The following is a 65,574-nucleotide window of genomic DNA, read 5'->3' as shown; positions in this document are numbered from 1 at the left end:
TCCCCATTTTATTAATCCAAACGAGATGTTCTAGTGCTCTAAAAATTCTAAAGATTATGAGCCACGATTACAAAATGAGATGAACTCAATTTAAATTGGACTCACCCAAACGTCTATACGGAACTAAAATAAAACTCTAATGTCAAGTATTTTCAAAAACACTTAGCAAAAATTAAGCCACCATATGAAACTAACAAGCACTCAACAAATGCTTATGATTAAACATGATGCTTATAATGCATGATTATGCTTAATTACGTGATTACGGTTTTAGGACGTGACAAAGGGAGACCAACTTAAATAGATTTGTGTCATTCACCCTATTAGCTCATGTGGATGAGAGAACTTGAAAGAACACGCACGTGCTCGCTCACTCAGCTCGCCTCGTCGGGCCGACAAAGGGTGCACAACACTTGTGTGAATGTTTGCCAAAATCCGATCTGTTGTCTTGTGCATGTGTGGCCTTCTTTTGTGATTTTACTTTTACTATGTGGTATGGAGATCATGTCGTTGAAGTTCGATCAAGGCATGTCTCAGCCACATGGGTTTTTCTCTATATATACCTATCAGCCGTCACCACAGTGCATACATGATTTAGGGTTTTTTTTTCTCTTCTTCTCTACTACACCGCCATAGGTAGACTACTCCATCTTGCGCGTCAGTGTGCACCGATGATTTCCAAAACCCATCGTACTTGAGATCCTACACCGGAAGAGGGTGAATAATATTTTTGGGAAACGATCAACATGACTGCTCACAATATGCTTCTCTACGTCGTTTTCTGCATCAACATCACGGTGTCTTCGACACCTTCCAAGGGAGGTCAATCTCCTTCTGCTGCTACCTCCTCTGCAGAAAATCAGTATGTGACTTACAATCACATATGTTATTTCCCTATATCTCTCATGCTTGCTATTCTATTATTCCTGTCATCAAGTATATTAGAGATAATATGCTCCTACTATATGATCATGTTAGTTCATTTGTTCGAGTTCATAATTTATCTATAGATTAAATTAAAGCTGAAAGTGTTGATATCATTACAAAATGTTGTGATTCTCTCTTAGAGTACCTGGTCTTGTACTCATCCTTACCAGCGATATAATCCAGTTCAGAGTGTTGTATATAATATGATGATATAAGCCTTGATATTATTCCATATGTATAAAAATAAGAACATGACAGACAAAACCAAATATACATGCCATTTGAATGAAACAACAAGAAATCAGGACTAGCAATTTCTAGAATCATGTATATTCCAAGTGTTGGATAGTAGGTATATAAATTGAATAAATGTGCTCTCAGAAACAGTATAACTGAAAGTGCATCTATGACCCCTAAGTGGGTTTTGGCTTATTGATGACAAAACGATTAAGGAACTAATATGTTTACCGAAGTCATGAACAGGTCTCAGTCTCAATTGTGAAGACTTACGACAGTTGACGCCCCTCGAAAAGAAAAGAGAAGCAATGAGTAGTACTCAATAGGATTTAAATTATTCTACCTTTGAAATTGAGTCTAGGGTAGCCGTACTATTAAGAGGGTTGCATTTGTTTGCTGTCGTGGTGTCTCAGTGCTCAAGATAACCTTTAGAACCAATAAGTTGAGAGACACATTCACCCACCGACACCGGGAATATTAGTAGAAGTTTACTGAGTCCGGAGTCTCCGGTGTTCACCGAATACTCCGGTCCTCAGTATTTAGGCCGGAGTCTCCAAGATAGACTCCGCCAGAAGAGGCTCGGTTCTGAATTTTTATTTGTCCGGAGTATCCGGTGTTCACCGGACACTCCGGTAGTTGGTGAGTTTTTAGGCCGGAGTCTCCGAGGGAGACTCCGCCAGAGGTCGCTCAGTTAAGCATTTATTGTTGAAAGAACAAGGTTGGAGTCTCCGGTGTTCACCAGATACTCCGGTAGGAAAAATGTTTTGGCCGGAGTCTCCGAGGGAGACTCCGCCAAGGGTCGCTCGATTAGTGTTTATTCTTTTATCAAAAGGAGACCGGAGTCTCCGGTGTTCACCGGATACTTCGGTACCTGGAGAAGCCGGAGAGTCCGGCAAGTCTCCGGACCTTGTCTCTGTGGTAGCTAAGTCTGGGCCGGAGACTCCGATGTTCACCGGAGACTCCGACAGCTTAACAGAACCGTAATGGCTAGTTCTAACATAGTTCTGTGACCGTTCTGACGCCATTTTGGATTTTAGGCCGGAGACTCCGGTGTTCACCGGATACTCCGGGGGTAGGTGTGTCAGAACAGTAATGACTAGTTTTTGAGAGTGAGCTATATATACCCCCACACCCCCAATCATTAAAGGCTTGCTGTTTCTGCTGAGCTCCACATTCATAAAGCCTTCCAAGAGCATTTAAAAGCCCTTCAAATATCTCTAGTGTTTAGTTTTGCGCCAATTTTGTGAGATTGTGTTTGGAGTGAAGTTGAGACATTTGAGCATTGAGTTCATCATCAAGCATTCGCTGTGATCATTTCTCTTGGAGCCTTGTGCTCCTAAACGGCAAGGCGTCGCCCGTAGAGCACCCAATCATTGTGGAGTGCCACGAGAAGTTTGTAATAGACATCAACTTGAGTAAGGAAATTCTAGCTTGATCTTTGTGGTCGCTAGAAGAGGATAGGGTTGGAGAAGATCCGGCTCTTTGTGAGATCCTCAACGGAGACGTAGGCACTTCTTTGTGAGGTGGCCGAACTCCGGAATAATCCCTTGTCTCATCTCTTGTGCAATTTCATTTAATTGTGTAGTTTTGGGATTTTTCCCATACAATTAGTTTTTGTGATCATCTTGCTAGTGTCTATTGTTGTTTAAGCTTTGTGATGTTATTAGATCTAGTATCACCTTTTAGACTCTAGTTGTTCCTGTTAAATTTTAGTTGTTCTCGAGCTCCTGTATAGACCGGAGACTCCGGACTAGACTGGATACTCCGGACAGACCGGAGTATCTGGTATCTGTTTAATCCGCTGGTTAGTTTTAATTTTCAGAAAAGCCTATTCACCCCCCTCTAGGCACTTTTAAGTACATTCAATAACAATTGGTCCTAGGACTTTTATGATCCTACCCTCTAATTGTCCTAGCGAGAATATCATCAATTGGGCAATGCTCCTAAGATCTCAACTAGCAAATATAACCAGAACTGAATTCTCAAGTTTTAGAAGCTCATCAAGAATAGTGCTACAGTTATATACCAAGAACATAGAATCGGCATAGTAGGAGCAAGACAGCCGAAACAAAGATGAAATTGAACTATAAATTCATCTAGAACAGATATGTGAAATATACATGGATATCTCTACAGCACCGAATCAAATATAAGGTATAATTGAACTATAAACCCAAACAAGAGTATCACCATGTGCATAGACATACACCGTCCAGCCTCCAGATTTCACCAGATTCAACCAAACAAGAGAAATTACAGGTATATGCTAGTGCACTCAGCGAACACACCTAATTTCAGAACAGTTACACATCATCGAGCAACTTGTATATGAACATGATGTCCATGGCATAGAAAGGGGCAATACTCATAGAGAGAACATCTCAAATGCACTGAGAACAGATGCAAGCCACAACACTTCTGCCGCTGTCCCAGAAATCCTATTCGCCACTGTTGCCACCGGCGAGGAAGATGGAGATACAAGGCCTCACCACACCGTGTCGGCACGTGTGGGTGAGCCTCGGTGATTACAGCTCCGACGAGCACCATCAAGAGAGCTCCTCCACCAAATCCCTCCACACACCGAAGCACCAGAGCCAAAGCACGAGCTCCCCTCGGCTCCGGCAAAGATGACAACCAAGAACAGTGAGAAATCCGTGGGGAACCAAGGGGAAAAGAGAGAAGAGCAATTTTCTGTGTATGCACTACAGAGGAGCCGGCTTTCGAGATATAGGCGATGATGCCGCCTTCCAACTCTATGCACCCGAAGGAAGTAGAGGACGGTTGCGCCACCGCCACCCATCTGTCGCCGCTCGCCCCCCTCTTTGGTTCTCACACGATTTTTCCCAGCCACCTGCCCTAGCTGCCTTGGTGACCACTCATAAGACCACCATGTGGGCTTGGGCCGCACAAAAGCAAATAGGCCATCGAGAGGGTCCGGGAAAAAGCCTAAAAAATAGTAAAATTTTATGCAAATCAGAGGCCCAACGATTTTCAGTTTGATGAATATAAAAGAGTTTTTTTATTTTTATATTTTTTCGATTAAAAATTTAAATAAATAAATTCCCCGTAGGAGAAATTGCAGAACTAGGCGCCTGCAACCCTCTCAGGGGGCTGCAGCCCTCTGAGAGGGCGGTTAAGCCACCTAACCGCCCCCTGAGAGGGCGGGAGGCCTAACCGCCCGTGCCACCTCCCTTACCACCCCCTGATCTGCGGGTAGGGGTCCTTACCGCCCTCTCAGGGGGCGGTAAGGGGCCTTCCCACCCGCGCCGCTCGGCTCCCCCCCCCCCATCCAGCCTCTTCTATAAAAGGGGCTAAAATTAGCCCAAAATCTCATTTTATTCAAAAAAAAAAGAAAAAGTTGAGAAGAGGGAGGAGAGGAGAGGAGAGGAGAGGAGAGGGGAGGAAGAGAGTTCGGCGAAGCCCTGCTGCATTTGAGTCACGGATTTGAAGATTATTTTCGGGTAAGTCTTTTTTTCCTTTTATTGTTGTTAATTAGTGCAGTAGTAGTATATGACATAGGTTTTAGACATGTATGACCTAGGGTTTAGAAAATTGTCAAATTTACTTAGAAAATTGTACGATAGCAGTGAAATATAGAATATTATTTTTACTATATTAGGGTTGTAATATGCGACATAGGAGGTAGCAGTATATGATAATTTGCGAACCTAGGATGTAGCATTTAGAAATTGGTAGCGTTTAATTTGCACACGGTACAATAGGTAGTTAATATAGATTGTATAGAGTGATATTTATAGGTTAGTTTGGTTAGGACTAGTATTGAAAACCTATTGTTATGTATGAATCAGTGTCGGTAAATTATTTTATCCGATAATTAGAAATATAGTTTGTTGGTCTTAACATTGGTTATGTTTGCGGGTGTTTTCAGGGATGGCAGATAAATTAATTTTTCAGATATATTATGGTGAGGGTGAAATTAGGTACGGTCCTAACGATGTAGATATATCTGGATTTCGTCATGTCATGAAGGGTCTTAGTAAAGCTAATGAGAGGACCATTGTGGGTGTGTGCAAATGGTTCATACGGTTTTTCCAACTGGATCCGCAGCAACATGAGCTGAAGTTGAAAGCTATCCTCAGCCGTGCTAGTCATGGATACTTTGGTGAGCTTGTTCCCATCGAAGCCACATCAACTTGGAGGTAGTATATAGATATATGTTGTGAACGTGGCCTGCCGCTGGTTTTGTTAGCTGAGGCGTACCTGAAAGATCAAACTGAGGTGAACTCTGCGGAGGCAGTAGCAGGACCAAGTGAGGCAGTGGAACATGAATCAGAGGCGGCTAATGTCGGGTCCAGGGAGGATGTTGGTGATATTCCAGAGCTGCAACCGATAGGTGTAGCTGATGAAGGGGAGCACCTTGCCGATGGGAATTTATCTAACGAGGAGGGTAATGCTCCAGTTCCTGCAGAGTGGAGGGATCATGAATTTTTGAAGCTGGTGGTTAGCGAGGCTGACCGGACACCGTGGCAGTACCATGAGAACGAGGTGTCATAGGGTGCTATGTACCCTACAAAAGAGGCAGTTATTGATGCAGTGAAATTCTGGTCGTTATCTCTTCGGAGGCAATTCAATGTTGTTAAATCCAGTAAAAGGGAGTACGATGTGAAGTGTTTGGTGCCGTAGTGTCCTTGGCAGGTGCATGCATTCAGAGGGAAATGGGTAGACTACTGGCACTTCTCAATAGTTAAGGAACATAATTGTCACATTGAGGAAATAGAGTTCGCCCACCGGAACCTGTCATCTGCCTTCATTGCAAATGTTATGTACGGGGAGATTGTGGACAACCTAAGGTATGAGCCACAATCAATAATCCGTGCTATTGAGCAAAGGTTTCAGTACACAATAAACTATGCGAAGGCATGGAGGGCAAAATAAAAGGCTATTGAGATGAGGTTAGGAACATATGAAGATTCATATCACAATCTACCTCGTCAATTAGCCACAATTTGTGGAAGGAACCCAAGCAGCTACTATGATATCAAGCATTACCCCTCTACTGATGTGGAGTACAGCGGGAAAAGAGTGTTGCAGCGTGCTTTCTTTGCATTCACCGCAACTATCAAAGCATTTCGATATTGTCGACCCATCATATGTCTAGATGGAACATTCCTGACTGGGAAGTACAAAGGGCAGATATTATCTGCAATTGGGGTCGATGGTAACAACCAAGTCCTGCCACTAGGGTTTGCTTTCGTGGAGAGTGAGAATAGGGACAGCTAGTATTGGTTCATAGAGCGGGTTAAACATGCAATTGTTCTTGACCGACCAGATGTGTGTCTCATTCATGATAGACATGCAGGATTGTTGCAGGCTTTGCTGGATAAGCAATATGGTAGTGTTCGACGAGGTGTAGCAGCATAGTGGCCTGACCTCAAAAGCAGGTGGTGCATGCGCCATATGGGTGCGAACTTCTATAGACAGTTTAAAAACAAAGAGTTGATGAAGCTTTTCAAAAAGTTGTGCAGTCAAAACCAGCAATGGAAGTTCAATGCGCTATGGGCAAGACTTGATGAACTGACTCTAAAACAAACTGCGAAGGCTGCACCTAACGGTGATGAACCAATAGCTCTCGGACCTCTTCCAACCGATACTCCGCAGATAGTAAGGAGATCAGGCTCATCTATTAGGAGCTTCTCATAGTGGATACGTAATGAGCCAAATAAAAAATGAGCTCTGTTGTACGACAGTGGTGGTGCAAGGTATGGAGTAATGACTACAAATCTTGCAGAGGTTTATAATTGGGTCATGCGAGGAATGAGATCCCTACCACTAGCTGGAATTATAGAGGGCATTTTGCATGGGACTTGTAAGTACTTTATTGATCGGTATGCAGCTGCTAAGATTATAATGGAGGACAATCGTATGCTTTACGGACGGATGCTATGTGAGTACATGGAGAAGGCTAATAAGAAGGCCCATATGCATCGCGCAAATCAAGAGGGGACTACGGAGCACAGGTTCAGTGTCCTGTACCGGGATAAGGGTCGGAGAGGGGTAGACGTGAGCGGCATGTTCAAGAGTGTGTGCTAAGGAGTGGGACATGCATCTGTAGTTGTCAGAAGCCACAATTACTCCACAAACCTTGTACACACGTCATAGCTGCGTGTGCGGATCACCATATGCTTCCCAGGCAATATGTTTCAAAGTATTTTATGAAAGATCAAATACTAAACACCTGGAATCATGAGCTGTATGGTTATGGCATTGTTGACACTTTTACAAGTAATCCAGGGCCTGCAAGAATATATGTGCCTGATTTGGAAAAGATGAAGAACGCACCTGGCCGAAGACAAACTCGTCGGATTCACAACGATATGGATGAATCTGAGGCTGGCCCTAGGGTCAAGCGATGCTGTCAGTGCAATAAAATAGGTCACACGTACAAGTATTGTCCCAAAAATGCACCTAGTGATGCACCTGTTGTCTAGGTGAGTTTTATGGTGCGTTGTGCTCGATTTGTACCATTTGAACCTTCATTTGTAGGTCACTGTCGCAGTGTGTTAATGTTGCATATAGTGATATAGTTAATTTGCATTCAAAGTATATTGTTACTGTCTATATCTAACAATGCATTAATGTACATGTCTTTCAAATGCAGATATAGTGGACCCTGCGACCCCCGAGCTTATAGACCCTGCAGTGGACAAGAGGCATCGCAGCTTCTTATCCGCTGAGCACCAGACGGAGCTAGGAGTGTTTCGACCACGGGGTCCTGGAGAGCTGCTCACGATAGACGAGCGATGGAAGCACAGGTACTTCAATAATTTCATACGAAATTGCCATATCACTGATGTAATTCCATATTATTGATATACTGCAATACTTGTAGGTTGGCAGCGGCGGGACTCCTACCGCTTTACCGGCTGGTCAAGGCCCGATCGACGGAGAACCCCGAGGCAGCGGCGCGTCGTTTCTACTTTGACCAGTCACTGATAGCAGCCCTGGTCGACCGATGGAGGCCGGAGACACATACGTTCCATCTCCCGTGCGGCGAGATGACCCCGACCTTGCAGGACGTAGCCTACCTCTTAGGCCTTCCTTGCGCGGGAGCTGCAGTTGGGATCATCGATATGGAGGCTGACTGGATCAACAACATGCATCAGCGCTTTGGCCCGGTGGAGCGGAAGGCGGACGCACCCCCCTACGTGCCTGAGTTCTTGTCCGATGCACGAGGGCCAACGAAGAAGTGGATCCTACAGTTTTAGGTTCGGTACAATACAACCTATCATTTACTATTCTAGTATATAGTAATGATCATTTTTGACACCAGTCATATTTGCAGCTGGCGTACATACACCCCCATGCCAACGTATATGTGGTCTCCAGGCATTTGGAGGCCTTTCTGCTTTAGTTGTTTGGGTGGGTTATGTTCACTAGTGGCCAAGGTCACCTGGTTGTGAGGACGCTTGTGCCGTATGCCAAGTTGATAGCGGATGCTGATGGGGAGGAGGTACCGCAGTTCAGTTGGGCATCCGCTGTCCTTGCTGCGACGTATCGGGCGCTCTGCGATGCGTGCATGAAGAAAGAACCACTAGCCACTTTTGCCGGGTGTCCACTTCTTCTGCAGTTGTGGTCAAACGAGCGTTTCGCCATATGCAGGCCGGTGGTGGACCGCTCCCCGTACCCCGAGGAATGGTACGGCGAGCCGGACGAGGACGCGCCTACTATGGCCTCGATGTGGTGCCATCGTCGGGTACATATTTTATATTAACACTTTCCTTCGCAAGCTTTTTCCCTCTTACGATTTGTAACAATGTTTGTCACGCAGCCACATTGGGCGCATGAGTAGCCTCGCAGCGCTTACGAGCATTTTTGTACCCAATTCGACAGGCTACGTCCGGACGACATGGAATGGGAGCCTTACAACATCTTGGCCATGCAAGGGCGTGCAGGATTGGGTTTGTCACCGTTGTATACCCACGACGAGGATTACTGGTTCACGAAGGCGCCGCTTGTCTTCGACATCTACGTCGAAGAATACTTACCGCACCGCGTTATGCGGCAGTTTGGCTGTCACTAGGCATTCCCTCTCGTCCACATCCGTACCGTCCCCATGCACGTCCACAGGTACATATGCAAAATTAGAGTTTTCATAACCTTCATTTTACTGTGACTTACATTTACCGTAGTTCAAATGCAGGTACACACGGAAAGGCCAGCCAGCTGGCAACCTCTGGGCAGAGCGCTTGGCCCCTTACGTGGCAACATGAGCCCAAGCGCTACAGGATGTCATGGAGGAGGCCCGTCCCCACACCGAGCGGAACTTCAACGAGTACCTACGGTGGTACGTTTCACGTACACACACGTGTCACCTACACCCCTGAGGGTGTCCGGCCCCACATCACGTCGACAACGGAGGCATACCCGGTGCATTGGGACAAGGACGCTGCATTAGCGGTAAGTTTTTCTTTGAAGTCAGTAGTCCATACTCAACGAACAAAACCATATACTGTAATTGTTTATTCCTGTTCGTATCCGCAGGCAGATATCATTTATGATGTACATAAGGATGCAGCTGGTGCCATGGACCGCCTCCGGCAAGGGCAGCACCTCAGTGCATCGGATGTTGTGAGCTTCATCAAGCGGGTTTTCGACAAGACCGCGTGCGTCTTAAAGCTAACCTCCTGCCGATCCACCACAGATGTAGCAGGGGTGCCTCCCAGGTCTAGTGGTGTCCACGCCAAGTCATCTCGGCGGTCAGATGTGCACCGTCGTTCATCCGTGTTGTCACCCACACGACCCCTTTTACCACGTCATGGAGGCTCGGAGCAACTTGGTACGAATTTTAATTTTGAACGACATTCAACAATATTTGTTACTTACTACTGCATTGATTATTAAACTTTCATTAGGTGCACCTGCATAAGCCTCGACGCAGCCTCGTAGATCGAGCCTTGTGCGTCCACCCTCAGGTACTGGCGGCCCCCTTCATCCCAGTTTTTAATACTTTCAGCAAATTAAGTTAATATTGTGGTCAGGTTACTTCGGTGACGAGGCCAGTCCGTCTTCAGCGGCCCCACACCCGACCCCACCCGCAACGTTCGAACCATACTACGGCACGACAGCCTGGCCTTCTTCTGCTGCACCGGCATACCACGCAGGTACAATTGTATAATTTTTACTACCACTTCCAATACCACATTGTTCGTATCTAGCATAATTATTTGTTCGTAGGCCCCTCCAGCCAGTACACATGGGCGCCAGCAAAGCCTTCACAGTCCTTCTACCCTAGTCAGGAGGATGAGGCTGGCCCGGACGCCGCATACGACCTCGTTAATGACTTCTTCAGGGGCACACCTAACTACGACGTCCTCCAGCGGTCCCAGGTACCCAGTGCTCCCCTTCGGACACAGCCCACGCAGGACGAGGCCTCGACACCGGTGCTCACTACTAGGCCTACCAGACACGTTGGTCCACCCGACCCCCTCACCTACTCCAGGGGTCACGTGAGGGTTAACCAAGCGGCATCGGGACCACGATGGGGCGCACGGGGGATGGCAACGAGGGAGGCAGCAATAGAATTTTAGATTTTATGTAACTTACATATGCATATTCGCTTCGCGATGTACTCCTATGTATTCAGACACGTTTACTCTTTATGGTCCACTTAGCATGTCATAACTGCATTTCATATTCCAAAACGATGGCATCCTAGTTGCATTTCTTAATCCGACATGATCACAAGCTACATTCTGTCGTCGTCATTATATCTTACAAAACAACTTATGCAACGAGTGATACCTCGCTTCCTCTGTTGGGAGTGTTACTTTAATGAAGAAGTGACCACACTACTGAACTTTAACCAGGACATGACAACACATGCCTCTTTGCGCAGGCTTTAAATAAGAAGTGACAACACTACCTAGCTTTTTTCAAACAATAAATGACAACACAGGTACCAATAAATATGGAATCTCTGACCATGATCAATGACACAACTTTCCCATTCTTCAAGATGGAATCCGATGCTCCTGCCACCAGCTACGCCCCTACACTCACTCCTTTCTTCAAGAGCGAATCCAATGCTCCTGCCTCCCCCAACTATAAATAGCCGAATCTCCTTACATTGATGCACCACTCATTTCTCAGATCTCTCAAGTGCAATGTCTTCCTCAGCTCCATTAAGCCCACCAAAGAAATATTGGGGGACTACCATACCTGAAGGTCTCGAACCACTAATGTACTTATGTGGTTACCTTTGTAAGCTCCGCGAGTCGCAGGACATCTCATACACCTATGGGCTACGCTTCTTCATGTATGCCAACTACGAGTATGACAAGCCTCAACATGCAACAATTGGTTATCAACCGGTATGACAACAAATATCAGCCTCATCTCTTCCGATTTCGCACCCTATTTTACTAACTGCTCATCTTGTTCTATTTGTTCAGTCCCCTCCACCGCTCTGTGATTTTATTCAATGGCTCGACAATGAGCAAAATGACGCACAGAAGCAGTGGATCGACATGAACATGAGGTGGAGAAGGGAAGCGTACGCACGTCAGGAGTACGAGAAACAGCAAGAGGAACTTCGCCTCAAGCGGGAGGAAGAAGAGCACATGAGGAAGGCGGCGCACGACCGTACCGTGGCTCAGGCTCGGGAGGCTGAGAGGAAAAGGAAGCGGGAGAGAGCCCACCGTGCTAAGGCAGCAGGTCCCGATGCCCTGCGAAAGGGAAAGTATCCTAGATGCACTCAGTAGAGAGTATCTAATGTAACCCGACATACTTTCCCTCCCTAAGGCATGTTATGATTAGGATTGGCGCACTAATAAGTAGGTCTTAGTGCGAACCGTACATGCCGCCTTTGTTTCCTCGTCGTGTCGTCGCGGTTACAGTCTATTGTAATATTCTCACCCTATGTTTAATACTATGTTTGTCGTCGTTCGCACCCCATACTCACGTAAAATGCTGCGAGTGCTAATTACTGATTTTTTATTCTTCAACTATTACATAACCTACTCCAAATTTAAATTTCAAATTTTCTTAAAGCCCTTTTTTATTTCTTGAATTACACAAAAAAAATTACATTTTTAGGGAAAAAAAAAGCCCTAACCGCCTCCTCATAGGGCGGCAAGGGGGCTAACCGTCCTCTCTGGGCCTACCCGCCCCCTGAGAGGGCGGTTAGCCCCCTTGCCGCCCTCTGAGGAGGCGGTTAGGTTGTCTAACCGCCCTCTGAGAGGGCTGTAGGTGCCTAGTTTTGTAATTTCTCCTATGAAGAATCTATTTATTTAAATTTTTAATAAAAAAATATAAATATAAAAAAACTCAATATAAAAAATCTATTTTACCTCTCTCAACTATCATGAAAATATGTCTTTCCTTTCTCTCAAAATATCAGTTACAGAACCTCCCTCAACTCTCAATACCATGCAGTGTTCCTCCTGACTGTGGTAATGATCTGTGGTGGCCCTGATGTGGCATCGATTTCACCGTGGTATCATGCAGTAAATTGATATAAAAATATTATGGGTTCCACATGTCAGCCCCTTATCTTACCTTGTTCTCTCTCGTCCTCCTCCACTCCCCATCCGAGCTCGCCTGCCCTCGTCATCGACGGTGGCAGCATGGTGGAGAAGCCTCGCAGAATTCTCCACGAATTAGAGCAATTGGTTGATATGAATTGTAGAATGGATTTGAGTGTTATGTGATGCTTTTGCAGGTTTTGGACAATGGATTTGAGTAGGCTGAATTTTTTTGGGTGGATTTTTTCACAGAAAGTTTGGATGTTTGCGCAGCACGCCAGGATGGACTTCATCTGTTGTCTAATATGAGTGATCCCCTGCGAACCCTGACGCTGGTAGCGTGATTTAGGATAATGCACGTGTGGTGGCCACTGGGTTCCTGCTGAACAACAATGTGAGCTGCTTCACCATTCGACTAACGCGCGCGGTCGACCACTGTGTGCGCGCACAGTCGCCGCCTGAAGTCGAGCTCGTCCGAGGGTGGCCCAGGAAGAGGACCGCGCCACTGTGGATGCGCCAGCTGGGACAAAAACCGGGTGCGAACTAGTTAGAGAGGATTTTTTTCTGGTATTGTAGTCGACGGAGGAAAAACAGACTTTGTGATAGTTTTTCTAGAAGGACTTTGTGATAGTTTTTTTTAGAAGGACTCTGCGATAGTTAAGCAAAGAAGCCCACGCATTGCACATGACAGAGTTGTTTTTTATATTTTCTAACTTAAATAATTAAATAAATAGATTTCGGATGAAAAGATTTACAATAATAAACACTTACCGCACTATGAGAGGGCTGAGTGGTAAGCATGCCACAATGAGTCTTACCGTCCTCTCATTGCATGGTTAGGTTAGGAGGGCAGTAGCCCCGTCAGTATTCCGTGATAAACAGTACTCAACATTTAATTTTCCCTCCTATCTTCTCTGTTTAAAACAGTTATCTTCTATTACTCTAAAAATTATAGAATTTTTTGTACATGTTCCATAATCCATGTGCAACCTATTTTAATTAGATTCACCTAAAAAGCCTGTGTAAAATTTAAACTAAAATTCTCCAAAAAATCTACTTTTAATAACTTCTAGCAATTGCTAGTGCATCAAATAAATTCCCAAAAATCTAAAAAATCACTAATATTCATCTTATATGATGAATAATTTCTAAAATTATTTTCAGCACTAGTTTATATGGTGAAAAAATGAGTTCCTTTCAGCACTAATATTCTTCTTATATGTATTTTTATAATTTCATGTGATATTATTGTTTTAACTCAATTTGAATTCAAACATATATAAAACTAGGGCTAAAAATAATTTTAAAATTTATTCCATCACATAAAAAAATATTAGTGAATTATTCCAGAGTTTTGGGAATTTATTTGATACCTTAAAAATTGCTAGAAATTATAAAGTAGATTTTTTTGAGAATTTTAGTTTAAATTCTACAGAGGATTTTTAGGTGAATCCAATTAAAATAGGTTGCACATAGATTATGAAACACGTAAAAAAAGTTCTAACATTTTTGAAGCAAAAGAAGACTATTATTTTAAATAGAGAAGATAGGAAGGGAAATTGAATGTTAAGTACAGGGGTGGTAAGGCCTAACCACCTAATGAGAGTGCGGTAAGACCCACTGTGGCATACTTATCGTTGTCTGAGAGGATTGCAGTGCTCTCAGAGGGTGGTAGGTGTCTATTATTATAAATCTTTTCATCTGAAATATATTGATTTAATTATTTAAGTTAGAAAATAAAAAAATAAAAAAACTCGCACATGACGTTCTATTGAAACAGAAGCACTGCACAACCCAGCCCAAGAGGTGGCTCGATCTTGTGGGCTTCGGCATGCGTAATCCTACAAGCAGCTCAATTCAGAAAGAACCATAAGCAACGGGAGAAGGATGGGCCCAGAGCCCAATTTCCGCCAGCTGTCTGCAAATTTCAGGATTTTTTATTTTTAAATTTTCTAACATAAATAATTAAACAAATATATTCAGATGAAAATATTTGCAGAATTAAACGCTACTGGAGCCGGTTAGTCCTCATATGAACAGTGCCCACTTTTGTTTTCAATTTTTCTTCTTTTCTCTTTCTTTTTTGGTAGTGGGGTTGTCCTGCTCTAAAATTCAGGAAATTTTTTCTATAGCGCATATAATTCATGATGAATTCATTTTAAAAGTATTCACCTCAATATCATTTATAGGTTCAAAATATAAAAACTCCAAAAAGAGCTTCTTTTAGAACTTCAATCAATTTTTAAGGTTGCAAAAAATTTCTAAAAATCTATGAAAATTCACTAATATTCCTATCATGTGTCTTAATAATATCTAAAATTATTTCAAACCCTAGTTTATTTGGTGAAAAAGTGAGTTCCTTTGCAATACTCTATTTATATGCATTTTTATCATTTCATGTGATATTATCTTTTTAATTCAATTTGAATTCAAACAAATTCAAACATGCACAAAATCATATAAACTCTTATGGAATACATATACAAAGTACATGAGTCCACTCGGGTAACCATGCAGTTATTTATCGTAGGCTCGATCACTATTGGGAAGTGGTCTGACCGTACGAAATTATTAGGACAATCTTCTTGATCGAAGGATATTTTGGTGTCTGATCACCTCACAGCTTCATGAATGTGAACAAAATTACATAAGTTTGGATGATTTTGTGCAGGTACTTGTCCGGTTGCCGACATTTTTTTATTTGATGTCACGCATCAAATTGTGCACATTCATATTTATATGTATTTAATAAGAGTTTGGATGAATTTGTGCATGTTTGAATTCAAATTGAATTAAAGAGAGAATATCAAATGAAATGATAAAAATACATATAAATGAAGCATTGCAAAGAAACTCACTTTTTCACCAAGTAACCTAGGGTTGAAATAATTTTAGATATTATTAAGGAACATGAGAGGAATATTAGTGATTTTTTCTAGATTTTTAGGATTTTTCAGGCCTTAGAAATTGCTAGAAGTTCAAAAAGTAACTTTCTTTGGAGTTTTTTATTTTAAAACCTACACAGAGTATTGAGGTGTATCCTTTTAAAATGGATGCATCATGAATTATAGGCCTTATAGAAAAAATTTCATAAATTTTGGAGCAAGACAACTTTACTACCCAAATAGAGAGAGGAAATAGAAAACATTTCGTGAATATTGGACCTCCTAGTGGCACCTTACCACCCTTTGAGAAGCTGGTATGCACCTTACGGCTCCACGCTTCATGAGAAGGTAGTAGGTGTTTAATTCTGTAAATTTTTTCATTCAGGATATATTTATTTAATTATTTATGATAGAAAATATAAAAAATAGAAAAATTCTCAAAATTTGGAGTTTTTTATTTTTATATTTCAAAAAATTGCAAAACTAGATATTCGTTTGAAAAAAATTGCAAAAATAGGCTACTGTCACCTGTTGGAAGGACGATAGGCACTACAAGTTAAATTTGAAAAAATAAAGTCGCTCTTTCAACTAACGATAAATTTGAAAAAATAAAGATGTCGCTCTTCTAACGGACTACAAGTTAAAAAAAATGAAAAAAAACATGCATTCTGTTGCTCTCAAAATGTATTCGAACGGCTGAGGTTGATCTGGGTTCGGTACGGCGGCGCGAACGGCGGCCGACGGCGGCGGGGTGGTCGGAGTGTGGCCGGAGTTAACCGAATCGGGCTCCGGCGGCCGGGCTGCTCTGACGAGCGGCGGAAAGGAGTGAGGGGAGTCCGGCGAACTCACCTTGAGCAAAAGGAAGGCCGGAGGGGCGTCGGGGTGACCGGGCGACGACGAGGGCGGCGGCGGCGGTCGGTGCAGCGGCGGAAGGGAAGCTCCGGTGCTCGAACGACGACGGCGAACCGCGAAACTGAAGCCGGAGGGTCCTGCGAAGATGATGGACGGGTCAAATTGGCAGGAGACAGTTCGGTTGAAAGTGCATCTAGCCCTTATGTGTGGTTTTGGTAATTAATGACAATACCTATGGACTAACAATGATGTTGAGTTTGTTAGTAGGTTGTTCCATAGGTGATGCATGGATGAGAGATATGCATGAGCTCTAGGTGAATAGGGAGAATGAAAATGCATCAAGATGAATGAGCTCTATGTGATACTCGGGTAAGTGATGACAACGCCTATGAACTAACAATAATATTGAGAATTGCTATTAGATTATTCCATAGAAGATGCATAAATGATGAAGCATGTATTCTTTGAGAAATGCCATGAGTCCAAAGAATTGCATCAAAAGTCGTTGAGATTTTAGTGATGCTCATAAGAAGAAGAAGAAGCTCAATAAGATTAGCAATAAGCTTGAAGGCTAAGTTACTTGTGGAGATCAAGTAATTAAAGGTATGACTTGTCAATAGAGTTTTATGAACTAACCCGTGTGCTATGTGTTTAAGAATAAGTGGGGTTAGGTTCTATATGAAAATTGATAATATGCATGAAGGCTAATAAGTTACTTGTGGAGATCAAGTAACTTAAGCTATAAATGTTGTCATTTAGGTTTTATGGACTAACTCATGTGCTTTATGCTTGAGAGTGAGTTGGGGTTAGGATCCATAAGAAGGCATAAGTTGAATTGAAATCATATATGCCAAGAGTGGACTCCATATTTGATAAAATGAATTCCTTGAAGATGTCGAATACAAAGTGGTTTTCTATGGTAAGACGGTGAAGGGCAAGCAAGACTCGGCTGCGATGGACCATCCGTGGTGAAGGGCAAGCAAATGGCTTGGCGCCGAAGGACCAAGGCGGTGGTAAAGAGCGAGTAAAGGCTTTGCGCCGATGGACCGTGCGAGGCCATGAGAAGCTATGGATGATTCACATCAATCACATGAGGAATCAAGAATAGATGGAGTGAAGATTTTATAGAAGTTGGCAACCCTCAAAGGTTTGAAAGTAAGAAGCGGTACTTGAAAGTTTTCAAAAGGCTCAAAAGGCTCAAATGTGTTTTATCTTTGAATTTGAGTATAGGTATGCCGCACTATTAAGAGGGATGCAATGTGAGCTAATTGTCATGTCTCAGTGCTCAAGAGTTCCCAACCAAACCCAAAGTGAGAGTTTCTTGTTAAGAGTCCGGAGTGGAAAGTGTGGAAGTGTCTTAAATGGGTTTTAGAGTGTTCCTAGTTTGATCCTATGTGTTTTAGGTCATGAATTTAGTTGGGATGTGTAGCCCTCTGAATAAGCTTTCCATAGAGTCCAAAATCGTCGAAATCGGACTCCGGGATCAAAAGTTATCGCCATTTTTCGGAGGTCAGCTGTGCTGTGGCCGGAGACTCCGGTGTAGGCCGGATACTACGGTACCTGGAAAGGCCGGAGACTCCGGTATCTGGAGTGGCCGGAGACTCCGGGAAGTCTCCGGGGCTGTTTTCTGTGTTAAGTGCCGACTGGAGACTCCAGTGTAGGCCGGATACTCCGGTAAAAGTCCAGAAAAGAGCCTAACGGCTAGTTCTGACACGTTCTGTGACCGTTCTGACGCCGTTTTTGGAATTGAGACCGGATACTCCGGTCTTCACCAGATACTCCGGGGTAGGTGTGTCAGAACAGTAACGGCTAGTTCTTTGGAGTGGGCTATTTATACCCCACTCACCCCATCCTTTGGGGCTGCTGCAAGGGCACGAAAGAAACACTTTTTAGAGCCAAAAGAACCTCTCCCACTCCATTCTAGTGTGTGATTTGAGAAGAAAAGTGAGTTAGGTTGAGAGATTGGAAGATTGAGTGCAAGTGAGCTAAATCCATTCTTGAGCACTTGAGTTCTTGACAAGAAGTTCTCGAAGCGTTTGTTACTCTTGGAGGTGAAGCCTCCTAGCTGGTTAGGTGTCGCCGGTGAGCTCCCGTGCTTGTGGTGAGCCACGGGAAAGTTTGTGAAGGACTCGATTTCGCCTCCGCAAGGGAAGAAATCAAGAGTGGATCGAGGAAAGCGGTTGAAAGAGACCCGGCTCGTTGGAGCTTCCTCAACAGAGACGTAGGATTTACGGTGGTGAATCCGAACTTCGGGAAACAAATCTTGTGTCTCCTCTCTTGTTTCTTTACTTTTGAGTTCTTGTTCAAATCTTTGTGCATATTGCTCGATCTACTTGTTTGTGTGTATTTAGATGTAGATTCTCCGTGGATCTACTTGGAATCATCTCCGAGAACACACGACATCACTTGGTTTGAGCTAGAACTCTCCACCCATCCTTTATATTCAGTTTCAGGCTCAGTTCTGTACAGAATCCGGAGAATACGGAGTTTACCAGAAATTCCGGACCTGTACAACCCGGAGACTCCGGCCTTCACCGGAGTATCCGGTGAACAGTGATTTCAGGTGTATGAACAGTGTTTTCAGCCTTTTTCAATTTAAGTTTTATTGCATATCTCTTGCTAGATTAGAGTAATTTTTGTCACCTTAGAATTGTAATTTTCACACTTATTTAGGGTGTTTGTGCACTAGTTGAGCCTAGCATATTTAGGTTTTTCACTTGTGAAAAATCCGCTAGTTTATATTCCGCTGCAAGTTTAGGCCAATAGTAAAAGGGGATGAATTTTTGTAAAAACGTCTATTCACCCCCCCCCCTCTAGGCGACATCATTGTCCTTTCATCGGTCACGAAGGTCGGCGTCGGCAGAGCTCCTTACCGGAGACAATGGCGATGGCAATCCGAGAGAGAGAAGAAAGGGCGTAGAGGGTTGGACGGGGCGTGCAAGAGAACGATGAACTCAGTGGCTTCAGATTTTATAGAGGGGAAGGAAGGGGGAGGGATGCACGGCCGGCCGGACTTCCATGCCGAAGCTAACTCCATACGGCCAGAAACGGCAACGGATGCCCGTTTCACCAAATTGAAGAAGGGAAAAGAAGGGGGAGGGGCACATGCACGCAGCGGAGGCGGTTCGGGGCGGGGAGATGAACGGGGGAGGCCGCAATTGAAAAACGGCGACGGCGGCGTTAAACAGGGAGGCGGGCGGACGGAGGTGGGAGAAGGAGAGCCGTCGGCTCGATTCGGCGCGCGGCTCGGCGGCTGGCTTCGGCTCGGGTGGGGCCCACGCAGCAGAGGGAGGCGACCGGCTCGGGACGCCAACAGGTCGGCTCAGCCTGCGGGCCGGCACGGGGAAAGGGAGGCCGGCGGCCCATGCGGGAGAGAAAGAAGAGGGGAGGAAGGGAAACTGAGCCGGAAGAAAGAATTCGGCCCAAGCGCAATTTCTTAATTTCCAAAACCTTTTCCATTTGAATTTCAACATATTTCAAAATGAGGTATTAAAGCGGCGAATCCTAGCGAAATTTGCAAACCTTTTCCACCTAATAAAACCTTATTGCATCTACAACGGCATGAATGCAATCAAACAATTTTTTTCTAGGCCAAGTTAATTTTAGAAATTAATTTCCTATTGAGCTAAGTTGCAACACCTGATTAATTTCTAGCAAAATTTTAAATTATTATAAATATTGAGTTTTTGGATGTTACAAAACCTAACCAAGTAACCCTCTCTATAGCAGTAGGTGCAATGGTAGCGTCTTTCAGGTGCACGATTATCGGTCACTCTAGGCTCTCTCATATGTGTTTTCATATTTGGCTGTGGAGCTCTCTTGGGTTGTGTTATGACATTCTTCTTTGTGGGTTGTGAAGTGAGTTTCTTGATGGTTGTGGTGTGGCGTTGATTTTAGATTTCTCAGCTTCTAGGGTAGTAGCTGAGGTGAAAACAGTCTTACCAACCTCATTGTAAGACACCCTCTCAAAACCCAATCCCAAGGCTAAACTCACCTTATCCGCACACATCTTGGTCTTGGCCAAGATCAATCCATTTTGCCCTTACCTTCTGAGCACTTCTCCACAAAAGAAAGAAGGTACTCATTCTTGGTCATAAGCTTCTCAACCTGCCCTCTAACCTAGCTGAGCTTCTCCTTCAGGACGATGCAGGTGGAATAGTTTGCTTGCACATCCTTAGAACTCTCAGTACTCTCCAGTTTAGACTCTAGCTCCTTTATGTGCTTGGCTTTCACATCAATATCATTTGAGAGCAAAGGGCTATTCTTGGAAGTGCTTAAGCGAGTAGGTCTAGACTCCTCCTGACGGAGCTTTTTATCAACTGTCTCAAGCCGACTAGCAACTTGAGCATGCAAAGTCTAAAGCTCGGTAAGCTCACTCATGACCACAAGGCAACTATCACACTTCTCATCATTAGCCCTAGACTTAAGCAACTCAAGCTCAGAAGATAAACACTCTAGCCTAGACTTGAGTTCTTTAACCTCATGAACCGCTTTCTTAAGCAATCTATCCTGACTAAAAAGTGCATCATTCAAGGTATCAACCTGAATAGAAAGCTGGTCGTAGGAGGGTGATACTTCAGAAGAATCAAGCACAGGGTCATTGTTGTTGTTGTTGTTCGCCATGAAGCAAAGGCCAATAAAGTCCTTGACTTTCTTTTTGTTATTCATAGGCTGCTCCTCCTCCCCCGAGCTCTCCTCCTCGCTTTAGGAAGTGTTGACGTCGTTGAGCATCACCACAAATGCCCTTGAAGCCTTCTTGACCATCTTGTTGTGGTTCTTGAAGAAGGGCTTCTTGGACTTCTTGTGCTTATCGTGATCGTGGTTGCAGTCTTCCCTCTTCTTGAGTTTGGGGTAGTCCATCTTGAAGTGGGTGGTGTCACCACACTGAAAGTAGGCTTGAGAACCACCCCTTCTCTGGTCTCAGTGGTTGTTGTAGAATTGGGTGAACTTCTTCACAAACCTGCTCCTCTGTGATAGAGACTAAGGAAGACAAAGCAAATTCACTCCGTCAAGTGTTAGTACAAGAAAAGCTAGCTCCAACCTGATTGCCACTACTAGGTCCGAAAACCAATGCTATGTTCTAAGACAAGGGGGTTTTGAGACCTATCTGAGATGTCTTGGCTATCTCGGTAGACTTGAGCTTGCTGAAGAGTTCATCACAAGTTAATGTGTCATAACTGGATGACTCTTCAATGTTCGAGATCTTAACTCACCGTGCTACGATCAAGAGCATAGAGAAGTTTGATCGCTCTCTCGTGATCAGAATAGGGCAAAACACCAGTGAGTCTAATGTTGCTAATAATTCCATTAAATCTAGCAAACATAGCATTCAAGAATTCACCAGGCCCTTGCACAAACATTTGATATTCTTGGTTGTATGTGCTCTGACGTCTAGCTTTGATTTGGTTGGTACCCTCATGAAAGACACTGAGGGTAGTCCAAATCTCACGGGCAATACGGAGGTGTTGAACCCTATTAAACTCATTCCGCTCAGGTTTATGAACAAAATATTTCTGGTCTCATTGTTGGCCTCATATTGTTCGATTTGAACTTGAGTTGTGCGAGCAGCAGGGATCTCATATTTGGAATCAACTATTTCCCATATTACACTTCCTTAGTTTAGAAGATAAGCCTCCATGCGTACCTTCCAGTACGAAAAAACACATCCATCAAACAGCGAAATGTTCCCACTTCTCTTTATTATCGCCTACAGATCACAAGTCGGTTAAGGTCAACAGGTGATCAAACCGACTCTAATACCAATTGCAGGACCGAGAATGATAACTAGAGCATGAGTGAATAGGCGCCTTACCAATTTCTTTCAAAATAGATAGCATTATCCTTTTATCACCTAACTCACTCAAAAACCAATAGATGAAGCAAAACTGGAGAGAATCAAGTTGCTAAGAAAATATCCAGAAAAACACATGGCTCTTGTGGATGTATATAAACCCTAGGTTCTATTGAACTCATCTCACGGGTCATCGTCACAAAAGATAGCAACTTGAGGAAAGAGACCTTTGAAGCAAAGAAAATATCACTGGTAGAAGAAATTATTCAAGTTAATGATCTAAAGGCAAGAGAATTCAAGACCCACTTATATACATATGTATGTAAATTTTATACCTCTAGCAATAAGAAGAACAACTTTCTAAGGTGGAAAATTTTTAGCTCAACAACCGAAACGAAAACCCAACGAAAAGAAAAAAACTTACAAACTTGCAAGGGAACCAATAGTGAGAAACTAGAAGGAGGTGAAAACAAGGACAAGAGTAAACACAAATTTCGTTGCTTGTAAAGGTCAAACTTATTTTAGGCGGATTACAAAGTTTTTTTCTCACACAACTCTCACCTAATATATAAGCTAAGCACTCATCTTTCTCTTATCTAAAACCTTAACACAAAGCTCTCATATGAATGACTTGCCCCTCTATTTATAGCCTAGGTTCCTTAACTCCTAAGTTTCCTAGCTCGTGTCTAAAATACCCATATTTTATAGTACATTTCTACTTACCACCGAGGATATTTTAATCCAACTATCAATTGGACGATCGTGACACCTTCATGATTTAGCTTCATCTTGACGCAAGCTTCGTGATGATGCTATGTGCACTTTCATCCTTTCCATTTTGTGAGACCAAACCGCGAAACCCCTTGCACGTTTCTCAAAGTGTGACTCACTACCTCTTGCTTGACCTCAAGCAAGTATCATGATGTCAACATACTCCGTTTTATGATCTTGATCGGTGGCAAGTTTTTCCCACTCTTGATCACTCGGACCATCTTATCACTTACACCGGCATCCCTTTCGCTTGATTTTGTCAATACGTCATCACCATTTATCTTCCATATTTTGCTTGACATTCACATGTACAACTAGGATCACCTTTGACTCCGCCCAGCCTCCTCAATCATTCGGCACCAAACACCCCGCTTGACCCTGATCATGTCGTCATTGATCACCAAATTGCATCTATCGCCTGCACAATATAAGACAAGCAAATATGCATCTCTAACAACATATAACTACACCTGCAGTTAGTCCCATTCGAAATGCTCAATTCAAAGCACATCTCAGAAAAATCATGAACGCCAGATGATCCGACGCACACACCTTCTGAGCGCCGAACCATTTGACGTGTGCAACTGAGCAGACCCCTCCATCCAAAATTCTCTTCTACAAGAAATAGTCTGGCGATCCTTCGGTATACACGCCAGACCATCCGACGTGTAGAACAACCCCGAATACTTTCTAAATCTTCTCTGAAAAATTAGTCCGGCACTTATATTGCTTTATCGCCGGTCCATCCGACACATATAAGTTCACCAGAGCTGATTTGCAATCTCTCTGCAAGAAAAGCTCCAACGTTCACTAATGCCCAACGCCGAACCATCCTGTGTATACTTCAAGTTTTGCTTTCGACTTAAAATACTCTAGCGTGTACTCTATCTGAACACCGAACCATCCAACGTGTACAATTTTCTTAGACTCAGAGACAAACGTACCAACTCGATCTTCTCTTCAATTTTGGTTAGTCATGATCATATAATTACAGTACATCTACATGCATTTACAATCCAAAAATCACCAAACTAAATCAATACACTTATTAATCACTCATCACATATAAATAGGACACATTTCTACTTCATTTCTCACTGGGGGTGACACTTCTACAAGAGGCAGGAAAATAATAAGCAACATAAACATACAAGGAAACACTCGCCAATAGTCATCCACTTGTCACGCTTCTTGAGCGCCACAGCCAGCCAAAGTGGCACCTTTCTTGGAATTTGCGGGAAAAAGGGCCCGAAATGCCCCTGCATTGCAGCAGCGATTGAAGTGTTAGGCAAACTGCACCCGATGCAGCAGAAAAGGTACCCCTCTCTGAAAGAATAGCAAATTTTTCATCTCTCTTTGTTTGAGAAGAAAATTTTATAAAATCCGATCTTTCGAAAGACCTACTGTCCTCACGCGATATATGTCTCCTATTTTCTCTCCTACACATATCAGCCATTGAATCAGAGGAGAGATAGCGTAAATCAGAATGTCATGAGAGTCTTCTGTACGGGTCTTATAAAATTTCGTTCCCTCTAATTGGGTAAGGCCATCAAACGAAATTTACCAAGCTGGAAATCGAAGTCAGCATCGAATACAGCAACGACAGGAAATCGAGTAGAAGACAACTAATTGAGTTAGCCCCTCTTCTGATTCTATGCTATTGAAGGAGTGAACATCCTGACAACTGGAGAGCTTCAGAAACTATCAGACCAACGATTAATAGATTGCAACAATGTTGAGAACGATGTGTGTCTGATCGGCACAACACGAATGGCATTGGCATAGTTGAAGCAAGCACTCCAGAATGTCCGTCGACAAATAATAGTATGGGTTTTTTAAGTATATCTAGTATGGAGCTGAAGCTAACAATAAAAATGTTTTATTAGCAGGATGACTTTAGATTAAGAATGAGAGGTTTTTAAATTGTCAACAACACACTTAAGTGTTACATATACACTATTTTTAACATATAAGCATTTGTGATTATTTGGTAGTATTAAAAACAATACATAAAATTTTTGGTAGTATTTTCAACATAGGAAAATATTATTTTTGTAAATTCCTTGCTACGATCGGACATGTGCCAAGCATGGCACGTCTCAGTGCACTTTTGATGTGTCCTTTTTCTCCTTGGTGCATAGTGCCACCGTCCATGTTGTAATCAAAACTGTGTACTGTACTTGTGTGACATAACATGCATTCAATTAGCATACTAGACGGCACTACTCGACACTACTCGACGTCTGTACCAAGCAAGAGCAAGAGCAATTATACCATTACATACTTAGTTCAATTATCTATCTCATTATACACTAGTTCCAAGAATGTATATTACAACATCATAGATACTCACATAAGTTGATTACAACGATCATAGATACTTAAATAAGTTAATTATGTCATTACATATTATTTTCCAGCAAGAGCAAGAGCAGTGACAATCTCATCACTTAATGTATCCATAGTCGTAATGTTTGGTATAGAAGTTGACCCATCGGATACAAATTGAGAAATTGCATATTTGTTATATCTTTCTAGGATGGTAGGGATAGGATCACGGTCGCAATTAGCAAAGTCTAAGTTCTCGCTCCCGTGTTCACGTATGAAATTTGCTACTTTATATTCAATACTTCAAATGCTCGTTTAATAACATTACACATAGATAAGTGTATTCGATTGAATTTTTCTTTAGAGTATTTGGTTCCATACATCTATACCACTCGGATAGATGATACATTTCACCCTTGTAAGGAGCTAGGTATAGGATAGCCTGCATCCATAACATAGTACTTACCTAAATATGAAAAAATATGAAACAAGTTACTATTTAGTAATATTGGTATAAGTAAAGATATTTTCAAGCTGAGTTCTTATCTATGTTTATACTTATCCCTGATTACACTTTAATGGTTGTACGTATAAGTTGGTATCTCAACAGTTTCGGGATGCCTTGATGAGCACTTCGTAGTAGATGCAGATATAAACTGAAATATTTAAATTAACTGAAAGCTTGTCAGCAAGCATTATTCAGAAATAAATCGTGTGTATTTCAAAGATAGCAAATTTGTTAGATATGGAATAATTCCCATTCGTCCTAACTCCTAAGTAATAGTATGTAACTGTCGCCTGTTGAGTCTTTGTGTACTCTCCTAAACACAAGAGTCTTTGTGTAATTCCTATATAAGAGATAGGAAACTTTAGTATGCCACGGTAGTTCTTGAACTAGCTCAAGTTCATACTGAAGTTCCCATCTCTTTTTGCACCCATATGAATTGCAATATCTTACATGTTTCTCATTTGATTTATATATCCACTGCAATGTTGAATACAGAACACATGCTTATATGCGTTTCTGCTTCATTCATTTCAGACATAGAATCCATTTTTGTGGGCGCGGCGATGGACCTCGCTACTTTTTCAAACATAAGGATTTTGTCCCAACTTTATTCGGAAGCTAAGAATTCGAGTTTTTTTCTAAGTTCGCAAGCTCGTCTACTTCCCCTAGCCTTTCACCCCGATGTATATTCTTCACGTATTGCAGCAGACCGAGCAGGCAAATATTTCTCATGAAGTTTCCCATTGGTAAACCTGGTTATTCCTAATCTGTAGGGTAAATTGGTGCACATGCAGTACCATCTATATTCTTCCCAGCCCCCATGCTCGATCAGTGGAGTAAGGTCCATGCCACATGGGCACAAAATCTACATTGTTACATTAAACCTAAAAACTAACATACACACAATACACAGGTGGATGCATATAAATTATGTAAAATCATGACCCCTTAGCAACACAACTTAAACAGATCTTACAGAAGCATAACTTAGTACACATGCTTATAGAAGTATAACTTAGTACACAAATGCTGAAGTTACAGAAGCATAACTATTACGCCTATGCATTACTTACTACAGATTCAGGATTGATGGTGATTCTTGGGAATTTCGTCTCATTTTCCACAGGGATTTCCATAAACAATCTGCCGTCTTTCCAAAGAAACCATGATTTTGATCGAGGCATTTTCGCAAATTCTTCACGCGTTAAAGCATTCAATATATAACTCGTTTTTCGATAAAGAGGAAAATATAACTCGTGTAGCTTCCCATCGGTGAATTGGTTTATTCCCGATTTGTAGGGTAAATCAGAATTGTTCACTTGGTGCACATACTGTACGATCTTCTTGAATTTGTTGAACCGGCGAGCCATTTCTTCAGGGTCACGCTCCTGGTTGAAATGCTTGCATCAGCGCTCATACATGGCCAAGAGTGCTTCATCTGACTCAAGGTCCTCCTCTGCCACGAACTTTGCCTTACCTACCACAGGCGTGTGCGTCTTGTCGTCTATAACAACACCAAACCAAAATGTTACTGATAAATATAAAGAATCGCGATTTGGTTTGTCGCGTGCACTAGTAAATTAAACCTCCCATAACATGCTGTCCTATTCACCCGCAAAGAAGCGACGAATCTTATAAAATAGTGGATTCCCTTACAGTAATAAAGTAGCTAGCTTGTGTTAAATCGTCTAGCCTAGCTGATCAATACAAAGAAAAAAAAGAAAAAAAAAAGGTCAAGCTGTTCAAGATTGGGGAAGATTAGATAGGATGGGCGACCCAAGGAAGAATCGCCATTCCCAATCCCTACCTACCGATGAAAAAGGGTATCAAATCCCGTGCATGAGGGAAGAGGCAGCTACTGCCATGTGCTAGCGTGTTAGGATCGACTCGACTAATTGTAGCCACCCTCCATCCACCCCCTCCCCACCTCTTCTTCTTCTTCACCCATGCCTTCCTTTCTCAGCAACTTCTTTACCGCCTCCGATGACACCTTGCCTCACGCCTCCTTGTTCAATGTCACCGGTGAATTCTTCACCACACTTTCGCCCCCACCCACCCACCTACTTCTGTCTCCAGTGGCAGGACGCTGCGCTAACCCATCTCCGATGGGCTTTCACCTTTGCTGCCGACATCACCCACCACCCTCCTGCCTCCCGTGGCTCCGGTGGCACAATCACTGTCGCCCACCGCCGGTTCGGCCGTCGGCCCCGACAATCCTTCTAAACTTGCCTCACTCCACCCGAAACCCTAACCCTAGCCCCCGAACCTAACCCTAAACCATAACCGAGGGGCGAGCAGCACATCAAGGAGCCACAGTGCAAGGAGGAAGAATCTACCAACGCACGGGGCCCACCTAGTTGTAAGGAAAGAAGGGGTGAGTGGAGGTTGACTTTTGTTCGACTGGGCGGACCGGAAGATTCTCGTTTGAAGAGGGAGGAATTAGGTTACCAGGGAAGGAAACGCCACTGTTGCTGTGCAAGAAATCGCCACACAAAGGGAGGCGAGGAGCGGCATCACGGGCACTTCCATGAAACCAGCGCGTTGAGGAGACATCATCACTTAGGCCGCTCCAGAATGAAGATGAGTCGAGGGGGTGCCTGCCCAGGGCAAGATCTGTGGTGGCAGCGCCTGTGCCTGAGCAGGCGACGCGAGATACAACAGTGGTCGTTGAGTGTGTGACGTAAGTTGCACCCGCCACCATTGTGCGAGCCGCATGAGATGCGGCCGATGCATCATGGACGGCCCGCGCGAGCATTGACACCATTATTGTCATGGAAAAAGAAGATGAGGATGGTTCCTAGGTGATTTGAGTGCGACCCCTCCTTGGTTGGGTCAAGCCGTCGCCCGACTCTCTTTTTTTCCCTTCTTATAAGAGGACTCAGGTGTGCGACGTAGATAGACTCTAGCTAGAAGCGTCTGGTTAGATTTTCGCAAAAAAATTTAGGCTATGCCATGTGCCTGTTTTTTTTTTTTTCTTCTTTACCTCAATGTAGAATTTTTTATTTTTATATTTCAAAAATAAAAAATCTCAAAACTAGTTAGCCATTTGAAAAAATTATAAAAATAGGCTATTGTCCAATAGGTTTTAAAAAATAAAGATGTCGCTCTTTCAACGACCACAGGTTAAAAAATAAAAAAAACAATGTGATCTATTACTTCAAAATTCATAACACTATCAAAATAGTCATAATTTTTTTTTTTTTTAAAGTATGTTCCGGAGGATACTATGATCTAGCTCTAAAAAAATTCAGACAAAAATATGATCTGTACAATGAGGTAAAAAAGACAAATTTTATTGTACACAGTCAGACTATGTACAATAAAATTTATCTTTTTTCTCATTGTAAAAGTAATTGTTTGAGTTGAATTTTTTTTAGAGAGATAGATTATAGCATCCTCTACAACATACTTTGTGTTTAAAATTTTTTATGACTATTTTGATTTTATTATGAATTTTGAGAGTTATAGAATGTAGCTTTTTATTTTTTTTACCTATTGTCTGTTGGATGTACGGTATCTTTATTTTTTTAATTTATCACCCATTAGAAAGTCTCCATTTTACAACTTATCCGTAGCATGTCGTTTCATGTTTATATTCATTCAACTCGCATCTGTTAATTAATCATGGGATTTGAAGAAAGGAAAACGCGCCTTGGAGAAAATCTGCCAAACCAAACTTTAAGATTTGGGCATTGGATCTTAATTTGAGATGGACTGAAAATTGGATTTGTATAGAGATACTTATGTAACTAGCACTGCTTGTCCGTGGATCTGTCATACCATTTTTGGGCCAAGACTCGGAGTTAGTACAATTAAATAAAAAACGTTGGGCTCAAGTCTAGGAAGTAGTATAATTGGGTTTGTACTAGATCCTCACATTTTTCATACCGTCTTTGGATTATATTTCTTGTCTGCCTTATGTTCCTGAAAAGAATATTCAATTCAATGTAATTTTATGCCTCGCATGCTTCATAGAAGATGTTTGGTATGTGACTTGTAAACATATATTGGTGAAAATAACCTTAATGATTTTTGTTTAGGTTCCGATTGGATCTCATAATCGTTATGGATTAATTGAACTGGACCTCAAATCCAAATCTATATGAAAATGGAAATGGGGCCCTAATTCAATGTTCTTGTTTGATTTGCAAGGGGATTGTTAAAATGAAAACTGGATCAAATCATTTCTAGTCGTTGTTTGGTTGTAAACTTTGAGAAACCCGAGTCCAAATGGCTTGAACATACCATCTCCCGTAGGATCTCCAGCATGTTCATCGAGCTCTTCCAAGCCCCACGTCGGCCTTCGTCGCAACACTGATTTATCCATGGAGCTCACGGTGACAGCCATGGTGAAGGAAGCAGCATCAACCGATCGAACTTGGGGAACAAAAAGGAGGCAGCTATGGTGAAGGAGGCAGCAACATCATGGTAGGGGCACACAAATCGGCCAACCTTAGGGAAGAAGGAGGTGGTGCCGAGAAATCTCGTCAGTGTCGTCGGACTTGGGGAAGGCGGAGGTGGCGCCAAAGGATCTCGACTACGTAGAAGTAAATGGTGCTAACAGATCTCCAAGGTGTCACTGGACTTAGGGAAGAAGGAGGTGGCACCAGCGGATCTCCACGAAGTCGTTGGACTTGGGGAAGGAGGCAGCACCAGTGGATCTCCAAGGGGTCGATGGACTTGGGAAAGGAGGCGGCACCAATGGACTTGGGAAGAAGGTGGCGGAGTCCGGCGGTGGTCGGCTGTCGATTCCAGTGGTGGTAGGTGGTGAAGTACGACGAGAGGCCACCAGAGGATGGGAGGGGTCACCGGCATCAGGGGCGCTGGAACTCGAGTTGGAGGAGGCAAAAGTCTGCAAGACGAACGATTCAGAGGGGTTAGGCTCGATATTTATGGGCTTCCACTCTAGTTGCTCTCAAATTCAGATACAATCAGGCTCCAATTCCATTTATGATTCACAGTCCATCCAAACAACTGAATTCAACTGAGCCTAATTCCAATTCAGCGATTCTAGGCCTGATTCTGAGAACTAAACGGGCACGTATTTTCGTGGCACCAAGTGTTCTAGGTATTTGCACAGTGCTGCTCCTCCCACCATCATCGAGATTCGTGCTTTCAACTTGCTATACCACATGTATTTTCTTGTATTTCTTTTTTTCTTGGCTTTCAACAATCACACTGCGCTACCCCTTTTCAAAATTTAAATTCTTGTTTTTTAAATGCATGTATACTTCAAAAAATCTACAAATGATATTGGTAAACATAAAACATATTGAAGTTGCTGGAATTTGTTCAAATGTCATGTGTACCATTCAGGTACACTCCATATACACCTCTAAAAATGCACAAAAAACATTAAGAAAATTATGTCACATTTTTTTTCTATTACAGATCTCACTCTGCGCACATGAAATCTCTATTTTTGCATTGTACATACCTGTACATTCAAGCAAAAAACAGAGGAACATGAAACAAACAATATATGAACACACACAAGTTTGAGTCTGCACACTCAAAATTGAACCAGCAACGTGGTAGGGAAGGGAAGCCATGCGCATGGCTTCCCTGAGGGCTTGTTCGGTTCTTTAGGATTTAATCTCCAATGGATACCTATCCAGGGAGGGATTGAGTGAATCCCGCTCATGTCACCCAAACCCTATAGGGAATGAATTTCTTGCTTTCCCTAATACCTCTTTTGAAGAATATGTTCAGTTTTCCCTAATCCTTTTTCTCCACTAGAACCCAAGAGATATAGTGCAGATCAGCATAACAACTGTACTAAAGCTACACTAAAGATCAATTGTCGTGAAAGTTATACTAAAACTTAGGTTTACACAAGTTACAACCATAACAGCTGGCCTAGAAGTACTGTGACTTACAAGAAGATCCAGCTATAGCCAAAACACGGTTCCGCAGCTACATTGATAAAAAACCGAACATATTTGCATGTGTGAAAAAAAATATAAACAGCAGATCAACATGGTCCATTCGTTGCTAGAAATGATAGTCATTGATGTCCACAGCAAATGGCATCTCAAGTGCCAGCAGTGCTTGCATTGTTCCACAACAAAGGTAATCAGTGCTTGCTATTTGAATATTTATAAGGTTTCTTATATCTAGATTCTAGACAAGCATTGGAGCCCTGTCATGAGTCTTGGTTAAGAAATTATTTCATTTCTTAACCAAATTAAGGTAGATTCTGGATCCTCATCATAAGCACTCAGAAAATGTTCTCTGTTAGCTGGATTTTTGAAAACACCATATGCTTTGACCTTTTCCTCCTTTGTCACTTCCAATGAGTTGAAAACAGATATGCACCTCTTGATTGAAAAATCATTATAGACATTCAAACCGGTATAGGGACAATCTACAAAGTAGACACAATGTACAGGAGTAAAATCAGTTTACAGAATACAAAACAATTGCTCAATCTGCATGCATGTTACTGTTTGGGGACGAAAACAAGAAAGAGAAAAAAGAAGAAGATTGCAAACTATGTTCGATGTTTTTCAAAAGGACTATGTTGCAAAAAGATATAGAGCTGAAGCAATCAGCATGATTTCAATCAGAACATTTGGACTAAAAAAAAACTTACAATCAGAAGCATGTGCATGGAATAAAGTTTAGCCAGGACTAGAGGCAGAGATTGTCGGCATGACATGCTAATGATGTTATAATTACATAGTACAATACAGAAAACGGCATGTTGAGCTATACTTTCACTTTCACATATTTGTGAGCTAGATTATTTGCTTTGAGTAAAGTTTGAGCACTAGTGCACTACTATCCTGTTCTCCACAATTAGATTTTTTTTTTTTGAAAGATTATTGTGACCTTATTTTGTAATTCCCACCCTATTCAGTAAAAAAAATGCATTTGAAATTATTACCCACTCCAAGCTAGTATGACAAAAAAGTTGGCTAATCATCAAAAGAAAAGGCAAGAATAGGCGGAAACATGTAGCATTATTCTTCTTATTAGTTGTGACATTGCAGCATCACACATTAATCAACAGCGTTGTGTTCGTACTCTTGTGCACAATACCAGAATCAGCTGTCACCAAAATTCACCCCTTTCCTAACCAAACATACTACCGTGGTCCTATCAATAAGAAATTATTGAATCCTCGGTCCTCAGAACTAGTGGCAAAAGATTTGCTAAGGATGAACCCTGAATGCCCTCTAATCCATTGTAAATCAGTTAACTGAATTTAGCATATCGCATCACGAAAGATCACAAATAGTCGACAACAAAGACCCAGGCAATAACGAGACACGCAGAACAGGATTTCAACATCAATGGCTAACGCTCCTGCAGAGAAATCAAAGCCCAGATACCGCAAATCAAGACGCGATTAAGGGGAAAGATGGTAATCAAGAGGGGGCTACCGGGAAGGGTGGAGGAGAAGAAAGAAGTCGCTTGCCTGGATGGAAAAACCAAGGATCCGGCGAGCACCATGCGTTACTTTGCCTGTGAACTAAGGGGCGAGGCGGGGCAGGGCAGATGCTATGCCTTCGATGTCAAGAACCCTAGGACGCAAAATCAAGAACCATGTACGCGACAGAACCCTGGCACGTGAGATCAGAGGGGAAGGAAGAGGAGGGCGACGCGCTTACCGACGAGAAGGTGGCCACTCGAAGGGATGGACGCCAGAGGGGAGACTACCGCATCACCATCGCATCCGAGTCGAGTCGCATCGCCATTGCCTTTGAGGATTTTTTTCCATGCCTACGTACTCGATGGTTTTTTCCCGCAGGGGGGGGGGGGGGACGACAGGATGGGCTGGGTTACAATCCCAATAGGGCTTAAACAAAGACGTAAAAAATGTTGGGCTCGGAACGTTTCCGCGCCGAGCTGATCCGCGGGGGTTGGGCCATGACCCCGGCTGTTCCCGGCCCAACCGGACAAGGCCTGAATGGATCCGCCAAGGGGACGCCATGGTACACCTCACCGTCATGGTACACCTCATGGCATGTTCCACTTATATGCATCGTGATAGAATAGATGAAAATGCAATATTACAAAGGATCTTATTTTTTCACCATATAATCTAGGGTTGAAAATAATTTAATTAGTACATCATATAATAATAATATTAGTGAATTTTCTCAGAATTTTGGAATTTTATTTGAGGCCATAACCATTGTTAGAAGTTATAAAATTAGCTTTTTTTAAAAGAATTTTAGTTTAAATTCTACATAAACTTTTTGGTGAATCCAATTAAAATAAATTGTACATGAATTATGAAACACGTGCAAAAAAAAATTTAGAATTTTTGGATAAACAGAGACCACTATTTTTTGGAAAAATAGAACCGATGAACGGTGAATTTGATGGAAGGTTGAACGGAAATATAGACGGAATGGTAAAAAAAAAGAAGATAAATTCGATGATAATGAATAAGTTTAAAAATTTGAGTGACACACAGGGAAGAGAAAGTTTTTTATGGCAAATTTGCCCATGAACCTACCGTTGTCACATTCTTTAGAAAATGAACGTCACACTGTCACATTCTCTCCCTACCTTCGTGTCCCCATGTACCGTACTGGCGTACTGCATGTACAATACTGGATAAAAACACTTAATAGCTCATATGAAGTTGATCATTAAAAAAGAATATAAATCTAACTGTTCTTCAAATTTCTCTAGAAGAGATAAACTAAATAGTCAAGCAGGTTTATAGTGCAAATTACCACACTTAACCATAAAAAAACTAGAGTAAATGCAATGACGTAGTTATATTAGCTCAGTCATTATATCAATTATCAAGTAAAACCAGATCTGAAAAATAAAGTATTGGTTTAGATGGTTAATGAAGATGGTTTGTAATGCCCATTAGGGATCAAACATCAAGTTTGCTCCTTTATGTCTCACGAATGTGAATTTTTTTTTTCAGTAGTAGGCGACGTATATATTGACAGCGAGACGTATGTGGTAACTTTTTTAATCTCTAAGCTTCGTATTTCTGGTCTTCAAGAGATGATATGTGAGTGTGTAAGTGCATCTACGAGTTTCAAGAGGAATAAGCCTATCAAATTAAGAAAAATAATGAGGAGTACTTCCAAGTCTACAATTACTGCTACTATCAGCATTCCAAAATAGTTGCCACTGCTGACAAATTACTATTAAAATTTTGAAGAACAACAAATTTTAAATATGTAATTAGGCAAAATGAGAATGGCATTGTTAGATTAGGCAAGCTACCAAAGATACTTCAAGAATATATGTATTTGTTAAAAAATTATAGTCAAAGTTTGAACAGCAAAATCATAAGTGACAATTATTTTAAACGGAGGAACATGGTTCCAAAATTCGTTGAAAATGGGTTGAATATCACGAAATTGGTCAATTCGGTCTGCACTGAATTTTAAGTTTGACAAGTTTTTGAATTTGAATTCAAAAAATTAGAAAAAATGACAAAAAATTCTTAAAATACTATAGGCAATTCTGAACTTATGTGAATTTTTTTCAAAAATAATTTCCTTTGCATCATATTTCATGGAGAGGAAATTAAAAAAAAAGAAAAAAAGAAAATATTAACATGCAAACACATATTTTTTATGTGTAGGGTGTACCTTAAGAGGATCTATAAAATAGTTTTTTATTAATTTCTCCATAATTTTTACAAAGTTCACAAGCATAAAGTGAACATGTTAAGAAAAAAACACTGTAATTAACTTCTTCATGTCTACCATTATTTTTTCCTACAAAAATCATTGTTTAAGTAAAATAATAAATGTGGTTTCACTAATTTTAGGGGTGTGATGGATTAGTTATGAATTAATCTAGTTGCAACACATTTACTCAATCCTGTATGTTATAATAATTATTTCATGATTTCATGTATTTTTATAAGATATAGGATCATGTAAGAAGACTTCAAAAATTGGTTTCATGATTTTTGGATTAACAAATAATTAACTATGCATTTAACTAGGTTTATCAAATAAATTTTCTCATAGAAAATATACAACTTTTTTCATGAGTATAAATAATTTTATCATGTAGATCATATTACAAAGAAACCAACAAAATTTGTTTCACTTTATTTGAAGCTTAGATAAATTAGTCTTGGATTTTACAGATTGAGATATTTTTCTGATTTCTCTTGAACTTTACTGAAATTCGATAAAATTAAATAGTTTTTGATGGAATTCGAGTAATTTTTTACCATAAATGAAATGGCGGTTTGTTTTTGACAGAATTCGATTGGTTTTCGTAGGAATTCGAGCGATTACCAAATGATCGATTTGACCGGATTTTGCCTCGGTCAAACCACTTTGATCAATTGAATTCGATCAAATTCTCACCGAATTTTGACCGTATTTTACAATATTCATAAATTTCAGAAATTCGTTGGACTCTGGGTTTCGAATGTTAAATGAATTTATGTAACTTATGGAGAAGTAGTAGAGTATATAAATATTTGCTGAACACTGAGATAACCAAGCGGCCGGACCACTGCATGGAAACAGCTCTGTACTGCCGAGTAGGTTATGTCGGCCCTTGAATGTGTGTACTTGGCAATGGTTCTGGAAGCTTCCGGCCTATTGGAATGATGAATGAATTATGAATGTGCCACCCTCTTGCAGCAAAAATAGGTGCAATCCAACCATCTGTGGAGCCCAGCTGTGTACTCCTCCTTGCTATAGGTGCAATCTACTACCTAAGACTTGCGGCCCTTAATGCATGGCAGTTGCATCTTGACTTCAACATTTTTTTCAGAATTTTCTTTTTGCTTGTTTAACGCCTGTATATGAGTGTGAAATCTTGTTGGAGATATTTTAGCTAGAGAGCTGGAGCTAAGCTTACCTAATTTGTAGGAGTATCACCTATTCAAACGTCCGAAGAGAAATGAATATATGCCGTCCAATAGAGGGAAAATTCCTTTTTATACCATCAGTTGTGTTAATGATATGTAAGATTTATATCCACATGTTATGGATGCAAGTACCGTAGCAAATGTTTCATCTTTTTTGTGTAATTTACAAAAGATTAGAACATTGTTCTTCGTGGTATCTTGAAGTTGAATCTTGATGTTGAATATATTTCACAACATCTGCTAAACAGAGCATGGATAGATCTTAACAAGTCTTAATATTATTATAAGAGCTGGTGCGTATTTGATGTGACTATTACTCTAACATTGGTCTTGATGGTTTTCTGTTGCTATGGTATTTCTTTAAAGAATAACTGCCAATAAAACTGCGAAGGACTCTTAGCGATCAATAACTATTACTCCCTCTATTATTTTATCAAAGCTGGCTATGTGAAAATTATATATATATATATATAGTTTTAAGAAGTAGTAGTCAAAGTTACGTTTGAAAGATAAAAAAAAGCAACAAGAACATAGGTAGTATATGACGCAAGCATGACAATATATGATTACTTATATCCCCGTGGCAGCCAAAGCTCCGAAATCACGTTTTATCTTTCCCTCTCTATTGCTTTAGTGGAGAATCACATTTTTTTTCCTATTGCTTTAGTCACATTCAATTGTTCTGCACAATCAGGGGCAGGTAGGGGGTGCACAGGACACCGGGTTGTTTTTGTTTTTCAGGAATTCATTATGTATATTAGATCCATATGACACATCCTGTCTGAGCAAATAGGATATCTGGACGGATTGAACATGCGTAGTTATATGTACGGGACATCCGGTTATTTTGGTTTTGGATCTGCTACTGTGTACAATATGATATATGGTGGCATGATTTGTACCACGCTAATTTTTTTTAATAGAAGCATACACACTTGGTTACAAAGGGACTGAAAGCGCCTTCAAAGATGAGCGCTGAGACTCGAACCCGATCACCCACCCGAGAGCTAATTTCATCACTCACGTCAACAATACACATGGTTTATTAGTACATCCACATGTGAATATTGCGCTCTGTGGCATTAATGTCACTACTAACACGCCCTGTCTCGCTATGGTCACATGTTACTACTAGCAATTAGGGGCTACGCAAATATAAGTCAACGACAAAATAAATCAAGTACATGATATTTGTTCACTGCCAGAAGCAAGGATCTCAATTTCATTTTATATTTTCTGGTGAAAAGATCAAAATTCATAAAATTTTATCGAAATTTCGTCATCTACTATGTGGATCCCATATGCAAGTGATAGAAAACTCCGAATTAGATATTTTATTTCTCTTCTAAATTTCCAAAATTTGCTAAAATTCATCAAAATTTTGATAAAATTTTAATCCCTGGTCATCAATTTGCTAATCTAAGCAGCCGGCCCCGAAATCGTTGAGCGCACGCTATTTTCCACAGATGGGCCCGTGAGATCAATATTTTTCAATGCTCGCCACCAAAAGAGGTTGGACTGGAAGATGCAGTGCGGTCAAAAAATTTCTCACTGAAAATATATATAAAAACGCAATGACGAAAAAAAAAATCATCGAAGACAATAAAAAAGCCCCTTTTAATAGCCGACCTCGCCGTCCCGAGAAACACAAATCCCGGGCTCTGCGGCAGAGAGCATCCTCCGCGTCGAGATCCTTGCCTGAGCAGGCAGGAGGCGGTGGTGAGGAGTCATCATGGCGTTGAGGGCGTCTCCCGCGTCGCAGGGGGCAGTGGCGCGGCCGTCGTGCGCGCGGAGGAGGGGCAATGGGGCGTCGCCGGTGGTGGCCATGGCGTCCACCATCAACAGGTGGGCGGATCCTTCGTGGGCTCCTTCGTATCTTACCTCCTTGATGAGCTTGTGTTCTTCTTGTCTGATCCGGGGTGGTGAGCCGGTTCTTGGAAATGGTTGGTTGTTGGGAACCATGATCTTTGGGTTGGCGAGATCCTTGATCTGGGTTGGGCAAAAGACAGAAGATGCTGCCTTAGTCCTACGGATCAAATCAAATAATTACAAAAAGATTCATCTTTTGCGTTTGATTTGCAATCTGGGTTGGGCAAAGATGCCACCTTACGTTTCGTTTCTCCCCATTGTTCCTGTCAAGATCCAGTGTTTTAGTAGTTTGGAAATATTTGTGCTTGGGTTGTTTTGTCATCTCTGTGGTGATAGTTTGGAAATATTTGTGCTTGGGTTGTTTTGTCATCTCTGTGGTGATAATTTGGAAATATTTGTGCTTGGGTTGTTTTGTCATCTCTGTGGTGATTCTCCTTAGACTCCCGATGGCTGATCCACTTGGTGGCTCTTCGTTTCTTCTTGTGATCTGGATATCCGCCCCTGGTTTGGTGATCTAGACCGTGTGTATCTGTACGGATGCCATGCAGAAAGTAGCTGACTTATCTGAACTTGTCAAATCTGTTAATGGTGATAGAGTGGCCGTGAATTTAAGAACTGATTATATTCTAGTGGTTCCCTTTTAATGCTATATCTGAATTTACTAGTTTAATAACTGAAACCTTACTCTGTCCATTCCTAAATAACAAATTTGTTGTTTTAGGGTGTATGCAGCAAGGCTTATCCAACTTTTGCTCAAATTTAACTACGTTTAGATTCACGACATCACTGATATGCATCAAGGATACTTCTGAAATATAAATGATGAAATTGTTGAATGCATTGGAAATACTGAAACAGTCAAGAACAACAGTTAAATTGGGAAGGGAAGGGGTATGTGATTAAGAAATTAACGATGAATTGATAAAGGTGTATGGCTTATTATGAAGTGCAATATAACATTTTTTCAGTGATGGATTTTGGTCGCGCTTTACTTGATCAGATTATCCATCAAGCTACACTGGATAATTCCTGTAAAAATCCTATAATTATGGCATCAGCACTTTAGCGCACTCAAATCTAATGCCACTAATGATTGCTGCATCAGAGCTGTCCTGTTTTAGGCTAAATGGTAAACTCTATTTGAGCTAAACTGTCTATTAGACATAAGAAGCCTTTCCTCACCATAGTGTGAAAAGTTATTTCATTGTGCTACATGGGATCTCTGAATGGGTGAAGTGAATTTCTTGGCCACTGTAAATTTGCTGCAAGATAGTCTACTGTGAGTTGCACACATTGTTGCAAGATAGTCGATCTCTACTGAATAGATTACCTTGCCAACTACTTTCTTCTCCGATGTGCAATGCTCCTTTTCTGTTTTTCTGACTACTTTATGCTGCTTTTCCTAGGGTCAAAACTGTCAAAGAACCCTATACTCCTCCACGAGAGGTGCACCTTCAAGTTACCCATTCACTACCAGCCCAAAAGCGGGAGATTTTCGATTCACTTCAGTCTTGGGCCAAGGATAACCTATTGAACCTCCTGAAGCCAGTTGAGAAGTCATGGCAGCCACAGGACTTCCTACCTGAGCCTTCTTCTGATGGATTTTATGATGAAGTTAAAGAACTGAGGGAGCGGGCAAAGGAAATACCTGATGAATACTTTGTTTGCTTAGTTGGTGACATGGTTACCGAGGAAGCCCTACCTACCTACCAAACAATGCTCAACACCCTTGATGGAGTTCGAGATGAAACTGGTGCAAGTCCAACCACTTGGGCTGTTTGGACGAGAGCTTGGACAGCTGAAGAGAACAGGCATGGTGATCTTCTTAATAAGTACATGTACCTTACTGGACGGGTTGACATGAAACAAATTGAGAAGACTATACAGTATCTGATTGGTTCTGGAATGGTAAGAGCCATTATACACCTTTGAGGACATTGGTACCTGATTTTCCCTTTCCTATTGTTGTTTGAATGTCGGTTGCTAACTTGGGTAACTGTACAACTGATATTACCGTCATTGAGAACTAATGATTTGTTCAATGAATCTTGAAGTCACCAACTTTCTCAAAAGTAACACTTGAAAGTAAGAAATAATTTGTAGCTTTTAATCAATCATAAGGGTCACAAATGTTCTAAAATATAACATGTGCAAGCAATATATATGTGCTATTGAATTGCAAAGCATTGAAAAAGGGTTTTAATGTGCAGCTGCTGTTTTGGATACTTGGTTTGATTGAACATGGCCATGAGCCTAATATCTTTCTTATGCAGGATCCTGGAACTGAGAATAATCCCTACTTGGGTTTCCTTTACACATCATTCCAAGAGAGAGCAACGTTTATATCTCATGGCAATACAGCAAGGCATGCCAAGGAGTATGGAGATCTTAAGCTGGCTCAGATCTGTGGTACAATAGCAGCTGACGAAAAGCGCCATGAGACAGCATACACCAAGATAGTCGAGAAGCTGTTTGAGATTGATCCTGACTATACAGTGCTTGCATTTGCTGACATGATGAGGAAGAAGATCACAATGCCTGCTCATCTCATGTATGATGGCAAGGACGACAATCTGTTTGAACACTTTAGTGCGGTGGCGCAGAGGCTGGGCGTCTACACTGCTAAAGACTACGCTGACATCCTTGAGTTCTTGGTCCAGAGGTGGAAAGTTGCGAGCCTCACTGGGCTGTCCGGAGAAGGGAGACGAGCGCAGGATTTCGTCTGTACATTGGCACCAAGAATCAGGCGGTTGGACGAAAGAGCGCAAGCAAGGGCGAAGCAAGGACCGGTCATTCCTTTCAGCTGGATTTATGACCGCAAAGTGCGACTTTAATCAAGAACTGTAGGCGATGAGACTACATCCTATAACAGCATATCGTTTGAGTTCCGGGGTTCTATGTAAGAAAGAAACAGCCTCTAGGTTATCTAGCAGGGTAGAATTCAGTTACTTATCGTGGATCACGCTCGCTCTAAGTATATTGTCTGTTATCTTTAAATTTTGATGACAGCCAGACAGCGTGAGCCTGGTGATTTGTGCTACCCTGAACCTGTATGTCTCAGAGATTGTTCTCATTGAATCGTGATCTGATATCGTCTTTACATGTTAGTTTGTGTTGTGTACCGTGTTTACATTTCCAAACTTTTGCGCAATTGCCCCTTGCAAAAAGTAATGGAAAAAAGGACATCAGTGCAGAAGTTTTGTCAACATTTTCAAGTTAATGTAAACTTTCCTGTATCCCAGTTGAGGAACGGGAAATTGAGAAATGGCGTGCAAGTTGTATCGTAAGATGGGCTAAATGCCCAGTACGTCCCAGTGTCCACAGATCAAGATTACCACTTGCCGCGCATGACATCCTGATGTTCAGTACTCGGTACTCATTTTCTTCATGCATACACATTACCGAATGGAAACAACATGTGAACTACAAGATCACCCGAGATTGAAGATGCGAAATCCCAAAACCAAAATATTTCGGTACTCAATTACTGCCATCAAGGTGATGGAATGACAAGAACCCAGGGCACGAACCTAACTAGACATGGTAGCGGAACGGAGCTCTGACTGCATCTCTCGGACAAGGATATCTTCAACAGCATCGATAAATCTTACAAGATGTCGGCGAGTCTCAAGCTCCAACCCATTGGCCAGTTCCTAGCACCAAAATACCAAGAACATCGAGCATCTTAGTAGTCATTTTAAAGAAGCAAAGGCGATAGTGCAGCAAACAATGCATCACGCTTCACGCATGCCTCCCATAATTGACCCTCAACATTAGAGCACATGCATGCCATTAGGGTGAGATGACACACCAAACTTAACGCTGTCATAACATTTGATAATTGTATTTTGCAGTAATCAGGTTACACCAGGTTGATCTACCAGCTGTTTCCAAAAGACCACGGTACCCAAACAAACACCCCAGCTTTCATTTTCTAGGCTAAATAAAGACAACGGTACCCAAACAAACACCCCAGCTTTAAATTCAGTTTCCTCATAGCTCACTGATCAAAATACAAGCATGTGTTTCAGTCATGAGGCAACCATTTTTTACCTTGGCTTTGCAAAGCAAACTGAAAGTTATATGCATTTGCTGGTTCCCTGAATTGCGGATTGAGATTAACTTCAAACCATTGGAAGACAGTGGCCAATCTCCAGATATCTTTATCAAGGCATCAATACCACCAACCAAGTGAGCTACAATTGTGTCATCTTTGTCAACGTACTCAAAAGAATGTCTGGAAGAACAGAATGTGGTCGGTTTAAGTTGAATACAAAAGACCATATGATATCCATGCTATCAACCAAGGATTATTTCAAGCCACAGTTTGTATGTACTGCATAAGTCTCGCTTCAACATTGTTGCGTACTTTTGTAAATTAGCTATTATCAAGTCAAGAATAGTCACTACAGCAAAATAATTTGTGGTGTATGTACAATAACACTGAAATCTGATTATTCGCATCATAATCAGAAAGGAATTGGACCATGAGGGTGTAAAGAGGAAAAACTCAAAAAAGAATGCCAAATAAATAATGTTGCTCTAATATGAAACAAGTCACAGTCAAATAATGACAAATTGCAAGCAGTAAAATGCCTATATTGCAAACTGCAAACCCAGAAACAAGTTCAGAGAGCATGTTTATCTTGCGATTACCAATTTCAAATACAGTTACATATTCACAAACTACCAATAAATTATTACCAGTTCCAAGAACAGTTCGATATATACAAACTCCGAAAAAAACTATTAATGCAATGCTAGCATATGGACGATAACATCACCTGGAATTATTAGCGTCGTTCACCAATGATCGTCTTAGAGTGTTGATAATAATTTGGTGTTGAAATTGCCGAATCAGCCATCCCAAGGATGGAGCAGAAGTGATCTCTCTACAAAAACAATTAAAAAAATTTGGGTAAGAATACATGAAGGAACGAGAAAAGAAGGGGAGTAGAATAGCACTGGCAAATCCATGCTTTCTGAATAATATATACAAATAACACAAGAAAAAAGGAAAGTAACATTTAATGCTACCTCTGGTAAAATGTAAAACAGTTGTACCTCTTACCCTTAACATAAGTTATATCTTATTTCAATAAGCAATCTTGATAAGGTATAAGGTTAAACTCCATCGTACCTGGAGGACTTGAGCCTCTCAATCAATTTATCTACACACACATCACTGGGAAAGATCTGAAAATCCCAAAAGATACTCAGACAAAATAAAGTCAACATAGTTTAAGTAGACTTCAAAGTGCAGAAAAAAAAATTGTAGTAGTTATCAAGACAAAACACTGTAAGAGAGAATAAAAAAAATTAGATCACCTGTACTTTCTTTGGTTCCATATTTCCATCAACTTCTATCAGCAACTCATGGTTTGAAACAAATGATTCATCAACAGAACAATCCAACAGTTGTCCATAAATTAGATAGTCCGGTGTCAGTATAGGTGCCTTCAAGGACACCCTGAGACAGTTGTCTTTAAAGTCTAAGACCTTTGCTTCGGATAACATAGATTCCAATTGCCACCATGTTTTAACACTGATATATAGAGGTAGAGATGTCAAAGAAATTCATGCGTTCAAAGAACAGTAAACGTAAACACATAAATATAGGATATCTGCAGTGGTCACAACATTACTTAAAAATTTAGCAGAGCAATTGAAGATTATGATCACTTGTTCTATGGTTGCCAGTTTAGTCAGTGTTGTTGGGACCTCCTGGGCATTCAATGGAATCATTCTATTCAGATCTGGGATATAGGGTATGTTTGGTTTTCTTGCCCACCATTGCCTAGCCTTGTCTAGCGAGGCTAGAGGAAAAGCAAGCATGCTTGGTTCCTTTGATTGGTTTAAAGTTGGGCAACGTGGGGTAGGATTTCCTTGCTTTTGAGAGCCAAATTGGCTCTCCTCCCCTAGCAAGGTTTGCCTTGCCAAACCATGCCAAGCTAGGCTAGTGAGCAAGGAAACCAAACATGCCCATAATTGAAGGAATCAGTGATTGTTCATCCTAACAAAATGGTCACCAAAGAAACTCTGGGATGCTGGCACATTAGGTTACAGAGAAATAGGTGCATCTTTGAAAGGGGCTGCCAAAATAAGCATTGATGGAAGAGGTTGGTGTTGGTTGACATGAATTGCTAAGGAAAGAGCTACTAGAAAATTCTCGTCGCATCTTCTAAACTGACTTCAGACCAATCTTGCTAATTAACAATTTTTTATCATCGATATGTGTGTAGGAAGATTAGATCCATTATTATCCTGGTCTTGTTGACCTCTGTTTTTTTTTCATTTTTGATCTTTGCAGACCTTTTGTTAATTATTGTCCTTACTATTATATATATTCCAGTAGGGCTCCCCTACTGCTCTCATCAAAAAGAAAATGATTGGATAGAATTGGATAAGGATGATGACTAAGATTACAACTAATCGACCATGCACATATAATTCGAAGGAATGAACATTCAACATGAGAACAGCAACCAGGAAACTGAATGACTTGACTGATCATGAGTTCTTGAAACCAGAGGATGAATATGTGCAGAGCAGAAAACTGATCATTAGTGCACTAACAAAATCAAGCTTGCATAGCCATGGCTAAACATGCATTTATTGAATACAGATGAGCAGTGTGTTGGAACAAGAAGTCCTTGCAAAAGATTTCGGATGCTGAAAGTGAGAATGAAAGGAGATGAATGTAAAGTTTTTGTACACTCAAAAAGCAAACTATTGTCCATTGCATGGGTCAATCCCAAAGCATTTGTAGATGGTAGTGAGCTTGACCAACGTGCATTATAATGTTCAAGAAGACAAGTACGGAAACAAAAAATAATAATGTTTCCATTTTCTAAAACAGAAAAAATAGCAAAGTTACTTGTTCTGTTAAACATCACAAAGAAATGTAAACTCACTTTAGACTTCAAGCATCACACAAATACAATATAGAATCTAAGAAACTTAACAGGTATAACTGTAGAGAGATAGAATTGGGGGAAACACCACACACCCAATGGGGGGGTGACCTCTCGTATATATAGCCAATGTGGCTTGGAGTACAAGTATACAAACTCCTAAACTAGGAAAGGAATATCCTATACAAGAAAGACTATAATTAGCCTAGCTATGTACGGCTGTACTAGACATATATGTCTAACACCCGCCCGCAGTCGCAGCGGGAGAGTCTCGGACGTAAAGACTGGACTTAAACTCGTTGAAGAGCTGCACAGGCAAGCCTTTGGTCATGATATCCGCGAACTGATGGGAAGACGGGACATGAAGCACGCGCACTTGTCCCAAGGCAACCTTCTCGCGGACGAAGTGAATGTCGATCTCGATATGCTTGGTGCGGCGGTGATGAACGGGATTGGCTGCCATGTAGACAGCACTCACGTTGTCGCAGTAGACGACCGTCGCAGAAGGAATCGAGACGTGAAGCTCCTCAAGGAGCTGCCGCAACCAGCAACATTCAGCAACAGCGTGGGCCACGGCCCGGTATTCAGCCTCCGCGCTGGACCGAGAGACCGTGGTCTGTCTCTTGGAGGACCAAGAGATGAGATTGTCGCCGAGGTAGACGCAGTAGCCCGAAGTGGAGCGCCGAGAGTCAGGACATCCCGCCCAATCCGCATCCGAGTATGCGGTGAGAGACTGAACGGGGCCGACGCCCAGGTGAAGACCGGAGGAGAGCGTGCCCTTCAAATAGCGCAAGATCCGCTTGAGCAAGGCCAGATGGGGCTCGCGCGGGTCATGCATGAAGAGGCACACCTACTGAACCGCGTATGCCAGATCAGGGCGGGTCAGCGTGATGTACTGGAGGGCACCAGCGATGCTCCTGTACGTGGAGGGGTCGGCGACTGGAGCACCATCGGTCGCGGAGATCTTGGCGTGAGTGTCAACAGGAGTCGACGTGGAGTGACACTCAGCCATGCCTGCACGCTGAAGAAGCTCGATGGCGTACTGTCGCTGAGATAAGAAGATCCCAGCGGAGGAGCGCTCAACGGAGATGTTGAGGAAGTGGTGGAGATCCCCAAGATCCGTCATGGCGAACTCGGAGTGAAGCCGGTCAATGATGCGCTGGAGAAAAACTGGCGAAGAGGCGGTGAGGATGATGTCGTCGACGTACAGCAGCAAGTAGGCCATATCCCCACCCTCTTTGTACACAAAGAGTGAGACATCTGAGACGGAGGCAGTGAACCCGAGCTGGCGAATGTACGAGGCGAACCGCTGGTACCAAGCTCGCGGTGCCTGCTTCAGGCCGTAGAGAGAGCGCTGAAGGAGGCAAACATGGTCAGGGGCCGCTGGATCGACGAAGCCAGGCGGCTGCTGACAGTAGACTGTCTCCTCAAGATGACCGTGAAGAAAGGCGTTCTTCACGTCCAGCTGTCGAATCGGCCAGGAACGGGAAGCGGCGATGCTCAGAACAGCCCGAATAGTCGGTGGTTTGACCACCGGGCTGAAGGTCTCGTCATAGTCGATGCCGTACTGCTGGGAGAAGCCGCGGACCACCCAGCGCGCCTTATGGCGAGCAAGAGTACCATCGGAGTGGTACTTATGCTTGAAGATCCACTTTCCGGAAACGACGTTGGCGCCAGCGGGCCGCGGGACAAGGCGCCAGGTGCCGTTGTCGATCAGCGCCTTGTACTCGTCAGCCATGGCCGCCCGCCAGTTGGGGTCCGCCAACCCACTGCGGTAATTCGCCGGAATTGGCGAAGGAGTCGTAGCAGACAGGTTCCTGTATGACACACGCTGGATCGTCCCAGTCTGTGTGCGCGTCACCGGACGGGACGGTGCTGGAACAGCGGCCGTAGCAGGTGCTGCTGGAGGTGCTGGCGCAGGTGGAGGCCCAGCAGGAGACTGGGGCACACGAGTCGGCTGGCGCCTGCTGTAGACCCGAAGAGGCTGGACAGACCGGGAGGCGACCGCTGGACTAGGTGCCGGTGTCGATGGCGAAGCCCCCGACCCAGAGCTGCTCGGAGCAGCAGCCCCTGCGTCGTCGATCGATCCTGACGGGGGCACAAGACCACACCCGCCCGGAGCAGGAGCATCCAAAGCGCTGGATGGGGGTACAGAACCACACCCACCAGAGGAGAAGATGCCGGGTAGGGGCACAGGACCAAGCCTACCAGGCGAGGAGACATCGAGGCTTGGTGGGGGCACAGGACCACGCCCACCAAGTGAAGACCGCGGGGGCTCACGTAGAGCATCCACGGGAGAGGAGCCACCAGCTGCATGATCAGTAAAACAAGGTGCAATATCCAAGTCGCGACCAAGAAGAAAATCAAAGGAACTGGAGGGAGTAGGAGAGTCACGGGCGAATGGAAAACTGAGCTCATCAAAGACAACATGACGAGAAATAATAATCCGGCGCGTGGAGAGGTCCAGGCAACGATACCCCTTGTGAGCAGAAGGGTATCCTAAGAAGACACAGGCGGTAGAACGTGGCGCAAGCTTATGCGGAGACGTGGCCTGTAGGTTAGGGTAACAGAGACATCCAAAGACGCGTAAGTGCTCATAGGAGGGGGGGTTTTTGTACAAACGGGTGTACGGTACCTCATTGCGGATGGAGGATGAGGGTCGTCGGTTAAGCAAGTATGTGGCAGCTTCGAGGGCCTCAGCCCAGTACTTGGGCGGCATGGACGCATGAAGAAGCAAGGTACGCACTGAGTTGTTGAGGGTACGAAGAACACGTTCAGCCTTACCATTCTGTGGTGAAGTGTAAGGACAAGAAAGATGAAAAACAATGCCGTGGGCAGCAAGGAGATGATCCATGGCATGGTTAACAAATTCTGTCCCATTATCAGCCTGGAAGCATTTAATAGTAGAACTGAACTGTGTGCGAACGTAGGGAATAAAATCAGCAATGTGTTGACGAACCTCAGACTTGTGCTTGAGGGGAAACGTCCAGCAAAAATGAGTGAAGTCATCTAGTAAAACCAAGTAATAGGAATAGCCAGAAATACTAGTAACCGGGGAGGTCCAGACATCACAATGAACTATCTCAAAAGGGGAAACAGTATGAGAAGTAGATGAGCTAAACGGTAGACGAGCATGTTTGCCAAGCTGACAGGCATGACAAAGAGTGCGGTCTACTTTATTACAGGAAATCAACTTGTTTTTCTTGAGACTAGCTAAGACTGCTGGACCGGGATGACCAAGACGATGATGCCACACGGAGGAGGAGGCTGCAAGGAGGGCGCTGGCAATGGATTGGGCGGCTGGTGAGAGAGTGTAGAGGTCGCCCGAGCTATTGCAGCGAAGAATCACGCGCCCCGTCCTGTGTTCCTTGACAGAGAAACCAAAAGCGTCAAATTCGATAGAACCACCATTATCGCGGGTAAACTGGCGAACAGATAGTAAATTACGAACTATGGAGGGAGCGACAAGGATGTTGTTCAAGATGAATTTAGCGGAATTAATGTCAAGGATCGAGGAGCCGCGGGTCGTGACAGGGATACGTGCACCATTGCCTACTATGATCGAAGAATCAGCAACCGGAAGGCGAGAGTTAAGTATACCTTCAGAAGAGTGCATATGTGTAGAGGCACCAGTGTCCATCACCCAGGCGTCGCCTTGCAGCGACATGTGCTGCAGCGCCGCCATGAGGCCCGCTGTGTCGAAGTACTGGGGCCCCCTGGCTGCTGGTCGCTCACCGCGGTGTGGGCCTGCGGGGCGGACCCAAGAAGGCCCGGAGCGCCGCGCTGCTGGCCACCACCTCCACCGCGCCATGCCTGTCCGCCTCCACCAGAGCTGCTGCTGCCGCTGGCCTGTCCAGGCTGCTGGCCCCACGGATTGATGCAAATCCATGGGCCAGCAGGGTTGGGTGCACGGGTCTGCTGCTGTTGTTGATTGCCGCCGCCGCCCTTGCGGAAGTAGGACTTCTTGCGCTTCTGCTGGCCACCGCCGCCCTGCTGCTTCCCCTGCTGCTGCTGGACCAGGAATTGCTGAGGAGATGACGTGCAGGAGTAGCAGGAGGATGCACAGCCGGAGGACGACAAGGAGGATGTGGAGGAGGCGTGGAGGGCAGTGGAGTTCGCCAGCTTGGCCTCCTCAGCCAGCCGCAGTTCCTTGAGCGCGAGCATATCAAGGGCGCCGGCGAAGTCCATGGTGGCGTCACCGGCGATGATGTCACAGGTGTTGCTGAAGCGGGGATTGGTGCCGCGAAGGAGGTTGAGCACCATGGTGGGATCGTCAACAGGCTTGCCGACATCACGGAGGCGATCGGCCGCCTTCTTCATCTCCTGACCGTAGGCCTCGACGGACAGATCGCCCTGAGATAGGGTCATGAAGGCCTGACTCAGGAAGATGGCGCGCGGCGCCTTGTTCGCCTCGAAGCGGGCGGTGATGGCAGCCCAATGCTTGCGTGCCGTCGGATCGGGAGTCATGATGAAATCGTGGACGGCGTCGGAGACGGTGCCGTAGATCCAAGAGCGGACACAGCAGTCCTCCTGCAGCCAAGCCGGCGTGAGGGGGTCGGGAGGCTCCGTCCCGTCGATGTGGGTCTGCAGCCCGAAGGTGCCACACAGGGCCTCGAAGCAGGCCTTCCACTTGGAGAAATTGTCCGCGCGGAGGTCGAGCTTCATCGGGACGTAGGACTGCACAGAGATCGTGGCGTAAGGGAGCGCCATGGGGAGAACGATCTGTGCAGCAGGAACGTCGTCGCCGAGCAGGAGAGAGAATCCGGCGGAGGAATCGGAGTCGCTGTCACCGGCGGAGGAGTCCACGTGGGTGACCGTGGACATGCAGGGGTCCTGCGCAGCCGGAGGAGAGGCAGCGCAGGATGTTGTTGCCACGCCCTAGGTCAGGCGGCGGCGTTTGGTGGGTGGAGAGGCAGCGGAAGGGAAGGCACAGAATCAGGGATACCCCGGACTCGTGATACCATGTAGAGAGATAGAATTGGGGGAAACACCACACACCCAATGGGGGGGTGACCTCTCGTATATATAGCCAATGTGGCTTGGAGTACAAGTATACAAACTCCTAAACTAGGAAAGGAATATCCTATACAAGAAAGACTATAATTAGCCTAGCTATGTACGGCTGTACTAGACATATATGTCTAACAATAACCAATGAAATTAGTAACATTAAGTTGAAGTAGCAAATATCACAGGTAATCCAGAAAAAAGTGATTATAGAATCACAATTCTCATCGCAACGAATACACGATTATTTGATATTCAAGTAGTAATACCGAATAATACTATTCTCATCGCAGTGAACAAATGGTGATAGGAAATTCATTATTTTCCTAAGGTGTGGAAATTCATTATTTTCCTAAGGTGTGTTTAACTATTTTCAGAACAATCAATTCATATTCCATAGATTAAGATGCATGCGAACTTTGGTCCCTTGGTTCCTTACCATTGCAGATTTTGTAACAATTTAAGGCCCACATCACTTTTTCCTACTTGGTGATCAAGTTCCAACACCTACAAAATAAATCAAGGAGTCTGTTCAACAATGCAATGCATGCAACAGCTTTGTATGAGTGCCTCCCATATGCTTTTGTGCGGTTTTTGTTTAGGGATGGGGATCTCTTCAACAAAGAGTATAGAATCTATCCTCCACAAGTTGTACTATGCAAAACTTTCGATTCACTTGTCTCCCATTTAGTGAATTAACTTTTTTAGCATAGACATCACGATGTTAGGAAAGTGGAAAAATGTAAATCGTAAAACATATAAGCGCACCTCATACTTGTAGTCCTTGTCAACATTGCTTTGATTTCTGCATGAATCAGTTGAGTCTGACAACCCAGCAACGGGAGTTCCTTCCAAATGGCTCAAACCCTACATCATTATGAACGGAAGATTTTATATGTATTTCAGCTGAACCAAAACTGATCCTTGGAAGTAAAAAGAGAATGAGAACTTTTATTTTGAAGCGAGAAACAACAAAAGAATTTTCCATTGGACTTAGGTTCAAGAGAAGTTGAATTCAGCGAATGCTATATTTTTACTTTCATCCTTTGACGGTAATTTTATTGAGTTTGGTCCATGAATTCTCCGCTCCGTTAGTTTTCTTTCCTAAAAGTAGTTTGTCTGACAGAACCTCAAAGATACAGTATACTCTTTGTTAGATGGATACTTCTGAGGTTTCTCTGTACCCTAAGTTCGGGTTTATATCGCCAATAGCCCAATAGGGTAGCTGGAGTGTGGCAATTTTGATGATACTATCAGCAAGTTCCACATCAGAGGCATCCAACCATCCAATCTGATGTGCGAACAGCAAAGATAGCACAAGGTAGTATAGTTGTATGTAAGTACAAGATGTCCACTACTTGAGGTTAAAATTGTATAGCGTAGTCAGCCATACATGAGATTCAATCAGAAAAAATGACAAAGACGAGAATCAACACAATACGATTTCAGGATTAGAACAGATTGGGTCCATATTCAACTACTGCGATGTTTTGAGATTAATAACTTCTTGTATGGAAATTATGTTTTAGCCACTCATTGAATAATTATTCAGGAAGAAAATAAAGATGATAAAACACTATTTTAATTAAAAAGGAAATATTTTGATATATGGTATTAGTTTGTATTTAACTTTTTAGAGTGCAATAAATTAACAAATTGGCCAAGGGTATTATGCTGGTAATATCTTATAAAGTAAAGGAAAAGCATGTTGTGTTAAAAGTTGAAACATTCTGACACTGCCATCATCATGTGTGACTTGTTTTAAACAAAAAATATATATTTACTCCAAGAGAATGGTTGTGAATCAATTTTTCCTCTACACATAGCAAGAGCAATGCTGAAACAAGAACAGCAGAACCAACATTTGAATCAAGCTTCCACAATGAAGACTCCAGTGCTTCAATATCAGCATCCAGCTGAATCATATCTGAATAACATAGAGTTAATAACTGATTCAGCAGACTAGTGCCAACTAGCAGGAGCTTAAGCACGGTTTACTTCAGAAAACCAACCATTGTCCGCTGTCTCTCCAACGACACCAATCTCATCAAATAACTTCTGGTTCTTCTCCTCTGCCAAGCTTACCTCCTTTCTCAACCATTCCAGGTATGCATCTGGAGACAATAAGGATGATATCATACAACTCAAAGAACCCACTTGGAAGCAAAGGAAACAAAAAAAGTAACGTCTTCAGTCATAGGAGCAATTATACTGAACAATTCCGCAACCACAATAAGGAACACAATTTAAAAGAAATGAATTATCTATTGCACATAAGAGCATCTAAAACGTGAGAGATCAATCTTAATGTCCGAATCCAGGAGTTTCTTCCTGTTTATAATTATAGCAAAGTAGGTTCCTTGGAGATCAATTGATAATGCCCCAAAGAAGCAGCTACAAATGATCAAACCAGCAATAATGCAAGGCCGCCAAGCTTACCGAGATCATCGGTTGCGATGGCGGCGGCGTTCGAGTCCCACTCGTCCACCGCTTGTAAAGCCACCTAACCCACATCCCACAGGGAACAAACATGCCAAACAATTAGACCACCGAAATGGTAACCAAAACCCTAGCATTTGGCACCAACCCGAAAGAGTAAGCCCCACCTCGTACTCGAAACCCAAACCCGGCACCGCGTCCGCCTCCTCCGCCGCCGGAGCCTCCTCCCCTCCCCTCCGCGACTGCGAGAGCTGCTCCAACCGGCTGAAACGAATACACACAAAAGAGGAAATAAAAATAAAAATAAAAAACTTGAGGAACCAGATCCGCTGAGACGAAGCAGAACGGAGCAGCCAGCTCCTCGCGGGGATGGGAGCGCACCTCCGGATGGCGGCCGCATCGAGGGGCGCGTCGGGGTCCTGCGCGGGGTCTAGGGCTAGAGCCTCCGCCATGGCCGCAGGGCAACTCCTCTCTCTCTCCCTCTCCCGCCTAGAAAATTTTGGTTGCGAAACGGGGGTGGGGCGTTGGAGAGAGAAACCAAGAAAGCGAATTTAACGGCTGCGATTTTGCGGATCCTAACCCCACGGCCCGGACCCGTCTGGGCTTAGCGGGCCCCGGTTGCCCGCGCCGATAAGCACCCGCGGCGCCACGCCACGCGCGGTCCTGGTGCTCCGCGCCACACTTCCGCTCCCCTTCTATCCTCCTCCTATCTCCTCCTCCTCCTCCTCGAGCGCATCCTTGGCGCCGCGGCAGCCCAGCGCAGGTTCGGTTCTTGGCTCGCCCTCCCCTCCTCCCTGGCCGGTTCTTGATCTCTCCCTGCCACGCCTTCTCGTTCTGCCGCTTCGTGCTTACCAATTAGCGTCTCTGGTTTCTTCTCTTGGGCGCGCTATGCTATGAGCTGCTGAGCAAGCAGTAATCTGGAAGTCGGGGAGAGGGGGGAGAGGAGAGAATGAGTTTATCTGAGGTGTCCGGTGATCCACTAGAGCTGCTCCTCCGTTTGGGCGTGCATTTCTCGGTTACATGGTTAAATTTTTCATAGGAAGGTTTGCATGATTAATCATACTTGAGAGAGCGGTTTCTAGTGCCCGGAATTTGTACTAATGTTTCTGCAGAAAGAGCATGAGTCCCGTCGAAAATTCTGTTCAGCTTCGATTTCGGTATACTGATTTTTTTTCCTATTGGAATGCAGATTCAGAGACATGATGTCGCGGCACTGCACAAATCGCGTCTTTATAACAAGAGGTTCCAACATCCTTCAAGGTCCCAAATCTAGACGTACAGCCAGTAGGAGTCGCAGCACCGTCAGATATAACCGGTGCTGCGTCAGAGCTAATCTATGGAGGATCGGTCACCTTCATGTCAAAATTACTCCTTCCGAGGTGATTTATGATTGCCCGTCAGTTGATGCCGAGGCGTTTTACCTCTTCTTATACAGCTAAGAACAGCACGATTTTGCCTCTGCCAACAGATTATTGCAGTATTGCAAGCGTCAGATGTTTTCAGTAGTATCAAGAAATGGGGCAAGGTGCAATTGGTCGCCATGACAGGGCTGATGGCATGTGCTGTTCTAGTAGTCCCTTCTGCTGATGCTGTTGATGCTCTCAAGACATGCACTTGCCTGCTAAAGGAATGCAGGTGAGTCTTCAAAATCATGTGGCAACACATTTGACATTTTCAAGCTATGTGCATCGACATTATCAGTATAGTGACATAGATACTCTTGGATTTGCTTGATCCATCTTTACAGTCTTTATCTGCAGCATGGAGTCCACATTGCTCGTCCATTCTAATAAGAAATCATTTTTTGAAACTAAGATCATACTGTCTAAGAGTCCTCTTTCGTAAGTTTCATTGCAGGATTAGTTGATTGAACTCCAATGACAGCACTGATTTCACATTGCATCTTGATTCAGTAGTAGTTGACATTGAAACTAAGAGTTCTCGCTCATAAGCTTGTCATCTTGTGCACAAGAATAAACTTATTGGATTGGTTCAGTTCACATGTCCATTACCCAATTAAAATGACTTCTTTTCAGAATAGAGCTGGCCAAATGCATATCCAACCCTTCATGTGCAGCAAACATAGCATGTTTGCAGACTTGCAATAATCGACCTGACGAGACGGATTGCCAGGTTATTGCCAAATTTTCAGAAACCATCAGTTCAATTAAATTCCTCAGAAGAATAAGCCATTTTTATGCCTTTTATCATCTGACAGATCAAATGTGGGGATCTGTTCGAGAACAGGGTAGTCGATGAATTCAATGAGTGTGCAGTTTCACGGAAGAAATGTGTCCCAAAAAAGTCTGATATCGGCGAGTTCCCAGTCCCTGATCCATCTGCCCTTGTCAAGAACTTCAATATGGCAGATTTTAATGGCAAGTGGTACATATCAAGTGGCCTGAATCCTACTTTTGACGCATTTGATTGCCAGCTTCACGAGTTTCATGTCGAGGGAGACAAACTTATCGGAAACATAACATGGAGAATCCGCACCCCCGACACTGGTTTCTTCACCAGGTCGACTGTGCAGCGGTTTGTGCAGGACCCATCACAACCCGCAATACTCTATAACCATGATAATGAGTACCTGCACTATCAAGATGACTGGTAAATGCCTTGTTTCTTTTTTATATACCGTTGCTATTTCCGTGCTTCAGATTTCTCAACTGAAGTTTTTTTAGGTATATTATCTCATCCAAGGTTGAGAACAAGGAAGATGACTACATTTTTGTGTATTACCGTGGAAGAAATGACGCATGGGATGGATATGGTGGAGCCGTTGTGTACACAAGAAGTAAAGTTGTACCTGAAACAATAGTGCCTGAGCTAGAAAGGGCAGCAAAAAGCGTAGGTCGGGACTTCTCCACATTCATCAGGACCGACAACACCTGCGGTCCTGAGCCTCCTCTTGTGGAGAGAATCGAGAAAACCGTCGAGGAGGGAGAGAAGACCATCATCAAGGAGGTGGAGGAGATCGAAGGGGAGATCGAGGGGGAGGTCGAGGAGCTGGAGAGAGAGGAGGTGACATTGTTTCAGAGGTTGGCAGAAGGTCTCATGGAGTTGAAACAGGACGTGATGAACTTCTTGCAAGGGCTGAGCAAGGAAGAGATGGAGCTGTTGGATCAGCTGAACATGGAAGCAACTGAAGTTGAGAAAGTTTTCAGTCGTTCACTGCCACTGAGGAAGCTAAGGTAGCTCTAGTAGCAACTCCAGCCTGCAAAGAGAACTTCGAGAAGAGCATTGCAATCAGGTAGTGATCGAAGTTGATTGTTTCTGCCGAGGCAGTACCTACAGTAACATATTGTTGAACAGACAGCAAACATTTCGAATCCCCAAAAGTTTTCCTGTGGTCACAATATATTCCCATATTCTACTTGTAATTTTTAAAGCATCAACAAGTATGTAACTTTCTGCCCAGAAAAAAACAACTCTAGAATTTTATGCAACTTTTCCTAATATGCTTGGGATTATAATATACTATCACTTTTTGTGAGGATAAAGTTAATTTATTTTGCTATTTTATGGAAATTTAAGTTCTTAAGTTGTGTAAAATGCAAACTATATTGAAATGTTATCTTAAATTCACATATCTCCTAATTCAAGTAACCTTCTGTTAAATAGAGGCTGTCTAGAAAAGCTGATGATATTCAAAATCACTATTAGACAGATCCCAATCACAATCAGAAACTGTGGTAAGAGGATCAACAAATAAAATTTTGTTAATATGCTCTTCCAAACAACCTGAATATTGATTTTCTAACAATGGTGTGCACTATGCAATCGGGGAGCAGGTGTTGATCACTTAAAATCATCTTAGATCACCATTAGCCCTAAAACAGACACATCTTGATTGTGGAAGTGTGAGTATATACCGGCATTCGGAGATGCCATCAAATGAAGTTGTAGGGTGTGATCGTGTCGGTGAAGTCATGGATGAGATTGATGTATCGTTGTTGGAGCTTGCGTGTAGTCGATGTAGTGGTGGTCGGCTCGGTGAAGACGAAGGTGGCGCAGAGGAGCTCGATGTAGTTGCAACAACGCTATGGTGTGGACGACGGCGGCAGCCTTCACTCCACTGCAGCGCCCAGATGATCGGTCTAGGGTTTAGGCGTGTAGGGGTGTGCGTTAGCTACGTGAGATCGATAACCCACGAGCCTCGGCATAACCCCCTTTATATTATGGCGTTGTGTGGAACGGGACTGTAACCAATAGGTTGGTTTGGCCCTCGATCAGGGCACGTGAGAGAAAACAGACTCTCCCTCTTTCTTGGTCACGTTAAGGAACACATTAAAACATAAGGCCGGGATCAATTCCAACATTCTTCCCCTTGATCGTAAGGCTAATACCATAAGCTTGTTCTTAATGAAATAGCACATCAAGACAAAAGCATAACAGGGGCTAATTAAATACCACTGAAACCTAAGTACCTATAGTGTACCACTCTATCTCGAAATGAAAATTCATTATTTCTAATGAGAGTTGGTTTGCATTATGGTCCTCTTATCCAGAATCATAGGCTTTCTAGTAAATACATGCCAACAACATGATCACGAAAGATATAGGGTGGTAAGCCTTTAGTGAGCGGATCCACAAGCATTGACTTAGTACTTATATGCTTGACACTTATTATTTGAACCTAGCTTCTATCTTTCACAACATGATACTTAATGTCGATGTGTTTGACAGTACCACTCGACTTGTTGTTACTCGTGTAGAAAACTATGGGTTGATTGTCGCAGTATAACATAAGTGGTTTTGAAATGTTATCGACCACTCTTAATCCCGAGATAAAGTTTTTTAGCCATACAGCCTACCCAGTAGCGTCATAACATGCTACAAACTTAGTTTGCATCATTGACGATGTCGTAAGTGTCTGTTTGGAGCTTTTCCACGAGATAGCTCCTCCACGAGGGTGAAGATATAACCTGATGTGGATTTCTTAGTATCCACACACCCCACAAAGTCTGCATCCGAATAACCAACAACTTCAAGGTTATCGAATTTTCTAAATATGAGCATTTAGTTCTTAGTGTCTTACAAATAGCGAAGGACTTCCTTAACAGCTTTTCAGTGATCCGGTCCTATATTTGACTGATATCAGCCAAGCATCCTGGTCACGAAAGCTAAGTCAAGGCGCGTACATGCTTGAGCATACATAATACTTCCGACAGCTGAAGCATAAGGAACCAACTTTATCTAATCAGCTTCATACTGGTTCCTCAGATATTGAAATGTCCCAAACTTATCGCCCTTAACAATAGGAGCAGACGTGGCAAAGCACTTATACATACAGTACTCTATCAATGTACGTCTTTTGAGACAAACCTAATACTCCTTTGGACCGATGTCGGTGAATTTCAATGTCAAGAAAATAAGAGGCTTCACCGAGATCCTTCATATCAAAATTAGAGTAAAAAAAATCTCTTAGTCTCAAATAACATATCCTTATCGCTGCTAGCCAATAAGATATCATCCACATAAATAACTAAGATGGTGATTTTTTTCCCTTTAAACTTTACATAAATGCAGTTATCAATTTCATTTTCTTTAAAGCCAAAATTTCTAATGACTTTATCAAACTTGAGAAACCACTACATAGACGCTTGCTTTAGATGATAAATTGATTTCTTAAGGCGACATCTCAAATGTTCCTTGCCTTTCATAACAAAACCTTCCGGTTGAGTCATGTAAATATTATCTTCTAAGTCACGATTAAGGAATGTCGTCTTTACGTCCATCTAATGTAGCTCTAAATCATAATGCGCTACAAATGTTATAATTATTCTAAAAGAATCTTTACTTGATACAGGAGAGAAAGTTTCATTATAGTCGATCTCTTCTCTTTGCGAGAAGCCCTTAGTTACGAGCCTCGCTTTAAACATTTCGATGTTCCCCTTAGAGTCATACTTTGTTCTTTGTTTACCTATTTACAGCCTACTGTTTTGACTCCGTCGGGGATTTCTACTAGGTCACACACATCATTATCACTCATAGACTTTAATTCGTCCTTTATGGCATTAAGCCACTCAGGTGAATGCTCACTTACCATGGCTTCTTTATACGAGTTGGGATCTTCTGCCTTCCTTATATCATTAACATCTTCATTCATGTAGACAACGTAATCATTCGAGATGGCATATCTCCTGTCACGATGTGATCTCCTGATCGGTCCATTAGGCACTGCAAGATCAGGACTGGGTACCATAGGGGATCGCTAAGACTCATCGTTAGGTGTATCATTAGGAATTTTAGAGACCTAAACAGGAGGTGCACTGACATTAGTTTCTACTGAAGGTGCAACTACCTGGGGCATAGGGATGTAGGGCTCTTGGATTAGTGGTGCAGGAACGTAAACCCGCTTCTCCTCGAGATCAACTTTCCTGGGCTTCAGATCTCCGTTCTCAAGAAAAATAGCATGTCTTATTTCTACAAACTTAGTGATCCTATCTGGACAGTAAAAGCGATATCCCTTTGACCTATTGGGATACCTGATAAGTAACAACTAACTATCTTAGGATCTAACTTCCCAATGTGTGAATTAAAAAGTTTAGCTTCAGCTACATAGCCCCACACTTGTAAATACTTCAAAGAGGGTTTTCTCCTAGTCCATAATTCATAAGGTATTTTTGGAACTAGTTTATTGGGAACCTGATTAAAAATGTGTGTGGCTGTCTTAAGTGTCTCCATTCATAATCCAATTGGTAAACCAGAATACCTAAGCATACTTTGCACCATGTCCATAAGCGTGCAGTTGCGTCTCTCAGCTACCCGTTCTGTTGAGGTTCGTCAGGTGTAGAATATTGGACTACTATGTCATTTTCCTGAAAGAATCTAGCAAAAGGACCATGGATTTGCTCGTAAGGGGCATGTCTCCCATAATACTCTCCCCCGTGATCTGATCTCACTACTTTAATCTTTAGATTGTGCTAATTTTCTACCTCAACCTTAAATATCTTAAATTTGTCGAGAGACTCAGATCGATCCTTAATGGCACTACTACTAACATTATTTTCAAATGCAGGTGGTAACTCTTTTTACAGGCGTTTAGCGTACCCGCCTGTGATTGAAGGCCTATGGAAATGAACTATTTTTATAGGTGCAAAAAAGACTGCCTGTGAAAACCTATTACCACGGGCGGTTTACTTAAGGAACCATCTGCGAAAATCGGTCCCCGAATCGATATGGAAAAAAAAATTGGACCGACCAGGCATCCCCCCTCCACGCAGCCGTGATGTCGCAGATCACAAGTCACGTGTTTTTTTTTGCACAAAATACACATGTGTGTGGTTCTTGGCACTCGAACTTAAAACCTCTCAGCTCGCTCGAACCCTCCTCGCCATCCCACCACAGAACTACTACTGAACGCAATAGCATATGCATTCCTTTTGATATCTTCTATCCGAAACTTCAAACGATAATTTGAGCATCTAAATGACTTCAAATGAAAAACATTTCAACTACAAAGTTGTAGATCTCGTCGAGAGATACAATTTTCATATAAAGTTTATCCTCATCTGACTTCATATGAAAAAGTTATGATTTTTTTACAATAAACTGACATCTATTTTCAGAGACGGTTCCTTATGTGAACCGCCTGAGAAAACGGTCATTTTCATAGGCTTCGCATAAGGAACTGCCTCTGAAAATAACTATTACCATAAACGGTTACTTATATGAACCGCCTGTGTGAATCATCCCATTTCTACAGACGTTTCATATAAGGAACTGCATGTGGTAATGACCTTTACACACGCAGCTTTTTATGTCACCCGCCTCTGAAAATGGCTCAGGTGGTTTGCCATATGACTCACCTGTGGAAAGACAGACTGGGTGTCTAAAAAATAGTTTTTGTAGTAGGGTGGGGTAGATATAGTCGTAATAGGAGAAATCATTAGTGAAGTTAATGAATGAATCAAAATCGTCCACCGATGTCACGTGAAAAGGACTGCAGATATCCGTATGAATTAATTCTAATAATCTAGTGCTCCGAGTGGCCCTCTTCTTTATTTGCTTAACTTATTTTTCCTTTAATGCAATCTATGCAGTGGTTAGAGTCGGAGAAGTCTAATGGTTGAAGAACCTCTTCCTTAATGACGCTCCATTCTCCCCTCTCAAAATGTGGCCTAAATGACAATGTCACAGTTTCCAAGAAGTCTTATTAATTGTAATTCTCTTTCTCTTATGGCTTACATCACAGACATTCATAGATACAGATGATTTATTAAGAGAAAGCATGTAAAGTTTATCTTGTCGGATGGCAAGACCAATAACATCTGAATTAAACTTAACAATACACTTATTATCTCCAAAATTACAATGAAAAATATTATCATCTAACATCAAAACTGAAATGAGATTCCTCCTCATGATAGGAACATAAACTATATTATTCAGTCTAAGAGTGAAGCCACTATCAAGAACTAATGGAAGGGATCCAATAGCTTCAACTTCAGCTTCCTTCCCATTAGTCACTCTAAGACTTCGCTCTCCCTTTCCTAATGTTCTCATGATAAGGAATCCATGTAAGGAGTTGTTAACGTGTACAGTGGCATCTGAGTCAATCCACCAAGAATTAAGGGAAAAATCAGCATAAAGAGATTCATCAATGCATGTTATTAAATCATTATCCTTCTTTGCGAGCCATTTTAGGAAATCAACACAGTCCTTTTGGTGGTGGTCCTTATTGTGGTAGAAGTAGCATCCGTCATCCTTAGGTTCTTGAGAGTCTGTAGCAAAAGGCGCAGGTGCCTTGTCGTGCTTAGTGACGAAATGCAATTTCTTCTTAGAGTTGAAATATCCTTAGAATTTCCTTTTGTCTGAGGTTGCTAACTTAATTAATAAAATCTTTCTTTTCAACCCTCAGCCTCTCTTCCTCTTGGACACACATTGCGATCAAGTCGTTCATGGTCTATTTCTCCTTCTGAGTATTGTAGTTAATCTTAAAGTGAGAACACTCAGGAGGGAGACAGGCCATAATGAAATGGACAAGAAAACCATCAGAGATTTTCATTTCCATGCTCTTGAATTTGGCAGCCATGTCTATCATCATCATGATGTGTTCTCTTATACCGCCAGATCCATAATTGTACTTAGTGTTGAGGAGCTTCTGAATGAATATACTGGCATAAACCTGGAAGGTGCCTTTGAATTACTCCTCCACAGATGCCAAGTACGTCTTAGCCTTTTTTGAGATTGGGATTGCTCCCCTTATAGCTTCTGATATCGAGTTCCTCATTATCATAAGAGACATGCGGTTCGACCGCTCCCACTTCTCAGAAAGAGCATCATAAGTTTTCTTTAGTTCATCATAATTCTCCACACCAATGACGGGAGCAGTGGGAGCATCAACCCTAAGTGCATAGTCAAGGTCTAAAACTCTAAGAACAACAGTCACTTTAGCTTTCCAAGCAGGAAAGTTATTTCCCATAAGTTGCTATATGCCCTCAATTGTGACGGTAACAGAGGAAGTGTTAAGAGCTGGAGAGAAAAATTGAGCCATATTAGAAAATCTACTATAAATAAATAATTTGCACGAAAATAACACTATGTTGGCCTGATTAAAATCATGCAAAAATTAAAACTCTAATCCGCATCATCGTTGGGTAAAAAATGGAAAAGAATTTGAATGAACACATAACGTGGTGCATAATTGCAGTCAACTTTGGTCATAAGGTAATTATGAACCAACATAAATTGACTGTAAAATTCTCTGGAAAAATCTTTCCATTGGTTCCAAATCGTCTAGAGAATTAAATCATAATTTAGTGCATAAAACATTATTATTTCAGGTTGTACAAATTAATATATCTGATGCATAAATTGAAAAACATTAATACTCAATGGATAAATCATTAAAAGAAAAAGGCCCAAAACATCAAAAGGAAATGACCTAATCCGACCTATTCGATCGCTTGGCCCACGCGAGCATGTGCTCACCCACGCAGCCCAGCCAAAACGCAGTGGTGGCCTAACACGCGCACGCTGACCCACAATCATGAGCCCGACTCCTTTCAGTCGCCCGATCATCATCGATAGCTCACCAGCATTTTTGTCGGATCAAAACTGTCGCTCAGCCCCTGGAACCCTAATCCTAACCGCACTCCAATTCTCTCCTCCGAAACAAACGTGGTCGTGCGAGAGAGAGAGAGAGAGAAATGACGGCCGTCGTGAGAGGGGAGAGAGCGCCAAAGTCGACTCCGGTGAGAGAGAAGAGGAGTAAGACAAGAGAGTGCCATCATGGGTCGGCTCGTCAGAGCACGTGTGCGACAATGGTTGTGCGTGGCTCCATCGAGCCGGTCTTTGGTGGTCTTGTGAAGGTGACGTGCACACGCGGTGGAGAGGAGACGTTCTCCAGCTGATCTTCGATGCGCACAAGGAGACAACGACAATACTAGGAGGTCCAAGCCGGAGGATCCACACGTGATCGAGGGATAGGAGCGGACATCCCGCTGGAGAAGAAGCTCCGATGGGCGTGATAGCGATGAGGTGTGCCAAAAAACTGTAAGCCCCCTTTCCCTTCCCATTATTTCTTGATTTAGGGATCCGATTTGAGGATTTCTAGGGTTAGTGTTCTTGATTTGGAGGGAAAAGGCCATATAGGGTTTTGGGGATTTCGAACTGGTGGGGATTAGGGAATTTATTAGGATTTTGCCTTAGGATTTCTTGATTTCCCTAATTCCCCTCCTTCTTACTTGCTTACCCGAGCTTGATCTCCCCAAATCAAGCCCAATAAGCACACAAGCATACATATACATGCATAAACATGACTAAACATGATTAATTGGCTCTAATCCGAGGCATAAAATATTAATTCACATTAATCGGAGCCTAATTTGATTTTGAAAACACATAATTGAACACTAAAAGATCTAAGCCAAAGCTAATTAGGCCCAATTTCATTGGATCCAAAACAAAAACACTTAAATCGAGAACAATTAGAGATAATTTGCCACTAATTAATATGATTAATCTAATTATTCATAAGTCATCGTCATCCAAAACTAGTTAAGCCTAATTGAGTTTGAGTTGGGGCTAATTTAGCTATGATATCATTGTTAATCACTTAAAATCATCTTAGATCACCATTAGCCCTAAAACAGACACATCTTAATTGCAGAAGCATGAGTACATACTAGCGTTCGGAGATGCCATGAGATGAAGGTGTAGGGTGTGATCGTGTTGGTGTAGTGGTGGATGAGATTGATGTAGACCGTTGGTGGAGCTCGCGTGTAGTCGATGTAGTGGTGGCCGACTAGGTGAAGATGAGGGCGACACGGAGGAGCTCGATGTAGTTGTAGCGGCGTTATGGTGTGGACGACGACGGCAACCTTCGTTCCACTGCAGTGCCCAGATTATTGGTCTAGGGATTAGGCGTGTAGGGGTGTGCGTTAGCTACGTGAGATCGATAACCCATGAGCCTCGGCATAGCCCCCTTTATATTATAGCGTTGTGTGGAATGGGACCGCAACCAATAGGTTGGTTGGTCCCCGATGAGGGCGCATGAGAGGAAATAGACTCCCTCTCTTTCTTGGTCATGTTAGGGAATACGTCAAAACATAAGGTCGAGATCAATTCCAACACCAGGAGCACATGTGATTGGTTTTGCTGGTTTAATATAATCATAGCTATTAGGGCACGCAAGGCGTGCTCCGAATAGATACGGCAAGAGCCCAACTCATAAGAGGAGACTAAAGCTTGGAGACGGAGCCTGTGAGTGAAAAAGAGGGAGTGAGAGAAATACTATTTGTATAATGGGAGAAAACCACTAGGGCCCCCCTCTCCTACCCTTGGAGGGCATATTTATAGAGAGAAGGGGTAGGAGAAATTACTGGCCTGCCCTTAAGATATTATGTTACAATCATATGCCTAGAGGGGTACTTTTGGCATTTCACCCCTTCACATACCACATGGTAGTTAAGATACTATGACAGCTATAGTAATACGACAATGCACTGTCTAAATATCTCTAGGCTGGGGCGTTCCCCCAACAGTACCCTCTCATCCGCGGCTCCGAGGTTATGAGAGGTGAGCAGATGATCAGAGAACTAGCTCCAGCCCCACCTAGGTGTTAGGATATCCCAAACATCTTTCTGTCCTTGTAAAACCTCTCGGCGATGGCCGCAAGCAGCGACGATGAGGTTTGATGGAGGTGACATGGTCCGGAGCCCGTGATAGTGCTTGAAGGAGGTTAGATCGACCGGAGCATTGCGGTGAAGCCAAGGGCGGAGTTGGCAGCTAAGCTGAGGGGTGTGACGGAGGCAGAGTCGTCTAGAGCCCTCGGCAATAGAAGTCGGAGGCGGAGTTGATGGCGAGGCTGAGGCAGCCCCCTACCCTCTCAGTGGTGGATGCCAGAGGTGGAGTCAACGATGAGGTTGAGGCAGCCCACTACCCCCTCAGTGGTGGATGCCAGATGTGGAGTCGATGACGAGGCCAAGAGGCGTGATGGAGCAGAGCTGTCCAGAGCCCTTGGACACGAAAGCCAGGGTGGAGTAGACATCAAGGCTAAGGCAACCCGCTACCCTCTTAGTGGTGGAAGCCAAAGGCAGAGTCGACTGCGAGGCTGAGGCGGCCCGCTACCCCCTCAGTAGTGGATGTCGGAGGTGGAGTTGACAGTGAGGCTGAGAAGCGAGATGGGACACAGCTATCTAGAGCCCTCAACGGTGGAAGCCAGGGGCGGAGTAGACGGTGAGGCTGAGGCAGCTCGCTACCCCCTCAGTGGTGGATGTCGGAGGTGGGGTC

The 65,574-nt window shown here is 42.9% G+C and overlaps 3 protein-coding genes across 4 annotated transcripts; 2 read left to right on the top strand and 1 right to left on the bottom strand.

Annotated features, from left to right (window-relative positions):
• The first annotated feature begins 38,227 nt into the window (after positions 1-38,227).
• On the top strand, positions 38,228-41,580 carry LOC133888090 (stearoyl-[acyl-carrier-protein] 9-desaturase 5, chloroplastic). Its single transcript, XM_062328204.1, has 3 exons — positions 38,228-38,449; positions 39,880-40,381; positions 40,747-41,580. Exons 1-3 carry the CDS (start codon positions 38,337-38,339, stop codon positions 41,305-41,307), a joined length of 1,176 nt encoding a protein of 391 aa, XP_062184188.1. The 5' UTR covers positions 38,228-38,336; the 3' UTR covers positions 41,308-41,580.
• Positions 41,581-41,832: 252 nt separating this feature from the next.
• On the bottom strand, positions 41,833-53,371 carry LOC133888089 (uncharacterized). The gene is made up of 12 exons (XM_062328203.1): positions 53,215-53,371; positions 53,001-53,097; positions 52,834-52,897; positions 52,407-52,508; positions 52,257-52,321; positions 51,163-51,261; positions 50,834-50,901; positions 43,802-44,018; positions 43,614-43,669; positions 43,258-43,365; positions 42,527-42,710; positions 41,833-42,126 (listed from the first exon to the last, which is right to left on the bottom strand). Exons 1-12 carry the CDS (start codon positions 53,283-53,285, stop codon positions 42,004-42,006), a joined length of 1,254 nt encoding a protein of 417 aa, XP_062184187.1. The 5' UTR covers positions 53,286-53,371; the 3' UTR covers positions 41,833-42,003.
• Positions 53,372-53,464: 93 nt separating this feature from the next.
• LOC133888087 (violaxanthin de-epoxidase, chloroplastic) lies at positions 53,465-56,329 on the top strand. Of its 2 annotated transcripts, none has more exons than XM_062328202.1 (6): positions 53,465-53,596; positions 54,023-54,212; positions 54,302-54,468; positions 54,870-54,966; positions 55,052-55,443; positions 55,518-56,329. In XM_062328202.1, exons 2-6 carry the CDS (start codon positions 54,033-54,035, stop codon positions 56,029-56,031), a joined length of 1,350 nt encoding a protein of 449 aa, XP_062184186.1. In that variant the 5' UTR covers positions 53,465-53,596; positions 54,023-54,032; the 3' UTR covers positions 56,032-56,329. The 2 variants fall into 2 exon arrangements, with proteins under 2 accessions (XP_062184186.1, XP_062184185.1); XM_062328201.1 differs by lacking the exon at positions 53,465-53,596 and adding an exon at positions 53,649-53,876.
• The last annotated feature ends 9,245 nt before the right edge of the window (positions 56,330-65,574 follow it).

The sequence above is a fragment of the Phragmites australis genome, chromosome 13 (assembly GCF_958298935.1).
Source record: "Phragmites australis chromosome 13, lpPhrAust1.1, whole genome shotgun sequence".
Classification (NCBI taxonomy): Eukaryota; Viridiplantae; Streptophyta; class Magnoliopsida; order Poales; family Poaceae; genus Phragmites; species Phragmites australis.
The sequence above is the reverse complement of the archived record's forward strand: the minus strand, read 5'-3'. Positions and strand labels throughout refer to the sequence as shown.

What these genes read in the sequence shown, in the direction of transcription:
- LOC133888090 (XM_062328204.1), top strand. Translation starts at nt 38,337, where the DNA reads ATGGCGTTGAGGGCGTCTCCCGCGTCGCAGGGGGCAGTGGCGCGGCCG. An exon ending in ATGGCGTCCACCATCAACAG is followed by an intron (nt 38,450 to 39,879) that starts GTGGGCGGATCC and finishes TGCTTTTCCTAG; the next exon opens with GGTCAAAACTGTCAAAGAAC. An exon ending in ATCTGATTGGTTCTGGAATG is followed by an intron (nt 40,382 to 40,746) that starts GTAAGAGCCATT and finishes TTTCTTATGCAG; the next exon opens with GATCCTGGAACTGAGAATAA.
- LOC133888087 (XM_062328201.1), top strand. Translation starts at nt 53,854, where the DNA reads ATGGTTAAATTTTTCATAGGAAG. An exon ending in TCAAAATTACTCCTTCCGAG is followed by an intron (nt 54,213 to 54,301) that starts GTGATTTATGAT and finishes CTCTGCCAACAG; the next exon opens with ATTATTGCAGTATTGCAAGC. An exon ending in CTGACGAGACGGATTGCCAG is followed by an intron (nt 54,967 to 55,051) that starts GTTATTGCCAAA and finishes ATCATCTGACAG; the next exon opens with ATCAAATGTGGGGATCTGTT.
- LOC133888089 (XM_062328203.1), bottom strand. Translation starts at nt 53,285, where the DNA reads ATGGCGGAGGCTCTAGCCCTAGACCCCGCGCAGGACCCCGACGCGCCC. An exon ending in TGGAGAGACAGCGGACAATG is followed by an intron (nt 52,322 to 52,406) that starts GTTGGTTTTCTG and finishes TATGTTATTCAG; the next exon opens with ATATGATTCAGCTGGATGCT. An exon ending in TGGAACCAAAGAAAGTACAG is followed by an intron (nt 43,670 to 43,801) that starts GTGATCTAATTT and finishes TGGGATTTTCAG; the next exon opens with ATCTTTCCCAGTGATGTGTG.